The sequence below is a fragment of the Ptychodera flava genome, chromosome 15 (assembly GCF_041260155.1).
Source record: "Ptychodera flava strain L36383 chromosome 15, AS_Pfla_20210202, whole genome shotgun sequence".
NCBI classification, from domain to species: Eukaryota; Metazoa; Hemichordata; class Enteropneusta; family Ptychoderidae; genus Ptychodera; species Ptychodera flava.
The window spans coordinates 38096854-38167125 of record NC_091942.1 but is presented as its reverse complement, the minus strand read 5'-3'; the positions used below and the strand labels follow the sequence as shown (position 1 = coordinate 38167125).

General features: G+C 38.3%; 4 protein-coding genes and 3 long non-coding RNA genes across 9 annotated transcripts; 4 read left to right on the top strand and 3 right to left on the bottom strand.

Annotated features, from left to right (window-relative positions):
• The first annotated feature begins 13316 nt into the window (after positions 1-13316).
• Positions 13317-16763, top strand: LOC139152118 (uncharacterized). The gene is made up of 2 exons (XR_011556559.1): positions 13317-13530; positions 14293-16763. It is a non-coding gene; the product is annotated as an uncharacterized lncRNA (long non-coding RNA).
• Positions 16764-21070: 4307 nt separating this feature from the next.
• Positions 21071-27095, top strand: LOC139152116 (uncharacterized). 3 transcript variants are annotated; one of them, XM_070725213.1, is made up of 3 exons: positions 21071-21545; positions 22648-23315; positions 25609-27095. In XM_070725213.1, exons 2-3 carry the CDS (start codon positions 22855-22857, stop codon positions 25922-25924), a joined length of 777 nt encoding a protein of 258 aa, XP_070581314.1. In that variant the 5' UTR covers positions 21071-21545; positions 22648-22854; the 3' UTR covers positions 25925-27095. The 3 variants fall into 3 exon arrangements, with proteins under 3 accessions (XP_070581314.1, XP_070581316.1, XP_070581315.1); XM_070725215.1 differs by having other exon boundaries at positions 21080-21271; XM_070725214.1 differs by having other exon boundaries at positions 21130-22310.
• Positions 27096-27687: 592 nt separating this feature from the next.
• On the top strand, positions 27688-32279 carry LOC139152117 (uncharacterized). The gene is made up of 3 exons (XR_011556558.1): positions 27688-27914; positions 28669-28688; positions 29929-32279. It is a non-coding gene; the product is annotated as an uncharacterized lncRNA (long non-coding RNA).
• A 1215-nt stretch (positions 32280-33494) lies between these two features.
• Positions 33495-39023, top strand: LOC139152115 (uncharacterized). The gene is made up of 2 exons (XM_070725212.1): positions 33495-34112; positions 37497-39023. The coding sequence occupies exons 1-2, from the start codon at positions 33505-33507 to the stop codon at positions 37627-37629; spliced, it is 741 nt and encodes a 246-aa protein (XP_070581313.1). The 5' UTR covers positions 33495-33504; the 3' UTR covers positions 37630-39023.
• A 5577-nt stretch (positions 39024-44600) lies between these two features.
• Positions 44601-49033, bottom strand: LOC139152407 (uncharacterized). The gene is made up of 5 exons (XM_070725531.1): positions 48873-49033; positions 48521-48651; positions 47044-47161; positions 46447-46776; positions 44601-45964 (listed from the first exon to the last, which is right to left on the bottom strand). Exons 1-5 carry the CDS (start codon positions 48940-48942, stop codon positions 45726-45728), a joined length of 888 nt encoding a protein of 295 aa, XP_070581632.1. The 5' UTR covers positions 48943-49033; the 3' UTR covers positions 44601-45725.
• A 1944-nt stretch (positions 49034-50977) lies between these two features.
• LOC139152114 (uncharacterized) lies at positions 50978-58451 on the bottom strand. Its single transcript, XM_070725211.1, has 3 exons — positions 58097-58451; positions 55257-56037; positions 50978-54894 (listed from the first exon to the last, which is right to left on the bottom strand). Exons 2-3 carry the CDS (start codon positions 55997-55999, stop codon positions 54741-54743), a joined length of 897 nt encoding a protein of 298 aa, XP_070581312.1. The 5' UTR covers positions 56000-56037; positions 58097-58451; the 3' UTR covers positions 50978-54740.
• A 1442-nt stretch (positions 58452-59893) lies between these two features.
• LOC139152113 (uncharacterized) lies at positions 59894-62869 on the bottom strand. Its single transcript, XR_011556557.1, has 3 exons — positions 62594-62869; positions 61570-62190; positions 59894-61096 (listed from the first exon to the last, which is right to left on the bottom strand). It is a non-coding gene; the product is annotated as an uncharacterized lncRNA (long non-coding RNA).
• Positions 62870-70272: the final 7403 nt, after the last annotated feature.

Genomic DNA, 70272 nt, shown 5'->3' with positions numbered 1-70272 from the left:
TGAATTTATCGCTCCGATTTGAGACAGTCAGGCAGTTTATGAGTTTGTATTTACGAGATTGAAGAGAATGTTTGATTACAAAATAATCTAATGTTAACGAGACTGATCCAAGTGAAAGTGGATGGATAAGAGTAACAACGGACTTCACTGGCAACATACTGGAGGTGATCGCGCCCTCCTAAATTGACGATAAATTCTTTTCTCAGTCGTGCTGTGAATATGTAAAAGACTGATGCCGTATGTTGTGGGTTCGAACCCGAGTGAAAACTATCAGTATTGAGTCAGACTTATTCCGAAGTTTGCCATCTATTTATGCATAAAGCGTGTGCAAATAGAAAGTTTAGTATGCAAAAATATGCTCAAATTTTTAGGCTCACATCAATACGTCAGATGAAATATATAGATAAATTTTATAATAATATTGCTCTGTGATCTTTTCATGTACATATAACCAACGCGTCGTACAGCAATGGGAACGGGACTGACAATATACAAGTTGAAATCGTAAAGTAAAAGAATAATTTTCATAATTACAGGACATTTAATAGTTAAGAACACTTTACGTCATTTAAGGACTTTTAATAGTTATGAATAATTTGCAATATTTCAGGACATTTAAAAGTTACGAATGGTAATAGAAGTCAATGCGATTACTCTGTCAAAAAATGATTGTCATTGTTGAATCTTCTGAGTATTGAGTGAATGTTCAACCTCACCCGGTTATCCCTAAATAATTTCATTATTATACGTTCTCCTATCAAACGGTAAAAATACTTGTAAAGAATTCATTTTAACATTTTGCGTATGTAACAGTTGCAATGAAAATGTTCCAAGTAGCTATAAAGAAATAAAAAACAAATCAAGAAATAAGTAAACACATCAGGGATATAAGTAAGTACAAATTTGTCATACAGATACCATACTTTTTGGCTAAGAAGGTGATTTATTTTGTATATATGTTTAGTACCTACAACTTGAATCTCAAGTTTTCGGCAGCGGTGGGTTCTGCAGTAAGGGGTTTCATTGCTCATCGAGATAGTTGGACAATCTCTGGTCATCTTGATTTCCTAGAGTGTCACGCACAGATCTGTCTGAATCATCGAAAATGTACATCATCGAAGAGACCCGGTATCGTAAAACCACAAGTGGGAATATCCATTCCATTTTGGATTTAGATAGCTACTTGAATATGTACATGGGTTCATCTTGACGAATGGAATCAAATACTCCAGGGATATTGATTCGTGTTTTAGATTGTTGAATTGCGTCGTGTGCATACTGCAATCCTTATAAATCATTACGTCACATGTTCTGATCCCTCACCTGCTCATATTGATTATCTAATCACATTATGCAAATAACGCGAGCTTTAAAGGGCCAGTAGCTGTTACTTTGATAATTTTTTCATTATTTTTGTTTAATGCCAACTACAGTTTCTTATTCTACTTCCAAAAGCGTATTGAGCAATACAGTACTTGGCTTGTCAACTCAGCCTGTGCATGTGTAAACTGTGTTGTTATTGTTGACAAGTGAATTCTGGTCAGGACTGGAATTCAAATGTAAACATAAGAGCGCATTTTACACGTTTTGATGCTGTTGACAAGCTAAATAGTGTTTCAACATGTTTTTGGGAGAGGAACAAGAACTTGCAATTGACATATAAAACAAAAAAGTGAAAGAAAATCATCGAAAGTTACAGCTTTCCCGTGATGACGTCATGCTAGGTGAAACTAAGTATTTCCCGACAAAGTATTTAAACTGTGATGATACCTTAAAAATTCAAACCTGTGTCTCGCCTTCATTTTAACAAAAGTTAGTTTGTTAAGTTATTGTTCTTGGAAACAAGACGTCGTCCAAACGAAAATTATCACACAATGCTTTATCTCAGTGATCTTGATGTGTCAGCAATTCAGCATTCGTTCATTCATTCAACAGTACAATATTGTTGATTTTTCTTCATTTTTTGCCCAAATCAATCTGGCATTGATGTTCGATTAAATCGCTGTGATATCGAAATACGAAACTTTACGCGGGACACACAATCTTAAACCTTGCATAAATTAAAATTTAAAGATGAACACCGCAAAGTTGGACATTCAGATTATTGTATCAGAAGAATACAATCATAATACCCACTTTTGCTATGCTACCCCTCAGTGGAATCTGTTTTAAAACGCTGAGAAAATTAAGCTATCCCCATAACTCGTTTAAGCCACAATAGAAATTTAATTTTCCCACGGAGGTACTAGTATGTGGCCGCCATATTTAATATTGAGGGTGGGTATATTTTAAGCAATTTTTACCAGTGACTTAAATAACAATTTTCTGTTGTGATTCAAGAAAATTTGGGTACAAAGATTCTTCAGCAGAAGAGTACGCAAGGATTGTATTTTTCAATTTCTTGTTTATAATGTGAATAAATGCCAATAAGTCGAGTGGTAATATTTATTCTATTGTTATATCAAGAATATATATGTCAAGCTTGTCACCTCTGAAGTGACTGATTACTCTCATTGTCGTCTTCTACAATCGTTCAATTTTCAATGATTCATCTTGATCATTTTCATCTAGTTTAATGTTGATCTGCATTTACCGATTAGGTTCAGTTACTCACTTATGGTGAAAATGTACACCGGTGTGGACAATTATAAAGGTAAAGCCACCTATTATCAACAATACATTGTGGACCGGGGTAAAAAGGCATTATAACGGGGATGTAGTCTTTTAAATTTGTCGGACAGATATGGGAAACAGATTAATGGAGTTTAGAAACTGTACTTGCATTTTCCTACGTTCAATTTCATTGCTTTACATGGAGCTAGCGAGGCCCCTGAGCTCGCCTTTGAAGTTCGGGAAGTGAGTCACTTCCGATGAAGTGATTAGGTGTACAGAAACACACTATTAGCAGGGGACAGACGTTCTATATGGCATCAAAGACGAACAAAGCAAAGACAGCAAAATAAAGAGCCAACAAACATCAAATCAGAAGCTTCGGTCCACAGATTAGAGTATTTAGGCATACATGATCATCCCATCGTTTGAGATACTATATGACGTACGAATTTTATACGACCTATTGCATTCATGTCTTGTTAATTATTCACAGACTCTTCTTTTATGATCGCATAACACTGTAAACCTAAGTACAGTGGTATTTCTGTCTACTTTCCAATGATCGTTGTGGTTTTTCAGTGTAAATTATAGAATACTTGGTTCTTTTTACTGTAACAGTCAACTCGATTTACATACAGGTAAGGGTTTGCATGACAATTAGGGCTGTCGACAATGTCACTTAGGGTATCAAGGAGATCCACTTAGGCATAAAAGTCAAAGTTCAATCACGGCAGATATTTTGCCGATTCTATTTTCACATTTTCTTGTTTCCCCCTACGGTTATTCTTCATTACCATTGTAACACGGACACTTATCCAAAAAGGGTAACAACTACGTATCTTGATTTTGTTTTACACTATAGGAATGGTCAAATCTTAAGCGTATGAGGTCAGCTATTTTACCCTCGTTTTGAAGATAAACTGAGAAATCGTAATTACATGATTAGCCGATGTTAACGATGGATTGATAAGAAGACGGCATCACTGGTAGTTAGATGTATACTGGATGAATTATTCTATGTAAACGTGCTCTTAGACGAGATATGTCGGCTGCAAGGATGGTTGTCTCTGGTCGCCATACTGATGTGAAAGTTGTACAGGGTTACAGGTGCATCACTGACATAAAGAAGTATCATCTTCACTGAAGAAACCCATGTGGACCATGAGTGTGCTACAAACGTTAGTTAGGTGTTCCTGGGCTTTGACCTCTGTGTTTATCACCACAGCTATCATGCTTCTCTCATTCGCACTTGCCATAGGCCGCAGTGTGGACTTCCTACGCTACATAGCATATGGATGTATCTGTGTATTCGGTGCTTGTCTGCTCTTTGCCGTGCTAGTATCCTGCTTTAACTACAAATACATGGAAACTAATCAGCTGAGAGAGCAGGTACAGACACTACAAGGAAATGAAGATGTAGTGGAAGAAGAACCGTGAGTTGGTCTCTTTAATACCAGCTCACAAACTTTACGAAAAAAACAAGACGATCATGTTTATATCAGCTAAGCTTTTGAAATTTGCTACGACACAATCGTGCATAGATACAAACCACAGTACACCAGTTCTCCATTACTATGCAACAGTTTATGTTTTACCATACACAACAGTATACTGTCTTTGACAGTGATATTCGGAGACTTTTCAAGACATTTGACACGAAACAAACATGTTTGTGTCATCGCTGCCTTATGTTACATTTACCGAGCGTTTTCGTCTTCCACTAAGTTTTGTCAATGTGTTATGTCTTGCTCATGAGCTCAGGGTTCAGTGTTTATCATTTATGTTCAAACCAAAGGATTATAAAACTGACGTTACATTTCATTAAACTTATTTTGCAGTATAAGTCATCTGCTTTATCCTCGATACATATGTAATTAATCTATGCAGTTTACGAACTTAGTATTATGATATTGTGGGACGTATCGAATGTAAATAAGATTTTACCTGAAATTTTATCTTAACGTCGACTTAAGTGCGTTCAATTATAGTTCCCAGCAATTATTATGTTAAAGTAAAATCAAGTAAAGTTTTACGAACATATGAACTTTAACATGAATTGTGAGACTGATCAAATCATTTACATAATTTGAATAATTATCCTTATGGCTATGTCCGATTTTGATGAATTTGAATTCTTCGGCAAAGGTTATTGAGATATAAAACATACCAAGGTGAGTAGATAGCTGGGAAATCATCTTTGACAATGTTCATATACCTCTTTTAACATTGATGTTAAATGGAAAACAGAAAGGTATTATGGGAATGTTTCGAAGTGTCAGTCACAGTTTTAAGATATGTAGAAGACATAGTGAATTGTCGCTACGTCATCATCAACTTACTCAAATGCCGTTGAAGATTCAATGGGAATATACAGTGTCTTTCTTCCGTTAACATTACCAGCCCGTTATGAGAGAAATTTGAAGATGATGGTAGGACTGATTGTTTCATGTCTACGCCTATTCCCATTATGAACCAACTCTACATAATACAACCAGCCTGTAGGCTTACTGTGCTTGTGTGGATCATCAAAGAACTACGGGCCATCAATGCTTGCAAACTCTGGTGTGTGATATACCAAATTTAACCCGCCAAAACTTTAAACCATTGGCGAGCATAGACTGTTAGAAAATAAAGAACTTGATTGCCAGCCAGCGTAAAGTACATGCAATAGCTTGAAGATTCATGATCCATACTCGGAATTACAATAGAAAGTCTACAGTGTAGTACAATGTTTTAGCATATGTTAACCAATTAGCATACCAACTAGTTAGGAATCAGAGCGTCTATTGCAAACCGGTCACACTGTCCTGGTCAAATTCCTCTGCATCAGCAATGGTATGTACAACAGCTGTCAGATATGTCATTTCTATTTACTTTATACGACATGATCAAATTATGAATGTACACTGTAATCGCCAAGTTAAATTTCTAAGTCGACGATCATGACTTTAAAGTCTTAACTTTTGCAATATTACTCAGTCAACAAGCAAATGTAGGTGTTGTCTAGTTCAACTAGCGTGCTTCTGATAGAAACTCAACTCTTTTATAAAAATAAATGTGGATGCAAATTAACGTGTGCTACATCTACATTCAATCTTTCAGTCGGATACTACATTAGTTAGAAATGTATCCAGACATGACTGAGATTAGCTGAAAGGTAATATATAGGCCAAGTTTTCGCCGACTTTACCTTGTTGTCATGACACTGTTGACATGTACTGACAATTGATCCCGATAATATTGGAATGACCTATCTCCTGGGTTTGGAATGACCTATCTCCCGGGATTGGAATGACTATCTCCCGGGATTGGAATGACCTATCTCCCGGGCTGGCCTATTGCCTATCGCCAGAAGTTTGTCATCACCGCAAAACACAATGTGTACTTATGCTCCTTAGTAATATACCTTTAGAATTGTAAGCTTTGAACAAACTATCCCAAACGGCCATGTATGGTTTGTTAAATGACACACAACAACCTTGCCAAGCATGTCAAAATTCAAGGCCAGTGAGTATATTACAATTGACCACAATTCGAATGTGTTATCTATGTTACATTGAGTTGAGAAATCACAATTGTCCTATAGGCTGATGACAAACATATTTAGATTCGACTTCTACAAACCTAATGAACAGTCACATATCTACATCGTTCAAAATATTTTAGGTCAGTTGCTACTATGAGTATAATTGCGATCAACACAAACCAGTGTACTGACAGGACAGAAAATGTAAGATACAGTAGAGATAAGACTAGAAATTTATACTCACATTCTAACAGCTTAATTGTTTACAGTTCATAATGTCAGAATCTTCCTAACATGTTCTATGAATAAATATACAGAAAGTTTACACTGTTTGAGTCTGTCTACATAGCTGAGAAAACCATGCAAGTAATAAATATGAGATGATAATGAACTGCGATATGTCATACTCAATTTTGTTATCGAAATAATAAAATGGAATTTACCAGTTTTTTCATCATGAGTTTGAATTTTGTCAATAACTGTCGTATTTTGTAACAGTCTTCCTCGATGCACTGTATCATTTTATTTCATGGAAAGATGAAATCAATTCATGCCATGAAGCTTGACAATGGTTTGAATTTATCGTAATCAGAGCAGCGAGACAGCCATGTATACCCTATTATGTAAGTTATCAATACCGTCGCCGAAGAGAAGGCATACGACATCACTGACGATATGTCATCCCAGGTCTCTGTGTCAAGGTCACGATCTGGGAATCAGCGGCATTAATTTTTGCGTTTTTATATCAAGTGTGACACTGACAGTATTAGACGCTGTTGGAGCATTGCCTTAATAAGCGTGTCTAAACAATCATCGTTACCAAATTACTAAAACAGTGAGCATTTCCCGGTGCGTACCAAAGTAAACTGACATTTTATGTAAATCAATGACTATTAATCATAGTGACTCCATGAAAACCTGGCAATTGCAACGCCTTACATGTTCATCGTGTTTTGTATACGTGTCAAATTCTCCCGGGATACGAAAATGATTCAAGTCAAGTCAAATGCAGCTGCTACAATGATCAAATTTATCGCAAATCATTCAGAACCTGGTTCATTATCTCTGTTAGTGATTATCAATATATATTATAAAGAGCCCCGTACATCAGTATTGAGCATTTCCGTATGTGAGTGGTGTAATAAAGCATTATACAAAGCACTGGAAATTGTTTCATGACAAACGTTTACAACTGAGCGAGTTCAATTGTAAAATCCACTACAACCTTTTCAGCCACTCGTTACTTAAATGACAGCCAATATATTACTACGATGAAATCACACTAACTAACGGATATACAAATATCGTTCACTGATCAATTGTAAGAGCTTTCGTATTTACATCCTTTAGCTTGTCCGCAAGAACGAACCTATTTCAAAATCAAGCCATGACAATTTACAGAAAAATTCAATACTTCCAGAGAATTGATATGCTGATTTTCATGCATGGGGAACATATCAAGGTGAACTACCATCCCATCAATATTCTGTTAATTAATATAGCAGTCGTACAATTCTGAGACTTTGACTTTTCTCGAATGTTGTTCTCGAAGTGTCCTCCTAAGTGAAAGAATAATGGTTTTCTTTTTGTCTCGATGCATGGCATACAGAGTGTTTCTGTGATTATCAATTGGATGGTTTTCAAGTTTGGAAATGAAAGATACAGACGAAGACTGCATGTAAGAGATGAATTAACGCGGCCTCACTTTAGAACAGAAACACTAGATTTAATCAGTGTAACAATTTGATATGATACAAACAAATTTGGAATAAACCAATCGATCAATCGATCAATCAAGACAGCTTGTTGACCGCTAAAATCCGGTAACAAGATTTCTTTACACAGAACAAAGAGATGCTGGGATCACAGTCAAGTTAAATTGAGTCCTTTAAACTCACATAAAGTTGGTAACCGGTATGTTCTGTAGTCTATCCTTCATCAAACTGCTATAGAAGTGATAACTGGCACAGTCTATGCTATTCTTTTACATTGTAGGGTTTTAAGAGAAAGTGTATCGCCATATCATTTCAGTTTCTGTACCATATATATCGAAGATATTTTGAGAACAGTTTTGCTTTATTACATTTACACATTTTAATGCACCTTTGCAATAATTATTTGAAAAACAACCAACTTTAGCCACATCAAATGATAACAATGTGTCCCGATTAGCGTCCTATAGAGGGCGCATTTCATTCTCTCTGATTTACGTTGACGTGTGTACGGCGCTTATCTGACAAAATGTGCTTATCTGACAAAAATAACTAATTACTGCTTGTAGCCTTACTCATTTGTGGAAAGTAATCCCTCAAACAATACTTCGTCTGTTAAAACACACAAACGAAATCTTAATCGGAGCAGTCTAAAATCACAAACATCACAAAATAGCCACATAATAGTTAAAAAATACAGTAAATTTCATTGATTGCGTAAAATCGCCGAGCACCTCAATTAATCACTGTGTACACATCGATCGACACACAGAGGCTGTCTTAAGGGGTAGAGGAGAGGGCACGAGGTCACATAAGGTCGTCCGCTTTCACGGTGGCGGGAGTATCAAAATCACCACAATGGCAAGCAGAGTACTTGTGTTTTTGTTTTTCATCACCTTCCTCGATCGCTAATTTTGCCATTTAAGTACATAAATTATACTCTATAAACATGCAAGTGGATGAGAAGAGAAGCACCTACATGTTGCAATACGGAGTTATCTCCATGGTCTCAGTGAGCGAGCCCGAGCCCGGCCGATGGAAGAACAACCACAATAAAAAAGAGAGTAGTTTACAGAAACAAGTCCTTTTTTTCAACTAGCACACGTCGAAATGCAAAGAATATCCGCAGGTATTGATCCAAACAGAAAATAGTACTTCAATCCGATATGAAATTACTTTGCATTTCTTCATCCTGGCATCATGAAGTCCGGCAAATAATTTAATAAAGAGGCTCACGCAGAAGTGGCTAGTTATTTAGCGTTGTCTTCGTATTTATAGTGCATTTTAGACTCTAATCGTATATGTAAAAGGCTATATGAATTGATATTTCGTAACATAAATAATGAAGGGAATGATAAGGAATGGCAGTGCGAAACTAATGCATTATGCAGCATATTTCTCCCAGCACTTGCAACGTCATCTGACACTGTCGTCGACAATAATTGGACACGAAACCAATTTCAACATAACGGGGATGTAGGATACGAGTACATTCTGTGATATGATTAATTGAGGTTCTAAGATAATCATTGTTATGAATAAATCATTAACTAGAATATGTGCATAGCAACTGTGGCTTAAAATGTACACGATAAAGGAGCAGGAAGGGTTTTTTCTGAATTCGACATAGATGGCGCATGCGTTAGAATTTATCCCTTTTGATTATGTTCTGAAATTCTACTGAAGCAAAATCCTCATTGAGGAAAACTAGTCAATTACCAATGTCAGTACTCGAAAGACTTTATGCTCCTATTGATAGAACTTATCATATTTATATTTTTATTTCTATCTGACTGACTGACTGACTGACTGACCGATTGTCTGTCTGTCTGTCTGTCTGTCTGTCTGTCTGTCTGTCTGTCTGTCTGCATGCCCTTATGTATGTATGTATGTATGTATGTATGTATGTATGTATGTATGTATGTATGTATGTATGTATGTATGTATGTATGTATGTATGTATACGACATGTACATATGTATCTATGTATCAGTATTGTCTAGCTGGTAGATTAATAGAGTGATTTGTTGGTAGTCTCTATCATGTTGACAAAGCTTCGCTTAGAATTAAAGAAATGAAAAAATTGTGTCAGGATCAGGAAGTACTGTTTAACATTTGTTTAAGCAGTGTTGTACCAAGCTCTTAAAAGCGGGATATTTGTTTCATGATTGATAAAACTCGATATGAAACTATTAACAAATCTGTGGAAGATATTTTCATCTAATGAAATTGACATTATTATTCAAACCAAGTCTCTCACTCAAACTCTAACTATTGCGGTTTTTGTAACAATTTTATTACCCTGTAACTTTTAATCACGACTTTTAGCGACATATCAGCATTTGCACTCAACAATCACATATATCAAAAAGCTTAGAGAAGAGGAAAGGGCTTGTTGTATATTTGGCAAAACAAAACTATCATTTTCATCTGATATCCATCAGATATATCCATCTGATATATCGTTTGGATTTATTAAGTCTTTCACTTTGATTTTGTTGTTATAGCTGCTATGGTGTTGAATTCACGTTCTACTCCAAATGTACAATTCGCATTCCCAATTAAAGTAAGCCGACAATATTTTATTACTAAATCTTTGAGGCTATAGTACTATTTGCTGAACGTGATCTAATTACGATATTCGGCTGCTGTTTCCAAACACATTGATAAATCTTTAATTTCTACTTGTGTAAGGTAATAGGCTACAATATTAAGTTGTAATATTATATTACTGTGCATATTACTATTCAAAAGAGGCTACAGACCTAGATTTGGAAGTCACGCTTGCATGTGAGTGCAGTGTCAGACCCTTTGGACAAATCAAGAGCATAATGCGAGCTCGGTCAGGTTTAGATCTGATCTTGTTTCTGCAAAGCCCTACAGTTTGGACGATATGAGGCTGCTTTGACCACTGCCATACTATTTATTGAAGTAAAGATATGTTCAATAAATCGACAAAATTGCAGATATTTTTGGATGAGATAACAGGGTGCATGATATTCAAGGTCCTGGGCAAATGAAAACAAAACTCACACAATAATATACTCATGACAACTTCCATAATATACACCTAATGTGTACTTAATATAGTGTGTACTTTTTCGTATTCTCTGTCCCAACAAAAATATTTTTCTTCGATTCATTCAAAACTTGATATTCCTTTTCTAACACATCTATTGTAATGTGTTTTATGGTTACGTCAGCAAAAAACTCTTACCATCTCTGAATTGAAAATTCATGCAAACAATATGCCTAAGCTAGACCATAGGGAAATCGGAAGGTGTGGTGAAATAAGGAGCGTTCAGTTATTATGGCCGGGGATGGACCGGCAAATTCTTCCTGTGCATCAGTCAAAACAAGTGACCCCCCTACCCATTGCACCAAAAAATTGATGACCCCCATTTATGATGACAAAAATTCATGACACCCCTCCCCCCCCCCCTACATTGCTTGAGTAAAGCTGCACACACAAACATGTCTGGAGGGGGGGGGGCGATAAAAAAAAGAATTCTCAGATTTTTTCAAATGACCCTCCTTACAAACTCACAAGGTGTTAATGTTCAATTCTCTCCTTCTGACTCGCTATAATTTTGAAATTACCCCTCTAAAGGAATTGGACAGAAAATACAGGTGGATCGCAATATTTTTGCGCAAGCGTGCGCATGTTTATAATTGGATTCAATTGATCAGCTGTTTATAATGTTGATTCACTATACATGGTAGTCTATGAGAAAACTATGTAATACTTTTTCAATACAAAACTATATCTATGCATTTATAGATATTTGATAATTGACATAAATGTACTTCATTGGAATAGGGTTGTTACAACTGGTATGTGGACAAAAAATTGACTTTAGAATTTCACCAAAAAATTTCATCCAATATACATGGGAGTCTATGATAAAATTGTGAATAATTTTTTTCCAATGAAAAACTTGCTATACTTGTGCATATACAGACGTTGAATAATTAACATAATTGTACTTGATTAGAATATGATGGTTAAAGGTGCATATTAAGCTTATGTGTACAACAAATTTGATTTTGGAATTTCACCAAAAATGTTCATCCACTATATATGGGAGTCTATGAGGAAAGTATGAATAATTTTTTTCCAATACAAAAGAAGGTAAACCTGTGTATTTATATACTCTTGATTAGACTAGGGTGGTTACAAATGGATATGTGTGTAAGAAATATTATTTTAGAATTTTACTGAAATGTTGATGGTAGTCTATGAGGAAACTATGAATAATTGTTTTCCATAACAAAACTATTTAAGTCTGTGTGTTTATGGACGTTTGATAATTCATTTTAAAGTACTTAGTTAGACTGGGATGGTTAAAGGTTTATATGTGTGCAAGAAATTGGATTTTGAAATTTTCACCGAAATGTTGATTCACTATACATTGGAGTCTTTTAAAAAACTATGAATAGGGGGCCTAATTTTTTTTCAATGCTAAACTAATAAATTGATTTGTGCTTTTTTAGGTGTTTGATAGTTGATGCAAATGTATTTGATTCAAATAGGGTATTTGAAAGTTCTGATGTGGACAACAATTACGATATTGGAATTTCACTTAAAAGTATAATTCCACTTTTCATGGTACTAGTAGTCTACAGGTAACTGTTAAACATTTTCCCTGACAAAACTTGCCATATTTCTAATATGTAAGTAACAGGAATTGTTCATTGCCCTCAGACAAGCCTCAGAATTGCCAAGGTAAGATGTTCATGTGACAGCTAGTTATACTTTTGTTCAGATTACAGTTAAATGACTTCAGAGAATGAAATCATCCAGCGAATCATTTTTATCACCAGAATATTTCTGAACACTGAAACTGCTTTTTGACCGGACGGATACTTATGAAAATTAAGTGACCCCCCCCCCCCTCTGAGTTGTTTGAAAAATACATGACCCCCCATTTGCAGTTTCAAATTTAAGGTGACCCCCCCCCCCCCTGCAGGCCAACCCCCGGCTGTAATAACTGAACACTCACTAATCTATCCGTCGTGACTATGATCCTCGACTTCTGATTGTGTGGGGCAGACGTATACGAGTTGCAGCTCTTCGCTTGACCTCGCACGACCTTCCTGTACAGTGTTTTTCTTATTTGATCACTTGCTATTCTTACAGTCTGTATCACTACTTCACCCCTTCCCTGAAGCTAATGTACCCTCGGGCGTAAAAGAATCGTAATTGTCACAGTTTTCGACAGGTATCTTCAAGCAATTTTAACTTCAAAAGTAAACATCGATTTCGCGTCACATGTAATGATTTTCAGCCGTAATAATGCGTGTTATTTACTGACCTAAGGGCATTTACAAGTGATATGTTGTTTGAACAATAGAATGTTCAGAGATATTATAAGGCGATACAGTCATAAATATGAGTATTTAGTATTAGACAGGGGTTTCACGAATCGATACAAGCATAGAGGTACTCATTCAATAAGTAACACAAACTTAGGGTGTCAAGGTTTGGAGTTCGTGTAAGGTCACGACACAAGCACTAAAATAGAACAGGGCTTGCAGTGTTACAGACGCATTCTTGTGATCTGCGGTTAAACAGTGACCATGGTTTACATGAGATGACTTAATTGGTATTCTATATGGTGTGCATCGACAAGAACGTCATGTACAATTGTTGGATGGGGCAGACCTAATTGGACATGGGTAAGTCTATTCTACACTTTAGGCGATGTTCACATCAGTGAACCTCAGTAGTCAGGCACTATAAAGCCAGGGCCAGTCGGCTAAAGTGGTTGAAGCTTGTCCAAATTCGTTTATCGAGGAAGTTAATTATAATCCAATCTACCTATGTTCAGATCAGGCAGCAATGCTCCCAACTGCAATGTAGCGATCGCATGATTAACAGTCAATTATTTTCAAATCATGATCCTAATTTTTGTACACCGAACTAACCAGCACGTTAAACATTCTTCTGGTACGAATATAGCAGTAATTGAAATGTCAATAATGAAAGACTTCAACGACTGTATATCGTTCATTTAATCGGTAACGGCTTCCCTGGCCTATTCATTTGGAAACAACAGCACAGAAAAATCAGATTGTCGCATACCTTTCGTCAAAATACCCAGTTTGCGTGCGAACCTTATGGTTCAAAAGACGGAGAGTATTATAATATGAATACGGGGAGTCGGAAGTATGTGACCTGACGTGACCGTGTAACCATACAGAAAGCTCAATTTTGCAGTCAGTATAGGTCCGTATGTCTGGTTAATTCGTCTGAACACAGGCCAGGGATTTACCTTGGCCTTCACTGGATGACCTCCGCTGCGCACATGTACAGTGACGTATGCACTTGACATTGTCATTGAACTTCCTTCAATATTGTAATTGGTTTGTCGGCATGAAACCCACTGTGAAGGTCGAATGACTACTATTTTTGAATAGGACATTTGTTCTGCATTACAGGTAATGGATCACAGATTGTTGAACCCTACTGTAGCACATCAACTTAACGTTTGTGTCACGTGTGATGCCTTATGACAATTACGGGTTCTAAAGGTGAGCTATTCCTGCTGATGACAGCGTACGTATTACATGGTACAGGATGCACCAAGTTGCGAGAGTTGGATAGCATTGACTCACTGTTTCATTACTGTCTGATGACACTTCGCAATGCTTCATGGAACTGTTGATTCTCTTAGAAACATTTACCATAGGCAAAGGCTCGGACTCGTAGAAGGAGAAATGTGACAGTCACAAATGATTAATCGTTATGCACAGAGATTGACATTTGACATACAGTTTGATGAAACGTCACTTGGCTGACTGCCAAATATGGAAAAGGCTGAACAGAGCGGACCAGGCTTACGTTTCTGGCTTTGTGTCTTCATCAGTGTTTGTCTACTCATTAGTGGATTAGTTATGTTGGCATTTAATGATCATTTCATTAGAGTGACAGGATACCTTCTGATATCGTTCTCCGTACTAGCACTGATCGCTGCAATGGCATGTTGTTGTTGTAACCTGTTACAGGAATTACCAGCATCACATGCACAAAATAACATAGACCAGAACTCAGAGGAAGTCCTGATATTTCGTAGTGGCCAGCATGAACCACCAAAGATGTTCAAATACGATAATTTAGCTTTCAAGGGAGTTGACGTAAAAACATACGGAACAGCATATCGAGTGTAGCTGAATTGGTTACCATGGCTACATTGTGTGAAATGTTTATAGCTTTTTATAGCTTTTTATCCATGACCGAAATCGTTGATATTTTTTATCAACATTCTAACTGCCAGCAAGTTTATATCACTGATATGCTGTGAAAACAGTAAACTGCTTGATCTTTTATATTAGTACGAAATGAACTGATATTATTTGATGTCATAGGTATCAGTGTTGACGTCATATCAACAAACAGAATGCGACAGTTGTTTATCTAATATCTGGCTGAATCTTTCATTTAAGCTACATTCACAAAGACTGGGTAGGGAGCTGGAGGAATTCAAGGGAGATATGGCAGATCTTGGAGCCTGGGGGGTTGACCTGTTTGCACTTGATGAAGGGGTCACCGTGGAATCTGAAAATATTTTACATACACAGGATGCGTTGATAAGCTGAAAGGGACAAAGTCACTTTTTTATCTGTTCTATGATATCAAGAAAACTTGGAATACTTGCATAAAGTCACTCAGGGTACAAATGACGACGTTAAATAACGGCAAAAGTGTAAAAAATTATCCCCTTCGCTGAATACAAATATATCATTTTGTTTGTGATGTCAAGACAAAATGGCTTTTTCCTTTTCCTTCTTGCTTTCCCATGAAAATTACATTGTCACAATGTAAGGGAAAGCTGCTATCCTAATCTATATGAAAGGCACAGCCAATTGATATTTCACTACAAAAGCTTTGATGAGGTCCAAACTTTGGTATATGTTCAACCATGCATGGTGACAGTTGTGCACGGAACTTGGTGTTTTAGTACATACCGTCACGGTATGTTTAATCTTGTTTAGCTGCAAGTAGAGCTGAGCTTGTGCACAGTCGACCAGTATTTCAGCATGTTTCAATAAATCAAACAACACAAACTACTTTTTCATATCAAACAAAATCCAATTGCAACATAATAGGGTGTAAAACAACAGACTGGTGTTGATAAAAAGAGTAAAATACTGAAAAAATATATCAAAATTTTAGTTTAATATTGCTGGCATAAGAAATGTTTGGCCATATAACAGAAGGGGTTCGAACATTTTTTTACCACATAGAGTGATGAAATTTTAATGTTTGAGGGTATTGAGGGGGGGGGGGGGTCTAAAACGAATTAAGATTTCAGATACGATTCCTCAAGCCCTATCATCAGGTATTTGTGAATGGAGCCTTAGTTTGCAAATTCCTGGAAAGTGCATGGAATGCATAGTTTCCATTTGCAGTAAAGCAGTGTTTGGCACTGGACACTGTCAGCATGCTAATGAAGTTATGTGAATATGATACACCATTAATATCATCAAGATAAAGTGTATTTCAAAATCTTGGTGTAACTTTGATGTCTTCTCAAGAAGCTTTGTTATGTTGGTAATAAACAGTTTCTTGTTCTCATATCGAAATGCTTGGTGCTCAACTTTTCGAAACAACCTTCATGGATGTCATTTCCAATATTATCGTGACAAGTAAATTCATAATTTGAATTCGGACTAGAATCAATTTGTCAACAATAACATTGCATATTATGTAAACAATGCTTTGTGTTTGAAAGACCAATGTTTTGCATTTCACCATACTTCAAATGATAAATAAAGACATTGTATTTTCTTGAACAAAAATCAAAGTTACAGGAGCTATTGTTCCTTCAACTGCTCCACAAAGTAAACCAGCAAGAAGTTTCACAGAGTACGCCATCGTTCAATCATGTAATAAATGTGTTCTTTCAAGAGTTATGTGGTGTTAAGCTACTTATTAACGCAAGGTCAGAATAACAAGATACCACAACACGTTTTATGGTTATAATATATGATTTAGAATGATGACGTATTTTAGTATTCAATATGACCGTATCTCCAGGTCATCGAACACACAGATAAACGGTTCTACCGAGTGCGTTGACAATAGGCCAAACCCGGAATTCGAATCGACCACGGTACAAACAAAGCCATGTGCGCAAACGCGCACAGACGTACGTGTATTTCCATACGCGTTCAGTACACATGTGGGTTTGTTTGTACCGGCATCACGTGATTATTTGGGCGTTCTGAGTATGTAGAACAGCGTACGCATCGCGTCCTTTTTATCCGGAGTAGAACCATTCAGAGTTATGAGTGATCGGGTCAAAATTCGACCGAGTCATTCTTTGACGTACAACTATTTGCCTAGTATTCTCCCCTCAATATTTTGAGAAGCAAAACAAATACAAATAAGGCATATATACTTGAAATGACTGTGTAACGACAGTTGCTGGTCCATAGCAGGTCAGTTTGATAAACTCATTACATAATGAGTTTATTACTGTTGATTCATATCACTGCGACAAAGAATACAATTCAAACATTTATAAATCAGGGAAACAATGGTTTATTCGTGTTCCCCAGTGATTTGTCTGAATCATGATTTTCATACACTGCATTTGGATCCATCAAATGTGTGCACATAGACTGACATAACTGCAATTGGATCCTTCAAATGTGTGCACATAGACTGACATACACTGCAATTGGATCCATCAAATGTGTGCACATAGACTGACATACACTGCAATTGGATCCATCAAATGTGTGCACATAGACTGACATACACTGCAATTGAATCCATCAAATGTGTGCACATAGACTGACATACACTGCAATTGAATCCATCAAATGTGTGCACATAGACTGACATACACTGCAATTGGATCCATCAAATGTGTGCACATAGACTGACATACACTGCAATTGGATCCATCAAATGTGTGCACATAGACTGACATACACTGCAATTGGATCCATCAAATGTGTGCACATAGACTGACATACACTGCAATTGGATCCATCAAATGTGTGCACATAGACTGACATACACTGCAATTGGATCCATCAAATGTGTGCACATAGACTGATATACACTGCAATAGGATCCATCAAATGTGTGCACATAGACTGACATACACTGCAATTGGATCTATCAAATGTGTGCACATAGACTGACGTACACTGCAATTGGATCCATCAAATGTGTGCACATAGACTGACATACACTGCATTTGGATCCATCAAATGTGTGCACATAGACTGACATACACTGCAATTGGATCCATCAAATGTGTGCACATAGACTGACATACACTGCAATTGGATCCATCAAATGTGTGCACATAGACTGACATACACTGCAATTGAATCCATCAAATGTGTGCACATAGACTGACATACACTGCAATTGGATCCATCAAATGTGTGCACATAGACTGACATACACTGCAATTGGATCCATCAAATGTGTGCACATAGACTGACATACACTGCAATTGGATCCATCAAATGTGTGCACATAGACTGACATACACTGCAATTGGATCCATCAAATGTGTGCACATAGACTGACATACACTGCAATTGGATCCATCAAATGTGTGCACATAGACTGACATACACTGCAATTGGATCCATCAAATGTGTGCACAAGACTGACATACACTGCAATTGGATCCATCAAATGTGTGCACATAGACTGACATACACTGCAATTGAATCCTTCAAATGTGTGCACATAGACTGACATACACTGCAATTGAATCCATCAAATGTGTGCACATAGACTGACATACACTGCAATTGAATCCATCAAATGTGTGCACATAGACTGACATACACTGCAATTGAATCCATCAAATGTGTGCACATAGAATTGAATCCATCAAATGTGTGCACACAGACTGACAGATTCTGCTATGTTATTATTGCATTTGAGATTGTGACGGAATGTGAGGCCGCAAGATTTTCACGTCTGAAACAGTTTCCAGTAAAGACACTAAAGCGTTATTTGCAGACAGCTGTAAAGTATAGTTTGTCCAATGAAAGATTAGATCTATGATTTCAAACCTTCCATCGTTTCAGAACCATTGGGTATAAATTTTCGCCATAAAATCTGATAAAGCTATCCGAAAAGAATGACATATCAAATATATGCATTGTCCAGGCGTAATATTCAGATAAAAAGTCTCAAGATGTACAGCTATAATAAGTGTGAAAGGTCATAAATTCCCACTAACAGCAGAAACAAACGAGTGAAAAAGTTTTGATTTGTGATTTCGTAAATGAACCAATAAGATAGCAAAACAACACTTTATTTCGACTGCCCCTTTCAAGATTAAACCACACTGTTTATTGCCTTTTTATAGCTTCATCCAAACTTCTCTCTAACTACTTACTTTTTCTTGCACAATAGATTAGAAAATGGCCAAGGTCAATTACAGACGCAAATCAAGTGAGTTCCAAGCACGGCAATGATATAATGAATGAAATTGTTTTTTCAAGCTTTTTAGTGATTGATTATATGATGACTTTGATTTATGAGATATGATAAACTTATCATTAGCAATCTCTACACAGACCTAACCTCTAAATATTTCACAGAAATCTCTCTTTGAAAATGTATTAAGAAATCTGAAACATGTCGTTGCATTTGTTCAGATGCAGCAGAATTTTGTTTGATTGTTGTTGACCTTGCCCTGTGCATAAGTCAAATGTATTGTTGTAACTCACTCTTTCTTAGTTTAACCAACTCAGATTAGAATAATTTCGGCGTGCTTTCATGCAAAAAGAGGTAAAACTGAATGGTTCGAACAATGTTTTAAAACGTAGAACTATGTTTATTGTCTTTTCTGGCGATGGCATTTATGCTGTGTTCATAACAACCATTGACAATCTACGTTACATTTTCATCTACTGATGTGCAGGTAAAACGTCGAGTGAGTGCCGGTAAGCCCTCGACAAAAATAGTAACCCGTAAATTAAATCAAGAGCAACCTAAAGGATAATGCTTTTAAGAGACTCATCATAGCCAGGCAGCAATCGATAATAGTGTGAGTGAGTGTGTGTGAGTGTAAATGTGTGTATATGTGTGTGTGTGTATCGCTATAAAAACAAATATTACGTATCAAATTTTAACACCACCTCGAAACACAATGCAATGTTACATCCCAACATATAAATGAGAGTGAAGAGGTAAGGATTTTTTTAGTTCTGACTGTCTGTCTGAAGATTGCAGGATGCATGAAACTTAAGGGGGCGCTGCGCCAAACACAGCGTATTTTGCTCCTAAAACACTTTTTTTGCAAATACTCATTCAATTTTAATTAATTTGTTAACCCAAGATTGAAATATTGGTTGGGTTCACCTTTTAGCTTGTCAAGCAGTCGTAAGTTACGGGATAAAGAAATGTAAAGAAGTTGGTAATTTATGCAAATGATAGCAAAGTACCCAGCTTCTCTTTTCTCCCATTTCAGTATTTCCAAATAATTTCACTCCACTCTGGCTGGGTTAAATTTTCTGAAGTTTTTACATTATGTTCTTTAAACTCTGCATTTAAATTTTGCTAATCATGGTTTTAATCACTTTTTTGAGTGTCAATCTTTCAACCCATGCCATTTTAGAATGGGGATAGATAATGCAAAATGAAATGGTCTTTTTTTCCTACATATACTCTTATTTCACGTGAGAATAGTGTCAAATTTTTGACTTAAATTGATTTTTAGCATTAATACCAAAATTGAGGTTTTTTACCCCAAATATACACCCACTTCATCCTCCGAGTAAACTATTGCTACCATATTAAATGTTTGATTCTCTGCTTTATGAGGGGGTTTCCTTGTCATCTAAGAAGAGAAATATTCCTTATTATTACTTTGTACTTGAAGTAATTTGTGTTGTTATTTATAACGCTCTTTTTTTAGCATTTAGCAATATTATATATATATATATATATATATATATATATATATATATATATATATATATAAATGCAAGAATGATAAGTATGCAAGAATACGACAAAAACATAATAAAGGCGGAATTATATCTTGTAAACTTACACTAATAGTTACCACGGTCAATTGTAGTAAAACTTTAAAGCGAAATTTGAAAGCACTGACATGTGAAAGAGCGTTCCGTTCAAAAACATATACACTGAAATACACGACACTGATGACTGGCGAGGTACTTCAATCGATAGAGGTCGCTGTTCAGGTCTCCTTTTCCCCTGACCTTCAGTTCAGTTGACACTGCTGTGACATGGAGTAGAATGATAAATGTCGCTGCAAAGGTCTCATACTAAGGGTCATCGAGGATAGAATAGGTGACTCTGAATACGGAAGTCCGCAAGTCTGCGAGATATCTTCCCTTCTTTCACATAGTTCGTCGAAAGTTCTATATACTTCACACAATTGATTGTCAGTGACGCATGATTATGGTAATTATTTCTAAAGGTTGGGCCTTTTAATGGACTGCGATACACAGTCTCATTATGTAAACGCCATGTAGACCAGAGTATGTTTATCAATACGACACACGACGATGAACATGTTAAAATCTGCACAACATTCATTCATAATGTATTGCGTACGCTTTGTGGACTTCGCTCACAACTCAAGTAGGCGGCTGCGTGGTAGTAAACATGTATTAAGGTTTTAATGGTTTCGAAAGTTTGACTGGTTTTGGCCTTACACGTCCGTTAAATTTGTAAGGTAAGTGCTTCTCATCGTACAAACGCGTATGATTCGAAACCATTTATGAAAAACACGACCGTGGTTGAACAATGAATGACCTATTTACATTTCAAAAATGCCATGAACCGACCGCCAAGGAGTGGAGGTTTTACGTAGACTACAGAACTATTCGTTCCTGGTACAAATCACGACCAACGCTCAACCTGTTTAGTCCGTTTCCGACTTGAGAAAACTGTATCTGTTAACTTTCAATGTCTGTCTTTTTACTTTATAAAAGTAGTTGTGATGTGTTCGCACCGAGTTCTTCAAAGTAGGGACGGTTTTAATATGACCTGAAACCGTAAAACCTTGTTTAATTTCAAATAATATTTCTAGTTCCTTTGTCTGACATAGCAGCCCATTGTTATCTTCTACAGTAACGGTCATTGTAATCGGGGTATCAAAAGACACTATTTGTCAGTAAAACAATCCGTATTGTTCCGTTACCATTGAGCTTGGTATGACAATGTTGAACTCGAGTCTGGGCATGCGCAAACTAATAGGCAAGTGGGGACACACGGTACCAGTACGCTTATCGTTGAAAAGGGGTCAGAGTAGCGACACGTGGGCGTAAAATAGTATTTACCATCACGTCACTTCAGATTAACAGACCTACTTCGAATACCACACCGAACAAATCCCAAATCATTTGTCGCTCTGAGCTTTGTTTTATACAAAACCAAGGAGTTGTATAGCCATGGTTATATGTTGCATCAATTCAACGGTTTGCTGCTTACACCAACGGTGAGTTCATAAATAGCGTCGTTGACGCGTGACGAGACTTTTCACCCATTTGCCGTGAGAAGAAGACAGGCAGTACAACAGCCAGACTTGTTTCCTTGTCTAAACAAAGATGACGTAAAGTTTGGGAGTGACAGTGAAGACAAGCCGCCGAACCGTGGGCAGTACTTGCTATTCACAAGTTCCTGTCATAATCGGTGTCCTCATGGTAACGCCAGCAAAACGAATTATCAACAAAATTCATGGCCATATTTCTGTTGAAACGCATTTCCTGTCAACTTCAAAATGTAATTTCTGAAATAATCCGCTTCATGTTATATTTTACAATTCTACCCTACAGCCGTGACGATCAAGCGAACATCGAATCTACCAGGATTGCTAGTCACCAATTGGCTGCAGTGATGAATTAACAAGTCTTCTGACCTCAGTGTGGGAGTGCCCTGTTAATTCCGCCACACCTTGACATCCATGCGTAATCACAAGATATGAAACATTACATCCAAAGCGATATTGGTGTTTTCCAAGCGTAATTTTCCCTCTTCGAATCATGGCAACAACTCACGACAGATCAGTTTTGTTTCTTTTAATCCCCCTGATAGTGGCAACTCTCGCTTTGCCTATTGGAATAGGACTTTCTTTCATGGTAATGAAAAATGGAATTTTAACAGGCATAGGATACTGTCTTCTCACAGTGGGTGCAGGATCCATTGTCTTCCTCGCTGTATCAGCTGTTTTTATAGGAAGGTATAGAAAAAAGTACATTCACGAAGATTACAAGAACGAACAGCGGCGGAGATCGAGTGCAGATGCCAAGCTTCAAGAACAAAAGGTATCAATGCTGAATGCAAACATTGCTTCGCAAATAGAGAAAGGGCGAGAGGAGAAATCTGACTGGGAACAATTGCCAGTATTTAAATTACAACCTCCTCCACCGGGACGTAAGAAGAGGAAACAAGAGCGCAATACCGAGGATCAAAGACAGAACAAACCAGTTTCCATGGAGACAAGGTAGGACAAATAAATCAGATCTGAAATTACAGCTACAAAATGAATTTAGCTAAGATGACGATGTACAATACCACTGCTAGCATTCACCACATTCAAATGTAAAAATTCCCACACGACATACTATAGCAGAGATCATCGTTTTCTCCAGGGTCTATGATTGAAATAAGAGTTTCGATTTCAACATCAATATAGGCCTACACAAGGAATTATTATTCCCTCGTTGTAATAAATGAAATTTGGCTAAACAGGCAGACGCATTTTACACTTTGTCTCACGTTCATGACTGAGAGACCATGGAAACGTGGATACACTCATACGTTATATATGTTACCGCATCCACGTTGGGTTTTTTAATGCATGAATTCAACTTCGAAATAAATTCGTCACAGCCTGTAACAACTTCCTATGTAGTTTGGTTGGGGTTTCGGAGGAATGCGTGTAGGATATAAAATTTGTGTGGGTGTGATATCAGACGTTTTTCAGATACATTCTTGTGTTATTCCAAACAAAAGACTGAGGATTCGTCGTCCTGTCTCCCTTTTTGTTTTGTGGTTATTTCTGTCGCGGAAAGAAGTCATGCACCAAAGAACTGCTAACGTCTATCGACAAAACAGGGTGATATGTTGCATGAACTGTGAAAGTTAATTTGTTCTTTCAGTTTCGGGTTTAATCAATTAGAAAGAATTCATTTTGAAAAAGATAACTACATATTTTGATATATTAGTTCAGGTTTCATTTTTAATTAGAATAAATGGGTACCCACGCAAAATTGTCCCGAGCAGCTAGTTGTAAAATTTTACGGTAATGTGTGTGGTATTGTGTAGATAAATTTTGAATAAATATGGTGATAGAGAGCAAGATGTATTTAACGTCCAAGATGTCAGATATTACAGAAGGTCGTGAAATATCACACGCCGCCAAAACAATTTGTGGAGTGTTTCACTTAGAGGAGAGTTCCCCTTAATAGAATCATGGACGTAACATCCATGTCAGAACGAACACCTACATTCCACGTTCTTAGTATGCAACCTGTGTTCCAAAGTACAACGCCCACGAACAAGACATCTATACATGAAAGTTAACCTGATAAAGCCATGTCGCGTCAATGCGTGGCGTACGTACTGAATTATCATAGAATAAGCGAACTACTTCTATAGGTACGTGTTGACTACGAAACAATAGGCACCAACAACAAACTGGATTTGAACACAATCATAGAATAAAATATATCAGCGAATGTTAGAGGGACCAATAGCTGTGACTTTTAATGTTTTCGCTGTTTTTGTTTTGCACATCAACTACAAGTTCTTGTTCTACTCACCAAAGCAATGTTGAAACACCAACTACTGACCATGCCAACATCATCTATATGTGTATGCTCTGTTGTTGTTTGAATTTGAATTCCAGTCCAGACCAGAATTCATGTGTCAACAATAACAATGCAGTTTACACATGTACAGACTGAGTTGACAAGCTGAATACTGTGTACAGTATCTCGGCGTGCTCTGGGGAGTAGAACATGAGTTTAACTGCAATTACATTAAAAACAAAAACGGTGAAAAGGTTCACCAAACGTTACAGCTACCAGCTCTTGTGACTACGACATCACATTCCAGTTTTGTAAACTTGTTTTGATTACTAAAGTCGCTGTCTAAGAGGCAATATTTCTTTTGGTTTTATTTTTAATAGGCCAGTGCTAGTTGTGTCGGTCATTGGATTCTAATCATTACATGACAATAAACGTTATTTTACGAAGAGAACTGAAACATTTGCAGATATACCAATATTTTACCTAATAGACTTCCAACTTGTTATAAGAATGGTCGAAAAACGTAGCTTCGACGCCAGTTACAGACAAAATTCGAGTGTCTACCTGAAATGTGTGATGATGAGATATTAACTCCGCCTATACCAGCTGCAAACTGTACGATAGATGAAGGTTTACTCGACGCCAAATCACTAATAAATAATCAATATTTTCTAACGATTTTTATGTTCTACATCACTGCAGAGAAAATGCAAACAAAAATTTCTCTGGAATATGTCCAACTGTGTGAGTTTCCTGAAACATAGCTAGTATACAGATAATTATATTAATATTGATAAGTTCAAATAAAAATCTCATATCGTTGTGCATGTAAGTTTACTTCATCTAGATTACATGCTTGATACCCACGTTAACAAGTTGAGTTGACCTGCGTGAGTTACTGAAATATATCAAATAGACCATTCCAGTTATCTTTTGTCTCTTGTATGCATTTTAATTTTACGTTTTCGTATTTTACATTGGCAGCAAGCAAAATACGAAAACTAGTCACAACAACAACAACGCCTACGTGATCTTGCCAAGTCACTGGAAACACATCGACAATGTGAAGAAGTTAAGTCAGCAAGTAGATGTAAATACCTATGGAGACTGGATACTGGTGGATAACGCCAATCCCAAACGTTACTCTCAGCGTTCTGACAGTACAGCTAAGCAATGGACTCACGTTGACAATGTCAAGTGTAAAAGGATATCGCCATTGAAGAGACTGAACACTTATTGTGGAGAAGAGCAAAAACAGCAATCAACTAAAACAAGGAGAAATCGCGCAGAATCAGTTTAGAGGATTATGATGAATTTCAAAGTCCATATTTATTTAAAACTTGCACTTCCTTAAAGGGAAGCATGCTGGACAGTCCAGAACAAACCTGTCGCTACCCCAATGAAATATAAACGTGACATCGTTTGACGACGGGTGCGCATGGACATTACTTTCGTATGGTGGGTTTGTTTAGCCTATGCAACGACATCAACCATGTCACTCAAGGAAATAACCCCTATGGCCGTATCTTGACTTGCACTGTTGCATAGCAGAACAGCACGTGAGCCATTAGAAGAAGAAACAACTGGAACGTTTAAAAAATACTGAAGAATATTTTCAGAGGGTTTCTTTACTTAGTGTTAAATATTTCTGTTTGCATTTATGCATTGATTCATTCATTCGTTAGTTTGATCGTGTTTGTTTGTCTGTTTTCCCCAGTGCAATAACATCAAGTTAACAAGCAACTTTTAGTGTGACAAATACAAGTCTATCTATCGTATAATAGAGTCATGAATAACACGGTACGATTAAGGCTTTTGCCAGGCATTTTGTATCAAAGCAACGTCACAATTGACGTACATGTTTATTTATTATTGATGTTGTTAGTATTATTATTACATCTATCATTAATTCGTACACTTTACATAGTAGGTGACAGTTTCGATAAATCGAAATCTTTCGTTTCACTTCATCATCGGTGGGATAACCAATATGTACATCATCTTACGAGAAAACGTTTTCACGTTGTAGCCAGGAACAACAGACATTTTTTTCATATTTTTTTCGAATTCAATCGGAACATTGCTATATACAGAGTAAAGAAAAGCGTGCCGAGCCTTGTATTTCGTAACTTTCAGTTCAGATGATATTAGTTGTACAATAACAGAGAGAGCTGGAACAATCTTTTTGTAGTTAATGATTGCGGCAAATGAGTGTTTGTGTAATACGGGTTTCAATGGGTCGTGATGTTGTAAGGGAGAGGTGTCTATTTATGTTACTACACTATTTCGAAAATAGAATTTAATTACGGTTTCATTAAACAGATTTCAGAACTACTAAGCTTATGGTAAATACCTTCAAGCTTTTGGTAATATCATAAACAGTTGTTCATTTTTAAAGTTAATATATAAAGTGTGGAGTGTTTCAAGTCTGAAGTTTTGATGAAGGAAATAAATTTATTTTTTAAGGCGAACGAGTTTTCTGGAGCTATCTGGAAGGGACTTTGTAGTGTATAGCAAACTGAGGCTGAAATATGCCTTCCATGTCACGAATTAATGTTGATGAGTTGCGATTTTATGTTTTGCTGATGTATTGACAAACTCTGCGATTTTGAACTTTACAAAAGCACGTGGACCCAATGAACTATTGGACTGTTTCCGCTTTTCCAATGAAAACATGACACTACAGTTTCATTTCTACCTTGTAAGAACTTATCTTTGTGATAGAGGGCGCCCTTTGGGAAAAAACGAAAGGTTACATGCCCGTTGAAACTCAGGAGATGATAGAACATGCAATCAGCAAGCATTGCCGATAAAATGTGTCACCATACAACTATATTCACAGAAACGATTTGTCTGTTTGTTGCATTGACTTCAATCCAAACCAGGCCTGAATCCAAACGAGCCAAACACCACCGTCATTGATGACGCGAGGAGTAGATGTGTTGAATGAGCCTTTAAGTTTGTTTCTACTCATGTGTAACATATTAATCAGATAAAACGATACGTTGACAAGGGTGAAAAATGAGCCTCGATTCTGATCGTAACGACTGGGGCATGCGCGGCATGTACATTACAAACAGTGTTTTGAACTGCGCGTGGGATTGGTTTCACACAGGACTTCTTGACCGGCGCATAACATGAGAAACGTGGGATAGGCCTGTCTGCTTCCATTACTGGACTGCGTCACTGACCGGATGTCCTAAAAAAAGACGGGGTTTTGCGTAAAATGAAATCGTCATTCGAGCACGACTAACATGCGGACGAAATGTCAGTCTTTTTAACAAGCCAAGGTGGGTCGGTTTCTAATCAAGAACATTAACAGTGAACATTTGTGTTATTTATATCCAAGAAAATACCAGATCATGTACCTCTCAATGGCTGTGTGCCCCGTTTACGTCTACACATACTGCACCACAACCCGGATGATTGGCGTAAATTCAGTTTTAAAAAATGAAAGATAAACGAAAATACATTCGGTGAGATATAATGAGAGCGAGTATGAAAATATGACATTGCTACCGCTAGGAGGGCAATACTCATCTCAACTGAAATACGTCATTTGTACAGTCTAATCACATACAGTTAGTTAATGAATAATTAGAATCAACGATGTTCTAACGCCGCTCGAGCAGTCACTTGCTCATAAACATAAATATTTACGAGTGTGCATTATAAATGTGAGAAATTCCACGTTTTGATAATTGCGAATGGCGTTTGTGTCGAACGATTTTATTTGTGTCTAAAATTCCAATGTCGCTGGAATTTGATCCTGAGCCTGTTATTTACAGTTAACACTATGCAGCAAAGAAGCAAAGCTTCAGAAACCGACCGAGCAGTGTTTACAACTTACTGAATTTGAGGCCACGTTGTGTTAAATATTAACCTTGTTTCAACCCTGCTCTTTGACAAACAACGCTCCCTACTAATAAATCACATGGGGCCATTAAGTCTGCGTTGAGGTTCGTCAGTAGTCTGGCTAGAAGCCGTGGTAAAGTGTTCTGAATAATTTTTGATATTTGTGATGTCTGTTTTTTCCCTTTGCAGATAACAATGGGCAATATTAGGTGAGTCATTCCATTTTGCATTGACAAGTGGAGCTAGATGGCAAGAAAACAGCTAAGATAATTACATGCATTTATCAATCACCTATATCCAACTAACAGATTAACTATGCAAATCATGAAACTTAGCCTTTGTTAGGAAAGCTTAACAATGTTACGACATTTGCCCTAGAAATACAGGTTTTAAAATTATATTTTTTTTTCCAAAAAATATTCAACATTCCTATTAATATCAGATATTGTTGTGTTATGAATATCCACAATGCCTTTATACATGTTAAGGTTTATCTTCAATTGCATCATTATGCATATTTTAGTTGGTACTTTTGTAGCGTTGGTGTTGTCTTATTTGTACAATACATAGTTTGTGTCGTAAATAGCAATTCAACAATATATTGGTGACATACAAAGCAAACGGAGAGTTAGCACTTTGTGTAATCAATACATCAAATTAAAGCATAGCATCCGATTCGTCCTGACTCTGGGTATCTGTCGATCTACAGACTCTATCTATCAGCCTTCGTGCTTATTTTGGTTTCCACCGGCCTGCTCAACTTCCTGTCTATTATTGCGTAAACGGTGTTGTGTAACAATTCAGACTACAGGCATGCAGATATAGCAGTGGACCTCTTTTTGTTGGAAAGAAAGACAGTTATCCACACATCGTTACTACAAATTTATTCTTATATACACATACACAATAGATAGATAGATAGATAAATAGATACATATACAGACAGATAGATGGATAGATAGATAGACAACTAGGTAGATCCAAATACAGACACACATAGAAGCATATATAAACATAGACATATATACTTACACATGCAGACAGACAAAGGAGATACAGAGATACAGAGATACATACATGCATACATACATACATATATACATACACACATTCGTACATTCATACATACACGCACATACATACATACATACATACATACATACATACATACATACATACATACATACATACATACATACATACATACATACATACATACATACATACATACATTCAGAAAGACAGACAGACAGACAGACAGACAGATAGACAGACATACAGACGGACAGGTTGACAGACAGATGACTGACTGGCATGCTTTCCGACTTACTGAGGAAGGCAGACAAAGACAATAATCTGTACAAGCAAACTTTACATCCAACAACAAAAGTCCGTTTTTCTTTTTCCATTTCGGTGCACTGTTTTAAGTTTTTGCATTTCTTTAAATAGATCGTGTTGTCGAGAAAAACCACCGTTAGAAGACGCCATCACCGCACAAACTGATTGGATATTTATCGACAATGTCAAGAAGAAACTTCACGATCTGACAGACCAGAATGACGTTGAAAGTCATGACCACCAAAATACCAAAAGCAGAGTGAAAAACCAATCACGTTTTCAGAAGCTCGAGTCTGACTCGTCTGAAAACGATGTGCAATCAAGAGAGATGGCAGAGTTGTCCGTTGAAGGCTTTTCAGAGCATGAACATGATGAACACTGTCATCAAAGTACTCTGGAATCTAAAGCAATACTGAATCCGCGCATTCGCTCTTCTTTTTCCGAAAACGACGTGAGAAAATCTTTCTATGGATCAAAGAGAGATGGCAAATATCGATCTGAAACACAAATACAAGCAGCGCCAAGTTCAGAATCAACAGCTAAACAAAGTGGTACGAGAAGCCGACAATCAGATACAGAAGACATTGCCTCTAGCAACATACCGAATGAATTCAAAGTATTCAAACAACGTATCTTGAGACATAAAGCCAGTCTACGCAATGACGGTGACAGAAGCAGGTCTGTTAAAGTAATGAGTGTACCCACCGTCTCGTATAGAGTTAGAGGTCGAAGTAGGTTCTACGGAAATCACAGCCGTGACAGCAGTGGACGACATTCGTCACCTGAGGGCGCATTTGATGTCGCTTTCAATAATACAAGTTCTCTTGCGCATGATGAACAAATCGAACTTTCAAAGTCTTCGTATATTTAAATATATGTTATCTATAATATAAATATTTAATGGCAAGTTTATGTTGTATGAGGCTTATATGTGCCTTTATTTTACTTTTGTACGTCGAAAGTTTTAAAATAAACGTCTACAAGTTATATTTAAATATTTATTCGTGAATATCACACATGTAGTCTTTATCCTTATCCTACCTGAATTTCAAAAAGTATCTACATATAGACGAATGAGATGGGTCTTATGACCAGGCCACATTGACTCTTCAATATAACTTCAGGAAGTCGCTTTGTCTATAGAGTGACGTTGAAAATTTCTCCGTCAAGATATATCATCCAAGAGACCCGCATTGGCTATTTACTCAAAAAACACGAAAATGATGTACATAGGCATTGGGATTTCTGTCTTCAGTCAGTTCTTTACCAACAATTCTAAAAACGAGATCATGTGTTATTGATCGACCGATTGATTGGCCACGATGTCTTTTGTCAAATTAATCACCCCAAAGTACTTGTCTACAATTCAAATAAAAACTAATTTTGATCAAGATATGATATAGATTTAGAAATTAAAATGTCATTAGGTCTTCAATGCGGTTTGTAAAGTCAAATATATCAGTAGGAAAAGATAACAATAATCAGAACTGAATCAAATACATGTACTATCAATGACATTAAAGTGACTGGAAGTATTAACAAAGTTGATGTCAAGTACATGTATTTGGTTTGCAGATGGGTTTGTACAAAATGGAACATATTGTTTTCAGATCCTTGTAGAGTGGTCAAGACTGAATCTCTAGAATGGACATAGTGAAAGAAATTTTGAGTTTTTCAAGGTTCCTGGTTTCAAATCCATGTACCAAGTAATGCGCGTGCGCGTTAACTTCGACGATGTAAAACAATCTCGGAGATCTATATAGGCCTAGAATCTTAATCTGCTGAGGACACTCTTGCATGAAAGGTCTGAGTCTTAAATTGACACGGAGGTAGTTGTATAAGAGAGGTACCTCATCAATCCATGTGAAAAAGACTTCAAAATGAATTTTCCACACCGGATAATACGGCAAATAGACGTATAGTCATCGATAAAAGTTTCCCTAACGTTGCAAATCTCCAAAATGAAAATGGCTGTTTGTCCAAACAAGATCTCGTAGCCAAACACCTCTCTGTAAGTGAAATGTCTCTTCCATTTCTCTCCAAATTTAATCACGCTTTCTCTTCAAAATGCTGAAAATGGTAGAAACTGGAGCACTGTGAACACTCAAACCAAACATAAGCCATGGTTATTTGCGTATACTTACTTGCGTATACTTACTAGTATATTGAACTCAACGAGAATAATAGACAAATTGTTAAAAGGGTCATCCCGAGTCAAGATAACCTTTATACACCAATCAGCGAAATGAGACGTGTACTCCTCTGGTCAGCCGCTCCACATTCATCGTTATTCAAAGTGTCCGTAGACCACAAATACTTATGCATATCTCACACACGATATACGAGCTTTACATAGTAAGCTTACAGGGGGCATGGAACAGAAATAATCCTGCTTTATGGAACACTCGACTATTTATTGAACTAATGCAAATTATTAAACTGTGACACCTGAGCATGTATAATTATGTCTGCACAGTTTTTTGTTCTTGTCGTAAGAAGCGACCTTCGTGTTGTGTTATTTGGCGACACTGGTGATTCATTATGCATATCTCATCGTTATAGCAAAACGATCAATCAATGCAATGACAATGAAATACAAAATTGCATTTAAGTCTGTTTGCTGCAGATCCAATACAACAATCATCCCGAGTGTGATGTTGTAAAGCCAAAAAGATGTACAGTGTAATTGAAAACACAGTTATTATATAGATCACAAACAATCACCGATAGTGGCGTTCATCATTTTTATATCTTTGACGCAGGCATGCCTCCACCAAACCTTTGTAAAAAATACAAAAATTCAAACAGCTTTTGAAATAACAATATCATCTTCTAAAAAATTACAATTCCAGTAGTTTTTGAAATTAATTGCGACAGATTACGGCATTGATAAAGTACACACGTTAATTCTTTCCGTCTGAAACTTGAAACAGATTTTACTCAAAAACTAACACAAGTAATTGTATTGAAGACGTTCACAAATGTCAGGTCATACGCATCGCAGGCGAGGGCGCTCGCAAAGTAGTACACATGTATAATAGGGATTGAAGTGGTGCAGACTGTCACGTTGTAAACGTATTCATGTGTGGGGCAATCCAGGTCATACAAACAACGCTGCCAGGGAATGTCAGCTTCTGTCATTCGAAGACAGAAATTAACATATCGATTGTTGCTGTGTCATGATATTTCAACCAGCTCGCTCGCAATAAATCGGTTGTTACACACAAATACGGGCGTAGTTTCGCTTCGCTGCTGAAGAGTTTGCCGTGAACGTTAATAGACAGATTGATCTAGAAAAGCTCAAGTATAGCAAGTAAGATTGTTTCGTTTTCGCACGTATTCTTCCGCCAAATCACCACTATGACAGGGTTGGTTAATGTATGCCTTCTGAATGCGTCTCTCAGCTGTCATCCAATGATCGAATGGATGAACTTTGTCTTTTGAACCTGGCAGATCACATGATTTGATGCTGTACTAAGAATCGAAACACAAAATATGAACGACGACGCGCACGATCTATTTTGAATGACTGCGTCATTTGGCTATTTTGAATACCGATAGTTGTGATTGAGTCGTTATCTCAACGAAGCTAACTGCCAGGTAGCCACGATTTCTCCGGTAGGAAGGTACCTCCTATGGAATAAACAGTGATAATTAGGAAAGCAGCGAGGTTAGAATCAATTATCGATGGCACGAAATAGAGTGGTTTTAATGCAACAAATGACGGCCATGCATACGCACAGAAACATCGACGATGGCCCTGCGATGGAGAGGTGTACAGGCAACGTATACGGTGACAGCAATGCAATGGTCATAGATCCTCAACATCATAGGGAGCGTACCATCGACATTGATGATGATGTTGACTTCACGGGTTTACGGAGCTCGCTGAATACAGGCTGGCATTGCAGAGGGTTTGCATTGGGAACGTTCTGGTACGCATACAACAACAACAACAACGATGATGGTATGCGACACCGATATGGACGAGTGGGTATTTCCTCTGCAGCAGTCAACGGCGTTGGGATTTTATTCTTCGCTTTGTTCTTTGTTCTTGCCGGGGTTTTCATGACGGCTTTGAGTAGCCGTCCTCCGATAAACATCATTGGCCCAATATCTATCGGTTGCGGAGCCTTCCTTACCTTCTTGGCTTTGTTTATTTACCTGTATCGTCGAAGACACATTCGCTCTGATAGCAGACATACACCCATACCCAGGCAATGTCAAGCCAGGCTTCCAAATGTTACCATAGAAACAACTTCTAATGGCCAGTTTCCTCCAGCTTACACAGAAAGGTAGGTAGAGAAGGCATTTGAATACATTACGTAAATAGAGTGCAGCATAACCTGTATTCATTAATAGTTTCATTATTATACTTCACTGTATGTGTGTGAACAGTTATCTCACCACTGGAAAGTGAAAGGTGATGAGTCGGTTACGTTATAATCCGATTATGTACTGGAGATTGGGTTATGAGATTAGGGAGTAGAAGGGCTTGATGAATTTCTGTTCTATTTCCGGCAAATGACAATTCAACATATCGGAAACTTTGACGGAATGTATTTCTTTCCTTTCTCAAATTTTGATGTGAGTTAAGGAATCATCACGAAATGCGACCGAAACCAAACGACGTTTGCCCAACACAGAATTAAGAATCGTACACATAGCCTAAATTTTCTTGAAGCATATGCAGAACAAATCGATCAACAACTGATCGATCAGCAGTGTATTCTTAACGAACAGATATTCACTTTACGGGTTTCACAGTATTGTATTGTGCTATTAATACGGCACACTGACCTATCATAAATCACAATGGAGTGCCGCGTGTTGCGCTCTTCAATATTAAAGTTAAGACATGCCAATAAAGGCATGATTTATTCTAACAAATATAGTTTTGCATATTAGCTATGTTGCCTCTTTGTGCTTTCGATTGCACGGTTTACAGCGAAGTCATTTACTGTGAACACTATATTTTGTTTCGCTTTCTTGACAGCAAGGAAGTAGAACATTCTAGGGTTGAACTACAGAATGACCTCAAAGAATGCTCTCCACCACTGTTTTGCATTAACCAACAAATATCTTGGCAATCAATTGGGTCGCGGGATCCATTACACAACATAGTAGTCTTTTAAAATTTTAGTCATAGACCTTCGGTTTGATAGAATTATTTTCCGGGAAAAAATTGAAGCGACTAACAGTCTCATTCAGGATTGAATTTCCTTAATTGAAGACAGTGAATTGAAATCGGTGGTTTCCATTTTGATTGCGAGGTGCCAAAGGTTTGCTTGAGAGTCAGTTTTCCAAAAGAATTATTCTTCATCAAATCATGCAAGGTGGAAGATACACTTGTGAAGTTAAAACATAACTGTCTACCTTGCAACATGTCGGATATTTCCGTTGATCTTTTGCTTGTTTTGGTTTTTCGCTGCTATTGTTTTTGCTAACGTCATCACTTTTCACCATTTATATATTAGTCAGCACAGTTCCGCCTCGTTCCACTGACTGGATGCAATGCCAAGCATAACTCTGTAGAGATACTGTGATAATGACTGTTTACCTACTATAATAGAATATTGATGTGCAACTGTAGGGTTTTATTTCAGTGACGATACAAACAAGAGCTGCTACTTACAGACTGCTCCTCCAAAGATGTCGGATTCGGAATACCAACAATCAATGAACTACACTTTGCTGACGAGTTCCATATGATATTTATATTTCTATGTGACTCACTGACTACATCGATGACGTGAAAAGTTTACTTTGAATTAAATATTGATGACTATCGTTGATGATGATGATTGTGATGATAATAATGACGAGGACGACGAAGACGGCGACGACGATCCCTCTACTGACGGCGGCGGCGACGACGGCGACGACGACGACGATGATGATGGCGACGACGACGACGACGACAATAATAATAATAATAATAATAATAATAATAATAATAATAATAATAATGACCCCGACGATACCATGATGATGACCCCGACGATACCATGATGATGAAAACGCCGACGATAACAATGATTGTAGAAGAGGTGTTTGTAAATATGCATGTTGATAGAGCAGCTAGACAATTTTGACACAAAACCGCGTAACACAAAAGTGATGTAACAGTCAAATCAGTAATTTGATACAGTCTTATGTGTTACACAAGGGTTCCTTGTTAGTACAGTTGCATAGTATACAGTGACTGTCTGTATGGTTGAAGATAAAGGCAAGATGAAAAACACATGTTTCTAGCATTGCTTTTGCCTGTAAGGGAGATAGTAGGGTGCTTATCGTCCCCTGTGAAATCTCTGTATTATACAGAGATTTCACAGGGGACGATAAGCACTTCTGAAAATCTGTCCCAATATTAAATTGAAAAAGGATTGGTAAGGTATTCACGGTGAAATTGGCTGCAGTCACAAAAGATATCGAATACAGGAACTCAGGATATTGTGTCACGTTGCCCTTGAAGATTTATCGAGTCAGTCTCGGGATTTAGCCTACAGCTGAAAGATAGCCCTGGCCATACTTTGTTTTGTTCAGAGTGCGTTTGATTCAATTCAACCAGCGAAAAGATTTTTAACGGGACCATCGCAATTGGTCACGATGCCCTCAAAATGGCTCTTCCACATATTAAACGCGCTCGTCTGTGATGTACAGACATTTTGACAACGTCCCTTTGTTCTTTGTTCAAAGACCAATGTGTTCGCGAAGATTCTCAGGCTGTTTTATTTAAATCAAACAAATGAAGAAGATTCCAATTCTTACGACATGAATTTAGTAAAAGAGAGCTGAAAGTCCTGAATAGTATAAAAGTTGGGGCTGAGTCAGTTAGACTATTACAGCACACGTTTTTCTACATTCATGACATCATACAACTATGCATGCATCATTTGGTATTGGAATTCCTGATTGCTCGAAATAAGTGCAACACGTCATTTTTATACAAATTACCATTGATTAATGTAATCTGTGTCTGTAGTTGACACTGAAACAGATCGAAGCACAACTTGGCTTATAGAGTTTGAATTAATCGCCAACGCAATCCTAAAGTTTACTGTATATTTATAAGTATTCGTAACCGCTAAAGATGTTTTACACAAAGGGGTAGCATTGAGGAGGAGAACAAAGATGCATTCCGACTAGTTTTCAGGGAATCATCATCTCTATGATCAATGATTGAAGACTTGCATACAGTTTCTGTGCTTGAGGAATATTGTTGATGGTGACTGTATAAACTAGCCGTGTTTTTAACAAGCAGCAAGTACTACCTACTTCTTGGTGATTTTTTCTACTCGTGTGTAATCTTAGCTTATTTGTTAATAGGGATACAAATATATTAACTTGAAGAATATGGCGTTCAAGAAAAATACAATTACGGATGCAATCTATTTACTTGGGTACATGCTTCCATTTATTTATTTATAATTCGATGAGTACTGCGTTCAATTATATCATTTATCCATGTGCATCTTTCAATTTGTATGACAACTGCAATGCTAGGCTGTATATAACAAAGCATAAATACTTACAATGACAATTCAGCAGATGCTATGGAAAGGATATAAACAATGAAGTAGAGGTGTTTTGAATAGAAAAGTTTACGTTGACATATCGTCTGACCGGTTAGCGAGCTACTTGGCTCATTTATTTATTTATTTTTCCTCGCAAAGCAGCGGTCAGCTGGCAATGCCGGTCTCACCACCTGAATACGTTAGCTACCATCCACCAGACTACTATGACGACGACCAGAAGAACGGATTTTCGCCACCATCCTACGATGAGGCGACCAAACCATCGATTGTTTAAAGAATCAACGGCGTCCACTTGGAACGTTGATAGCCACAATCAGACCTCCAGAGGGATATCTCCAGTTTATGTTGTCATCATGAAATATTACCAAGACCGATTAGCGTGATATGTGAGTGAATGCTTGACTTAATCAGGGCTGTTACTTTTTCCCGTTTTTTTTTTATCATTCTGCATTCAATTTGTATGTATCTAAGTATTGTATCATTATGGCATATTATGGTATGTGATATATGTTATTATTCCATAAGAAATATTTTGCCTACTATGTTGCAACATAGAATGACGTTTACAGGTGACAGGTATTATTGAATGGAATAGTAAGAGCATTTCTTGCATAGCTTTTGTATCCTGGCAATATAAAGTTAGTGTTGTCTGTCACAATGCTGAATCACTTGTACAATGACATATTTACAAAATCTTCTTCATAATGGTCTAGAATGATACGTTTAAGACACAGTCTTGTCTTTTTGGTATAAAATAGTTTTAAGTCATGTAATGTTTATCTGTTTGAGTGAGGAAAGCTGACAATACATTTATCCATGAGAGATACTATATAACTGCAATAACTGTGGAAGACTTCTCAATAGATTACATGGAAGAAAAACCATAACGTTCAATGTAAAGTATGACAGTAAGTTTAAGTATTGATGGTTCCTCTTCTGTCTAGATATATGCAAATCCTCTTATTTGGGTAACATAAGTAATATATGATTTGGGTTAATGGAACAAAGAATCTGAGGTTCATTTCTCTTAAATGAATCGAAAGATGGTGTCAAATTGTTGGCTATAGGAAATCAGAATTATCAACTCTCTTTACTTACAACATGTGGCTACATTCGACGCCTTTACCTGAGTCGAGCTGGACCAACCTCCGTAATATTTTAAACGTCTAATAACGAGGAGATTGAAATCGAACGATTTGACATTAGGTAAAATAAACTATGGTGCAATTAATCATATGGCTAAAGCTTGTAAGATACAATATTAAAGCTAAGGTCTTGTATAAATATTTACATATTATTAGATATACCTATCGTCCATTTTTGTCAAGAAAGCTGGGAGAGCTTTTTTCATGAATGGTCGCTTATTTTTATTTTCATAAATGGTCATTAAGCCAATACGTGCAACTTGTCACAGGCAGTGAAATATTGAAGACTGTAACCCTTTTGTTAATATTTTGTACACAGACAGTCAGTATTTTGTAACACAAAAACATTTTTTCTTACATGTATACAAGGTTACTTTGTACGGTTATTTATTTTCATGATTTGACAGGTATGTACACATTTTAGCTGTAGTGTTGATTCAAAGCTATCTCTGCATCAGTGATGTTAACACACAGTTCAATTTGCTGAATTATATTAAATAAAATCGGTAAAAAATGTTCTGTATGTCGACAAATAATTTATCTTGTTTCCTTACAAAGTCATATATTCGTTGTTCCTACAACACGTATCCTCGGTGATTAACATTGCTTTGTTTTTTGAAAATCATTGCTTTTACTGCTGAAAGCCAAACATTAATTTCTTGCAGTAATAAAATTATGTTTACTCGCCAGATTTTACGAAATATGTTGAATTGAAATATCGCTTTATGTAAAAAAACATGTCTGAAACGTACCATGTAATTTCAATGTAACAATCATCAGTTTCAAGCCAAGCAGTGTTATCATTTGTGTATATTTGCATCCTACCATTCAGGCGTGCAGTACTCTGAGAATACAGTTTGTGATCACCAAATACTTAATGCAGTACTCTGAGAATACAGTCTGTGATCACCAATTACAAATGCAATCTTGTCTCTGTTTTCATAGAAAGTGATAAGAAGGATACAAATATAAATTGATTTATTGGCAAAATATTGCAGGAGTTGCAATAGTGGTTACGAAAATATCCGGCGTTAAACTGTGAAAAAGTATGTTTTACTCATTTATTATTTGTATAACTTCACATTTTCAGCGAATTTAAATATTAAACTTGTATACCTTCGGGTCAACCAATTAATTCCTGTCATTCACTGTGCGTGTCGCTTCGTAATAAAATAAGAAAATGCTTTTTCTGTGTACTGGCAGTTTGTCAGTTAGTAACCATTGGAATACGAAGTCATTGCACCGTCTGACCGTAACAGTGAAAATATATCACTGGTTTCACTTTCTAAAGAAATACGCAGGTACTAAAGTTTGACACGTTTGACCGCACACTGAATTACATGTGTATTCCATGACTCGCCAGTCTATGGTTCAACTGTGTAGCCTTACTAATCGACTCTGACGTCATCGTGTCTTTCTGTAAAAACACATATCCAATGGTGTATATGCAAGACTTTTGACTTCCACATTCATTTCGCCATATTTACAAACAGCCTAGTCTTTGAAGTCTGTTCGATGAATACTTGTTAAACGATTATTCAATGGAGAGAAAATTTCATAACAAGTCATCGTTTGATCACAGAATGTTAGGTATTATATGAGATAACACTTTATGGCATCCTAACCGCCATTTTTGATTTCAAACCTTTGAGAATGAGGACGTTGCGAGATAAAGAAATTTCATTCAAGCTATAGTTCTCATGTACATTCAAATTCCCGACACAGTATTATGGCATGTGTGTAAGGTAGTATGCGACTCGAAAGCAAAAGACTTAAATTTTCCCTCAAACTTTTCTTAGGAACCTTTCAACAATTCTCTTTCAAAATAAAGAATAAAAATCGGGGTTCACCGTGCAAATTTTCGTAGTAGAGAAACAAATTACTCAAGATCTACGGATAATTAAAACGGCCGCCATCCCTGTGTTAACGCTATGGAGATCAATAAATTTTTCGAATTTCGAAAAACTAAGCCATGACGTTTTCTTACACCAAGAGCTTTAAAATGAACCGCCACAAGTGGTAGAACAGAAAAGAATTGTAAAAGTTTGAGAGTCCGAATATCTGTCCCCAAGTGCGTTTGTGTGATTATGTGCTTATCTGTAGTTACCGTCAAGTTATCAATAACTGCCGCGTCAGAGAAGTACATATCGGTGACCAATCTGATTAAAATCAGAAGTAGAGATGGCGACGTTCCACCTTTGTTTGTCTTTTGCCGTTCTCGTCAGCATAGTCGGCTGACTACTTCTGAACCACTACCATAGAAGATCGCGCTTAAATCTCGCACTTTGCAGGGGCCAATCAAGTTGCGTTTTTAAATACAGTTGGGTAATCCATAAGAAATAGCAGTTATAAAGATCGTTCGGATTGGTCGGCTGTTTTCGTCGATGCGGGTGAAGGCTATTTCCTATGGCAGTAGTTCAGATGTAGCTACATCTAAATCACTGCCATTCGAAATCGTGTTCAAATATTAGTTGGGCCACTATCAGCAAACGAGAACGGCAAAGAACAAGCGAAGGTGAAACTCGTCATCTCTACATCTGATTTTAATCAAATTAGTGATGTCCAGCCTAATTCATCGGACAGTTTGATTTAATATTCATAGTCAAGCATTTGTCAAGCGACGCGATAATTAAATAGCACAAGCTATGCATCAGAGGTAGACTATCGACATTGCTTGCAAGAAATATCGCCTATATATCTGATATATGCTGTGGAAGTGCACTGTCCTATTTCATGAGGATAGGAGTGAATTTGCATATGAGCGCGATCGAGGTAGCTGGGGCATAGTTTTGTTTTGCGTCCCTGGTCATAGTTGATGATTCATAATGGGGTTTGTATTACTAACAATGATCCTCTAGGTTTAGTCGGCATATTTACTGCTTGACAGAAGAGGAAATTCAATTTGAACAGTACTAGTGAGGGGGAAGTGACTTGAAAACAATAATGAGTGACACTGACAGCTAAGGACACACTTTTTTGGGATAATCAGGCCAGCACGTATACCGACTTAAAAACAGAAAGAGAGAGAATCTAAGCCCCAAATTTAAATTATTTGAAAACATTAGTGACATTGTGGGATGTACGAACCCATCAAGTGTTTTTAAGATAGGTAGAGCTTCATGGGAGTGTAAAACGGGTTTCGTCAAAAGTTTGTAAATTATCCTTGCACCAGTAACCAATTCATAGAGTGTGTCATCAAAATACCGATGGTCATTATTTTTCCGAAGCGTTAAGCGGTATAGAAGATAATATACCTGAAAGTCACAGATGCCCTAACCCAAAGTAATGATTTTATGGGCGGCATATGCAAAGTGTGCAACATGCAATTGATCCCCATACATTCAGTATTTCACCGACCAATGACGGTGCTGCTTTCGTGTGAGCCTTTTTTCATTGACCAATTACGATGCATTAGAAATACAAAGGCCACTATAAATATGGAACGATCCGCGAAGAGCCCAAGGACCATAAGATGACGAATGGCGAACAGAGAGAGAGCAAATTATGGCTTGTCGCACCGCAAGAAACAGTGAGGACGCATTAATTAAGAGCAGCCGCCACTACCTCGGTCTTGCCTGTTGAAGAGCGTATTTATACAAACATGTTGTCGTATCTGAAGTTGAAGTGATTTATAGATATAAAACTCACCTCATTGCTCTTGTAAACTTGGGTCTGTGCACGGTGCCGATCTGCAGAGTGCGTTGTCCTGACACGTAGCAACGCTCTCAGTTCTAACAAAGCGCCAAAACAGCTGCTTTCGATATTGGTGTACGAGAGTCGTCCAGGCCAATGGCCAATTAAGTATTGGCCAAAGGACAATAGGAGAAGAATTAAACGGCTGTATTCGAAAGACAGAGGAAAATACTGGAAACTATACTGGTACACATCGAAAGTGTAAAATCATGAAAGTACAATCTCTCTTTCTTTCTCTGTCTGTCTGTCTGTCTGTCTGTCTATCTGTCTGTTTGTCTGTCCGTCTCTCTCGTTCTGTACCATCGATATAAAATTGTTCGTCCTAATAATCAAAAGCAGACAGAGAAATGCATCCGATTTTCTTTTTCTGCAGACTTTTTTTACATTTTAGGGATATTTTATGAAGCAATGCTTTACCCTTACCTCGGTTAGTATCATAGTTATTTTCAAACTGTAACGAAATATCCAGGGATATATTAATTCACAATTATTTAATCTCTGAGGTAGTAATGTTACGAAGATTAAAATTCTCCTTTGTAGCTACATTTTGGATTATTGCCGGTGTTTTTTACATTACATACAGATATATTGTATGTTTGCGGGCTACAAACGTATGGCTATAGTTTAATTTTGCAGGTTTAAAAAAATGATCGTAAGCAATCATTGCTTTGCTGGCAGTACCTTGTTTTCTGCTCTGAAGCACACAGCTATGTGTTCACATCAGAGCTTGACGAGACACTTGTACGTCTAGACAGTTTCTTCGTCACGATAATTTGTAACAAATCTCCCTGCCACATGACAGTTTTCGTATCGACTTCTCGTGGCAAAACACGAACATTTGAAGTTTGATCAACTTTGACAGATTCGTGTGTTTTTTGGCCATCAATCCTTAACCATTATACTGACACGTTGACCTTTATAAATAGGTTTCTATTGCTGCTCGTAAATGTGGATGTTGAGGATGACAAGTAGACTATTATTAATTGCCTGGGCGTGTATATGACTAATAATCCTTCTTAATCATTTCTAATTTTGATGACTCGCTTGAATTCCTTGAAGCCTTATCAACTTAAACTCCCTGAAACTCAAAAAACATTACAAGGTCGTTGTTTCTGGATATTAATATTACTTTGTGCTCATTTTCCCTTCAAGTGTTCGATGAATTATGTTCATGTAATCTTGTTAAACGTCAGGGCATAAATAAAGGAAAATCGAAAGTTTTTTTGCATGCAAATAAACAACGCTGATATGTGGTCTCCTCTTATGACCCCGTTATTAACAAAGTGCTCAGTACGGCATCGTGGTTGATTATAGGGTAAAAGATAGCTCTAACTAAATGGAAACAGCGAAAATCATCGACCACTGTCAGAATCGTAAGGAGAACGCCCCAAGTGCTCAAATAATGTAAAAGGGGTTGGTATGCAGAACCAAGGGTGTTGCTGTCAATGACGTAAGCAAACTTCCTTTTCTAAGAACGTCGTTTTCATATTAATATGTTACGCTAGACAAATGCTCATTCTCAAGAACGCATGTTTAAAATTTATTTTTTGAAAAATTTCGCTGTAGGATCACAGTCATGTCGCCACTTTAAATCTGACAGCCCGCTGCTCCTTGTCCGATGTTAGACGTAACTTATCACTTCCATACCATTACCAATGGCTTGTTTAAAATTATGAGAAAATTTGATAATGTGCGATTGGGAGAAAAGCTGTAGGCCAGCAGAATCAGATTGAAGATGGAAAAATGAACGACTGTCTCCTGAATTGACAAACGATGATAATGTATGATGATGATGATGATGATGACGATGATGGTGACGACGACAACAATGATGATGATGATGATGACGACGACGACAACAACGATGATGATGAGGAGGAGGAGGAGGAGGAGGAGGGGGGGGGAGGAGCAGGAGCAGGATGAGCAGGATGGTGATGACGACGACAATCACCAGACATTGTTTTGTTTTTATTTATTATTGCGTTTCTTTCTTTTTACTTTACCAGACTCATATGTGTTATGTACGAATCTTACGTTAGCATTGTTATGGTGCGAAGAAGACAAACTTTTGCATTCGAATATATATTCATACCTTCAGTTTTGTCCAAAAGTAAGGGAATTTAGTTTGTGCGCGTTACCTTTATTGTACAGTGACAACAATTATATTTGCAAGGGGTGGGTGGGGTTTGGGTGACACACAGTTACAAATTATTATGAGCATACCGTTCATCAACTTGTACATCTTGCATACGAGTGATCGGCAACAATAAACGTAAGATTTGTTTAAGATTTAATGAATGAATTACTTAGGCGTGTTTAAGTAATTTCTCTATTTCCGTTTCTTTGGCTCGCAATATGTCTGACAGTAAATTTATCAGACCAACCGACGATGACCACAACGACATCGATGATGATTGTGATGGTGATGGTTGGCGTTATTGTGGTCTAGTAACTTTAAAATAAAGGCATAAACGATTATCAACCGGCAGAATGGTATATTTGCATACTTCATAGTCACGTAGCTGTCCATACCAATAACTCCATACAAGAAACAGATCCATGGATCCATTGAAATGGATTCTAGATTTAAAAAAAACCTTTATTGTAGCTTGCACATAAAGTTGTTTCACAATAACCGCCTTGACATGATGGTGGTTCCTGCGTTTTGCTAATTGAAGTGTGTAGTAAAGATTTGGATTTTTCATCCCTGATGTTATTAAATCATTGTCTATTCGAACCGTCTTGAATAACGCTATAGTCGACAATCAGAATTCCTCTAATGACAGTATTGGACTAATTCATATCATCACATTAAAATATCGAGACCGTCTCGACTCAGAAATCTGTACAATTTATCGGATTCGTTATTTCTTCGTTTTATGTTCAAATCATCGCTTGATGCAGAGAGAAGTGTAACAACTTTCATGATCTCAAGAATCATATCAACGCAGAAAGAAATACCTGGCATCGTGAATTTGTTTTACCTCCATCACAGACTGGTCAGAATCTATTGAAAGTGTTACGCGTACGATCTGAACTAATCAGGAATATCTACGACGACATTAAATCATTGCTTATATAAGATTTTTTCATAATTACTGAAGGTAGTATGCACCTCGAAAATGAAAGACGTAAACTTTTGCTCAAACTTTCCTTAAAGGATCTTTCAGCCATTCTCTTTCAAAATCAAGAATAAAAATCGGGGTCACCGTGCAAATTTTGGTACGAGAGAAACAAATCACTCAAGATTTACCTATATTTGAAATTCAAAATGGCCGCCATCCCTGTGTTAACTCTATGGAGAAAAATAAAATTTTCGAATTTCGAAAAATTAAGCGTTGAAAAGTTTTCTTACACTAAGAGGTTTAAAATGAACCCCCACAAGTGCTATACCAGAAAAGAATTGTAAAAGTTTGAGAGTCCGAATATCTGTCCCCGAGGTGCGTTTTACCTTAAGAGGAAAAAATCTACCATTTGAAAAGCGCTACACACTACAAAGGCATATTTGTTGAGTCAGCTTGTTTGCTTCGATCTAGGTACGCGGAGCCATACGGAACACTACGGCAGGAGGGGGTTGTGTTTGGACAATGAGTGGACAGTTGTAAACTTCATCAGTGTATCTTTGTGAGAAATCATCAACGCTAATCGCAGACAAGGCTACTTGCATCGTCATATTTTTCCAAATATCAACTTTGAAAGTATCCACGACGTACTGGTTTAGTGCGAACGGACTGTTGTAAAACTTTGCAATCGAAGCGATGATCTTCTCTCCTGCAAATCAAAAAGATAAACCAAAATTTTAAGTTACTTTTGGCTTTTGAACGTAAACACTGATTATATGATTCCACAAAGATACCGAATCTGTGAGATCAGTTAAATGGGTTTACTATGTTGTGCTTGCAAAACAAAATAAAAACATGGTGACATTAAAGGATGTTTATGATGCAGGCTATACTCTCATTATTATATCAAAATATGGAGAATTACATAATCGCCTTTGTTCATCTCCTCTGTCAGAAAACCATGGCCACATGTTGTTGAAAAGTAGCAAGCACTGGGTCAATCATAAATCAAAGCGGTGTTTCCACAAGACAAACAAATGGGTCCGGTCGTAACTCTGTCAGTTCGATTCGACAAGTAATCAAAGTCTACGTGTCAACTACATCTGTTTGAGAGGCAACACAGGGGTTTTGGAAAACTGTGCCCGTGGAGAACCATTTCACGGGGGACTTATTTTGACTGGGGACACACACCTCTTTTCAAGTAGTAGAGTGGTATTAATCCGCCACCAAGTGTATCGAAACCAGTGTTGAATTCGCCGCATTTGGTGAACACTGCCATATAACGTATGCTGTAACCATCTATGAAAGACGATTCGATGTCTTCATAAGTAGTCAGTCGAACGGGATTCAAAAACGTGTTCTTGTAAATGAAAACTCCCTCGCCATTGGAGCCGTCATTCAGTGCACAGTTATTGATGGAATTTCCAACTTCCATCAGCCCGTCACGTTCAATGTATTGCGTCGTACTTGTAACTCTGCCATCGGGGAATGCTTGAATAGTGCTGTACACGATAACGTGTTCTGAAAGAAGAGTGTTTTCATTTCAAGTAAATCGATCACAATTACAGAATATTTTACTCCTTGACATATGTCCAAAATCAAACTTCCACATTCGCTTTGCAACAGTTTAGTGTCGTTTTAGAAATTGCTATATTTTATTCATGTTATTTTTCTCATTCAAAAGGTTGACGTGTATGACAAAAGTATATTTTCCTACTCGGATCAAATGATGTGAAATCGTAGGAAAGGCGACGTTAATAGATATGTAAGGAAGAAACAGCGTCGTACCCGGAATGCCAGGAAAGTCAACAACCTCGGTTGTTGTAAAAGTAAGCTGGACAACTGCACCAGTGACGTCACGGAGACCACGGAAAGAGTCAATCGTAGTGCCATAGTCTGATGGTTCCTATTTGTTGGGGAGAGAGAGAGAGAGAGAGAGAGAGAGAGAGAGAGAGAGAGAGAGAGAGAGCCAGTGATGCAACTCCTATTTTCTCAGTTGTAACATTCTTTGCAAAGACTTGAAAAGTCCACTTTTAAATATTTTACGAATTCCTACGTATAATCAGTGTTTACTGCCACAGATATTATCTGTATCGTGGATAGATTTATTGTATTTGATAACACATGGTTTTGGTTGATCAAGGCGTTGTCCGTTTTGTTTGGATAGAGGTGTTAGCAGACTCATGGGCTGTGATGTGTTTATTAGTAACCAGGAGACAGTAACAACGATGTCGCAAGCAGTCACCGTGCGATGACTATATACAGAGCAATTGTATTTACTCTACACTGACACCATAGGGAAAAAGCGCGTGACTAGAGCGAGAAACTGACGCTTTCTCGCAAACGGTGAGAATCTGTTCTTATTCTCACCGCTGTCGGTGAGAAAATTTTAATCTCCACTGGAGATTGGTGAGAATGCACTCCTTGGCGAGAATCAAGTGTGAGAACAAATTCTTACCGCTGAGAATGGAAATTCTCACTAAGTACAGCGAGAAGTGAAATTCACTGGCGATAATCATCAAGACTCGCCGTTCGGAGTCTTTATGATTCTCGCCAATGAACGGCGAGTCTTGATGATTCTTGCCAGTGAATTTCAATTCTCGCTGTACTCAGTGTGAATTTCCATTCTCACCGGTGAGAATTTGTTCTCACACTTGATTCTCGCCAAGGAGTGCATTTCTCACCAATCTCCAGTAGAGATTAAAATTTTTTCACCGACAGCGGTGAGAATAAGAACAGATTCTCACCGATTGCGAGAAAGCGTCAGTTTCTCGCTCTAGTCACGCACTTTTTCCCTATAGTGTGATGGATATATCTTTTATATAATCGCACATAGAGGCATAGTTTTGTTGAGTTCCACGTGTACTTATTCATGGTCGATATTTGCTATGTTTGTCCATTTTTTTATCGTGAAACAAATTGCCAAGGGGACAATTTGGGGGGAAATATCAATTTTACATCACAGACTTAATTTTTGTATTTGCTCAAATATTTCGGAATCGACTTTTTATTTCTATCAATGAAAATTTAAATTACTAGTAACAGTAAGTCTGAATTCTATTTTTGCCTGAGTAAACCCTTTGGAAGCAAAGTAGCACTGGGTTCCATGTTGATGAACAGTTGGTCATAGCCAAGAGACTATGGAGAAAAGAAGACGAATAAGACACGGCCAATATGTGCAGAAGGAAACATCTAAAATGGGTGATTTTATGCTAACTGTGTATATCGTCACACTGTTATCATGATGGTAATTGACATCGCTCACCTCAATGTCTACCCCAGGAATTGTAACAACGGGCGTTCTGGCACATTTTGTATAATCAGCGAAGTATTTGAGTGGATAACCTGCAAGGAGTGCATCCTTTATCGCTTCCATGTCTGTCAACTGTTCAGACTCTGTAATAGCAATAATCAGGAGATGAATGAGTTGGTTGAAAGTGACGCATCTAATCGAGTCGCTGATAAGTCATTCGAAAACGTCGTGATGTTTAAATGTAGTACTTGCTTGGTACCGAAGTTCAATATACATTTATCATATGACTATTAGCCGTTTGTTAATGCAATGCCCCAACAACGTCATCTTTCTAATGGTATCAAATAGACAGAACGCTACCTACCCTGTGTCTTCACGGACGAAATGAGAAAAATGAAAATGAAGAAGCTTTCTCGTAAATGATGCCCTGCCATCCTGTTGAATGCTTGAGTAGAAATAAAAGACCTGTCTTCTGGTTGCAATGAACGTCGACAACTGATCGGAATATTTCAAAGGTGACACGATTATAAAGAGTCCTTTCATTGACAAACAAATATTTAATTTCGCTTATGTTTGCATGGTGTACATCATCACTTGTAATTTGACATGAAATGTGAATATGAATTGAGCTTCTTTTAAAGTGCCGAATACCGAATGGCAAATATTTATCACCTCTATTCTTTGAACTGCTGCTTCTTTGTGAATAAACATTATCTCATCTAGGTACAACTTTGCTGAGGATCTATATCTCCAGAACAATCTTAAACCATAAATAAACTGAAAACTAAAACAAAAATTATCTGTGCGGGATAGATTTAACTGTGAAGAGTTAATAACATCGATTGGAACCAGTTTCAAAAGCTCTCGTTTGTTTGTTTGAGTTTTGTTACTGCATGTCTCACGGTGTTGCAATTTTATCATGACCATGACCTGCAATTAACAAGCGGTAGTTCAAAAGCAATAAATTCTAGTATGATAATGGCAACACATCTCTTGAAAGAAAATCAACATTGCATTGCATGGGGTGAAAAGTTTGGTCACCTGAAATATCACGAAGTAGATGTCGCCAACTGCTTAGTGACGACGTGTGGAGACCTGTTGCTGACAAGTATATCACCATAGCAACTCACTCCATCTTTGTTGCAACGTTATCGTCCCTTCAGGTTTCCTTGTCGGTCGTCAAGGAACAGCTTTTTATCTTGGAATGTTGAAATGAATGTAAAAACTGTACGGGCTGAGTTTTCCTCGACGATCATTTCTAGATGTCTAAACAATAGACTCGTCGCCTTCTATCGATGAAAATGCCTTCGCATACGGTATTTTGGCGGACGAACAAACATTTCTCTGGTTCGTAAAGAGCAAGGGGTTGTTTTTTAACAGTCGGCACGTGGGGACACTTTCTTCTTCTGCTATGCGGACAATGATTTAGAAAATGGTCACTTAGCTGACGGTGAGGGGCATTGGTCGAAGTTTGCTAGGTTAGAAGGAGAGGTCCTGTGGTGGGAAGAAGGCTAGCAAGGGGTTTGAACATGCGATATGGACATTATTTGAACGTCTGGCAGAAGAAGACAGCTGCCAATAGTTTTCACTTTCCTCTTTCAAAATTTATCTGTATTTAAAACACACCTAGGTGTAATTATTACATATTAAAAAATCTCTATTTTCAAATTTCCCCGAGCGTAACCGAGAACTCGGAATTACTGCCTCTGTCACATCCAGAAAGTTAAATGTTCTGTTTGTGATTAGCTTCGTTAGTGTCGGATTGCTATCAATTGTGACGTAATGCAGTGCCTGGCCTGTGTTGTGTCTTTGACGGCAATGTTTGCCACGTATGGATACCGTGACGTATGTAAAGCCAATAAAGACAGTCAGGGAACTGTTAAAGTTTAAGACCGGTTAGCAACTGTTGTCGGTTATAAACAGAAAACTGATTCAACATGAATGCGATACGATATTACACGGCATAATATGCTCATAGACTGCAATTGTAATTAACGCAATGCTGCTGAAGTCATTGCAAAGACTCAAGTATTACTGTTTATGTTAAGATAAAGTACATACCTCGAAAATGAAAGACTTAAACTTTTGCTCAAACTTTTCTCAAGCAAACCTTCAACAGTTTATTTTTAAATATCTTAGAATAAAAATAGGGGTCACCGAGCAAAGTTCGGTCACAGAGAAACAATAAGTCTCGCTCAATATTACCGATATTTGGCATTCAAAACGGTCGCAATCACTGTGTTATCTATACAGGGGAAAACAAAATTTCTGATTTTCGCTAAACTAAGCTGTAAAAACTTATTGTACTCCGTAAGATTTAAAGTGAGCTCCAACAAGTGGTAGGCTGCAAGAATATTCGATAAGTTTTAGAGTCCGAATATATGCACCTGAGGCGCATTCTACCTTAATCAGACAAAGGTGGGGGCGCTGCAGCAAAGACTTGAAAAGTGAACAAAATATCAAAATCGTGAATTCAAATAAGACTTTATTTGAAATGTGACCGTGACGGGCAATTATGTCACTGTGCAATCATCCCTGCTTTCATCCAACACAGAGACACATGGACACACGCAAACACGGTATGGACTTGACTGCGTTTGCTTTATGAACAGTTTTGCCCTCTGGCATTAAAAGTTACACCTTTACATGTAAAAAACCCACAAAATCATTAAAGTTGTTTCCTAACTCAGAACCAAATATGACAGATTATTATTGCAGTTCACAGCCATATCAAACTTCTCCGACGATTAATCTTCAACATTCAACATACATGTCTCAAGACGATGCACGTCAGTTTGATTTATGGCAAAGATCCAAAACTAATAGGTGTTGTATGGAGACGACCGATTGTCATGGCAGCTGTTGCCGGCGACTTCGCTCCAATTCGTATGTCAAGTTCATCATAATGCGAGAGTTACGGTGGCGTTAGATGTTTGATTGTACCGGCACAGATGAATGCTCGACAGACCTGTAGCAGGCAAGGACACCGAAGCACGTTAAGACTATGCCTAGACTGAAGAAAACAGGACCAACAATGGCAAATGGTGATTTTGATCCAAGGATGACGTCAGATGACTGATTGATGGTCACCATGGTGATTCCTAAGGAGCAGAGGAATATTCCATGACAAAGGAGAAGGCATCCACATATACCACGTGCACGAGGAATGGCGTATCGTCCAATGTAAATTGTCTGACTTCTTGTTCTGTGCATGGTTTTACACATCACTTGTATCTATGGGGAAGTATTCGTGTACTGATGATTAAAATCCGGACATATGATTCTTTTTTATTGCCTTATTAATGAAATGAAGTTGTACGACTCACAAGTAAAGAAAAAAAACATCCAATCTGCTGGTGCATATCAACAACCTGCTAAATTAGATTTCACGTCAGACTGGAAAATGTCGAGAAACGTCAGATACGAATATTCAAATGAACTCTCTTCATAATGAACTCAAAATTCTTATTGTCGGAGATAAGCAAACGGAAAAACATTGAGGGACTTAAGACATTGAAAGCCAAAATATCTTTCACTTACCCTCCGAATTTTCTGTTCAAAATATCTTAGACAATAACTTTACATGCAAAAATTGGTGGTACTTACAATTTCTAGAAAAGGGCTGGTCACGTGGGCTTTAAATCATATTAATGCGAAATCATTTATCTTTAAAACAAGGGACGGGGCTCATTATGTCTGAAAATGTAACGATACTTACCGTACATTCGATCAGCTACCATCAACAGTCATTGTTTAATTCTTCTAGTATATTTTACAGATTCGGCGAGGATGCTTTTGTCCCACTAGTTCAAAGTATTTTTGGAGATTTTGTTGACGGTTTTTTGAAAAGCAGTATTTTCTCACTGCATACTCAAACGTCATCGTCAAAATCATAGGAATATTGTTTACTTAGGAACGGACCTCTGTATAATGACTTATTCTATAATGGAACACACGCACAAAGGTCGGCGCCCAGTGACTCGAACAAGAGCTCTATGACGTGCGTAGCGCGAATAGAACTCATCGATGCGGTGGTCCATGGGTTTGTGTACACGCTGGTGTATACGCTAGCGCCCAGAACACGCATAAGGAGAACCATGTATACAGATTTGACTTAGATCGATGCGATACTTGATTAATGGGTTTGCTTCCACTGTTCCGATTTTTAAAGTAATTCGATTTATCATTTACAGCATTGTTAAGGTATTATTTTACTATGGCTATGGACAAACTTTGCAGACTTTTAGGCTAAAGCACATTTCGTTTTCCATTATTTTGACCGGAATTTTGCCTCTTGAAGTGTAAGCTTAACTGTATATAGAAGTGAAAAACAAAATTGACATTATGCCTTGCGTCGCGTTGAAATTTTTTTTCCTAACTAGTATGTTTATCCATAATATTTCCAACGGAAAGACAAATCTTGATTTAAATTTAAATGTTTGATTTTAAATTATTTTCTTTGAAAACCTATCTGATATTTACTGATGGGTAAATACACCCTACGGAAAACTCGCGTGTTTATTTTTTTTTATTCTGTAAATTATAGAAATAAATGTTTATAGAACAACGAACAGATATAATATCCATGGAAACTCAGAATTGTAGCTTTTTGTTGGTCGAAAGGTCCGTCTGATATAGTTTTTGCAGGGAATGAAGTGATCACTGTAATACTTTATATCACGACTCTTTGTAGGGTTATCGACAAGGGACATAAAAAGATCAAAGGAACTGACATGAAATTTATTTCAATAACTTCCGATAATAATGTTTACTGCCGATCAGATCAGACCGGCAAGTTGAAGCACTGTCCACGCTAACACTATAACTTTGACCTTCTGTCATACATGTTGAGACAAACAGGATAAGTTTCGTATTCTAATCAAACTGAACATGTTTAAAAACACATGACTGTTTGATCTGAATATTGGCCCCAAAGAAACAATTTTCGACAAAAACGGACACAGCTTTCGATAACCACATATAAGCAAGTCTCCATTGTGATCTTAGCATATGAACATTAAACTGAAAATATCGGTGAAAGCAAGCAACCATGCGGTCATTTTTCGCTGATTTGGCGGTCACTTGTAGTACAGAGCAAAGTTGCTTATTAACGAATCCAAATACCCCTGCTGGTAAGCTTTGATGGCTGGACTTAATGGTAGGTCAGGATATTGAATAAAAGTCCGAAGGCCATTGATTGCTCCAAATTTATTGTTCCAAATATAGCTAATCTAAATACATTTCTATCCACTGAACTTTTGAGCAGGGTCTTTTTATCGAAAAGAGAAATGCAGGGGGCGCTACGCAAAACACAGTCTTATATTCTCTTTTGCACAGATTAATTAAATTTTTAATAATATGTTGACCCAGGATTAAAATATTGGTAAGCTTACAATCACCTTTAATTATCATGACAAGCAGTCAGAAAAGTTCGTTCAGAAAGAAATGTAAATGTATGCAAATCACCCGTCTCTCTGGCTTTCTTTCTTCTGTTTTCAGCATTTCAAAAGAAGGGAACTCCCTTTTGGCTGTGTCAATTTTTTTAAAATTTCCAAATTTCATTCTTCAAGGACGATACAAAAAACGATGATTTTGTTTGATGACAACATCCTTACATTTGGAATAAGACTCATTCCAGTTTTGCTTCTGACCTCTATTTTAAGGTATAACAGTTTTTCATTCCTTGCCATTTAAGAATGAAAATAGATAACGTAAAACAAAATTGTAGTTTTTGTCTTCATGAAGTTTAGTTTCAGATGCCATATTAAATTTAATAAAGTAGTGTAGGGTTTCTGACGTAAATTAATTTTTATATTAATACCAAACATAAGCTTTTTTCTCAAATATGTACCCTTCGCAATTGGAGTAAACTATTGCCACAAACTAAAAATCAGCTTCTGTACATTTTGAAGTATTTTAGTATGAGGGGTTTTCTTGTCATCTTTGATCAGAAATCTTGCTTTCAAAAGAAGAGTGTTGGTTAAGCAACGCTACCTTAAGTAGCTGTACAGAAAGAGCGAAATTAAGTAGATGCTTGCCACAAGTAATATAAGAAAATGAAAGGATGAAAACGTTTTTGGAATGTAAAAAAGTAAAAAATATCAATGTTATATCTATCACAGACATATGTAAATACTGTGACGTCATTGGACGGAAACAGTAGGAGAATGTATATACAACAGTTTTTGTAAATCTCGATCGGAGATCACTGTACACTTCTAATTGGCCACGCCTAAACAAGGTTAGAATTATGCCTCGTAGCATCATCATATGTTGGCGGAGGAGCAGTTGACGCAGTCGATGAGTTGTCCGGTGGTTGGTTGATAGTAATCATGTGAGACGGCATTCCCGTGACTGTCATGTGACCCGGGGTATTTGTTTCGGATCTGAGTAATTAATGAGAATAGTGAAAACTCGTTGTCAGAAATAAAAGTCGTTTAATGGCAGTTTGAAATGTAAAGTCATTGCATACACACGTACGGTATGAATAAAGGGACGATATGTGATTATCACAGTCATACCGAGGGAGACAGATATTGGCCCTGATTCAAGAGGGATCACGATACTGTAGAATTTACAGGAAACAATCAGCACAATTACATTTCAACTCAATGAAATAGTAGTAGTTTCCATAGCGATGACCCTTTCACTGTACAGCTTAGACGTTATCACTTGGTATTTGGTACAAGATAAAGTGATAAACAATGGATTACGAAGTAGCGCCTGAACAATATATTTTGAAACTTACGGATTCTGAGGTTGGAGAGGTGGTGGATATGCCATGTCATTTGCATTTTGTGGAGTGAACACCGGTTGAGGGGCAACTCCATACTGCGCAGATGGATACATACTACCATAGGCATCTGGAGGAGGCATATGTCCTGTTCCTGGAGGTACTGGATAAAACTGACCAGGGGGAGGCATTGGCTGACCTGGCATTGGCTGACCTGGCATTGGCTGACCTGGCAATTGTGTATACTGCAGATTGATGTGAATGTGTTTCGGTCGCTCGTCGTTTTGCCCATTTGCTCCATTGGCGCTGGTTTGGGTTGTACTTGCTGTTGCGGCAGGAACGCTCGACTCGGTAGCAGGAACTACAGTAGTAGTTTCCGATTCACTGGAGCCAACACTGTTATTACATCCACCACATCCTCTTTTCACAATGAATATTGTAATTCCTGTGATTAGCAAAACTCCAGACATTGAAAGGAGAGCGATTCCAGGCACCAGCATTCCTGAACCACTCCAAGTATTGCTGAGTCCTGAGCTAAGGAGAACACAACCAGGAACAAGCAGGAATATTCCTAAAACTATGAAAATAATTGCTAGAGCAATGGCACTTCCTCCGGGTCCAGAATAGATGATTTTGCCCCCGCCACCACGACGACGACGACCAATGGTTCCAATACCACGGCGTCGATTTAAACCGCCGATTCGTCGTCCACGAGTACGTGAACGACCGCCACGCCTCCCCCTCTCTCCAGCCCCCATCCTTATAAGAGTATGTCTCAAGCCTTACAGAAGTTGTGCTGAAAATTGAGAAAAAGGTAAACGTCAATAACTTTTACATTTTTCTGTCATTTTAGAGCCAGTCGAATATTGATTTCTATAATGAAGATACGTTGATGAAGAATGTGAGTATAGTATAGAGTCTGATTACGTTGGCTGAAAATTTGTGTCCTTTGGACAGTTCATAGATTGAAATTTCACAGAGATTATTTGTAGTGTCAAAAATACAAGTTAGGTCAAGAAAAATGAAGTTTGTTTCTCATCCTAGACATATTTCAAAAATGATGCGGTGACGCGTTATTTTTTTACTCTCAATTTTGTTTATTCTTCAATCAACAAGAACGCGGAAATAACATGAAAACAACATAGGAATGCACACAGAGATAAATGCACTGCACTGTTGCCTATAGTATTTTTGTATAGCAACAGTTCTGCGGGTTCACTTTTAGTGCAGCAATGCAGAGTTTTGACAGCTTAATATAACAGTGACATATAGATGTGCAGTTCTGAATGGAATGTTATATTGTTAGTGTCAGTTATTTTGTTTACCGTTCTGTTCAATACAGCACTGTGTTATGCACTATCGTCGCGTATTTTTGTGTTTATTATTTTTTTTTATTTTCTCATGAGCGGAAAAAAAGGTTGACGCGGCGAGTCTGAATTGACGCGGCGAGGATAAGTTTCTTGGCCTTATGGCAACTAGTCTTTGAAAATGTTTCAATAAATGTTTAACGTGCCGGGAGAAAATCTAGTCGTGAATCCTGTTGCGCAAATAGCTGGCCGGCGATTTTTCCTCGATGACAGGTTGACAAATTTTCCTGCTCTAGCAAAAGTAGGAAACAGACTGTATCAGGTCACAAATCCATGTTGATTGTCCTGGTACTTTTACACTAAAAAGATGGAACACAGAGCTGGTTAGAGAATTCGTAGTTTTATTTTGATGTATTGCCTTATGTTTACTAAATTCTGCCTCTGTTTAGCTCTCTCATCAAACTCTCTAAAGAAATGATTCTTATTTCTCCTAAAATCCCGTTCTTGCTTTTAGCTAATTTGTTATCCCTTTCTGAAGCAAATCAAAGGCACCAAATGATTTGATTTTTAATTCTTTGAGAAGTCAAATTTCGTCAAAGATACATATTTAACAATGATTCGTCAAGCAACACATCCTACCGGTAGATCAGGGGAGAAAAGGAAATGGTACAGCGGTGAGAGTCAAACTTTGGACGGACTGCATGCTGCCAACTTGAGGCTCCCCAACCTACTGGTATTGAGTAATGTTCCGTCCTACTTTACTTTGGTAATGGAATGACATGTGGTGAAAGAGTACAAAACAACTCCTTATTCCGAAATATTTCTCTAGGTTTACACCATGTCAAATGAATTATATAATACCATCGACTACAATCATGCAACTTTGAGTTGTTAAAAAACTTGTGTATGTATATAGTCGACATATTAGTTTCTCAAATTTAACGGCATTATCAATAGACCGACCACCGTATTACCGACAACAGACTGGTTTCTTGATTTCGTCAGTGTCCTTACTATAATATCAAGTAATCCATCGATACGAACATATTGTAACCCACTTTCCCTGGTCAGCGTCTGACATGAACTTCATCGTCCACCACCCTGAATTATCTCGAAGGAAATCGGGTTGAATTTCTGGGTTACTTTTAAGTGAACTTCATATAAGCTTACATAGTGCTATCACGTCATTGCATCTTGGGAACGTATTGTCGTGTGGCATAGCGATTTTGTGTATCAACTATCCACTGTGAAAGTCGTCGTTCTTTCATGACCTCAGTGACCTTGACAGTATCAGTTGAACAGTTCATGAACGTAGACAAATGACATTTACTAACTACTGTACGGTAAAATGAGTGTAAAACAATCACTTTCTCTAAACAGATTCTGCTTTGCGTTCGAATGTATCAACAGGTGTTCGGTCAGCGTGTCCCATATCAACGCGACATAAATGTCGGCTTTGTGCATTATACACATCGAACATACAAATGCATTGATGAAATTGGAAATGTTTAAATGTACACATAGGAAAGAACACTCTGCAATGCCTACCTGAATGAACTGTATGCGAGAATTCGACGAGGAGAAAGCACTCTGCGACGAAACATCCACAGACACTGGTTTCCGTTGACACTCTCCAGCCAAGTCGGATCAGCCAATACCCCTGGTTACGCAGTCACCTGTTCTACCCCAAGAGCCAGGTTACCAGTAGGCACTGATATACACTGTCTCTGTTTACAGTGTTTACGTTCACACAAGGGTGATATGCAGTGACTAACCGCGTTAGAACGTAGCGTAATCAGAACATGGCTTCCATAATTTTAATGACATGTCACATCTCTCTTCTACGTCTAATATATGTAAGTGGGTAATATTGACAATCCATGACTACGACATCAAAATATTTACCTATGAATAAGGTATACGCCAGAAAAGCGACGTGTGCATTATTAGGTCGTTTCTTTGTTGTAGTGTATAGACTGCATTTCCTACTTGTTTTCATTGTCGACACCAACAAAAGGCTTTTTCATTATATTTCAACCCAAAGGTCAGATAGAATGGCCGATAATGCCCTTGATCACATGTAGAGAGCTAAAGGTCGGAGATTGCAACTATAGGAAGAGAAATACTCCAAGAAATCGATGTTTGTGGGGATCAGACAGCTGGTCCCCTCACCCATGTCAGTAATTGTAATGCAAGGACATCTAGAAACATTAAAATCAGCAAAGGCAACGCTAATGAGGTCAAGGCCCTAATCTCGTTACTTCTATGCAGTGACTGTCGCTTTATGACCTCCTGTTTCTTCACATATCTGCCCTTGACTTTGATTCTGAGTATGGTGTCATCTTCCTGTTCTGTTGTTACGAAAGAGTTCAGAGCTGGGATTTGTGTTTACGATTTGTAAGATACAACATGTAATCGAGGTAAACTGATAAAATGGAATAGTTACTTAAATTATTTATTTATTTATTTATTTATTTATTTGTTTATTTACTGACTGGGAACAACGGGCTTTCGCCCAATTATAGTTCCAGCAAAAGACAAAAAGGACTAACATAAAGCACAACAGAGAAACAAAGACAGTAACAACAGAGCTCAAAAGTATAAATAGAATTTAATTTAATTATGCAAATGCTGCAAATTTGTGCATCATAGTTCCGTATCGCTCAGTGCTTCTCAGATCTATACTGACCGTCTTTCTTACTTGCATCAAAAAAACAAGACACACTAAACAGATAAGTTCTTCATTCTTGAATTTAAATGCATGGATAGACTGCGAATACATACATGGTCGGCATCAAAAGCAAGAACGTAAGGTTGCGTTGTGATCAATTCCTTACAATTCCACACTGAATAGCGGAACAGCCCGTGTATGACATGCATAATGCCCGATGCGTTCATGAATTTTAACGGCATTGCAATAACGAGAGAATAATTTGAATGTATTAGAACGATTATGTATTTATACTATCAATAAACATTTTAAGAGGACATAAATTGCATTTAAATTTGTCTTTATGACCACAGCATGTTATAACTTATAGACCGGTGTCAGGCAGATAGCAAACAGTTGAATGTATATTGTTCAAATGCACCTGTACTTTTATAATGGTGTGGCTACAGGTTCGTGTCCATGTTACTGCTCTGGCCAGGTCTTGTCGTATTTGGCGCATCTGTATACCGACTGGTTTCACAAATGTGAATGGACAATTTGATACGTTGCGTTGTATGTTTCTAAAGAGCATATTCTTGTTATTTCGAAACAGTTGCTCAAAATACCACGTTTATTTTATGCAGAAAATGTGCAAAACCTCACGAGTGCAAACGTACGTGTTAACTATATGTGTATGAATACATCAACTTTAATACAAAATTTAATAATAAACGTAAATGATATTCTTTCTGTGTAATGAAAACGTTGACAATATCAAATTAATAATCTCGAGGAAACTTTCACTTGACAGTCACATAGCTGACCTAAATTACATGTACAGACGGATAAAAAAGGTTGAATTCGACAACGAACAAACTCACTTGATATGATATAATGAAATCTGACAGCAACAAGTTCGTGCAGCGGCTGACGCAGACTGGGATGAGAAAACGGTTCATACAGTGACTGCCCTTCCCTCTTGAATCACTGACAGCATTCCGGGTACTTTGATCGATAAAACTCCAGGATGTAAATCGTCATGATCAAAGATCCACGCCAAAGTTTTATTAGTTGGCAGTATTTACCTTCAATACATGGAAATGCGCATGATTTGGTCCAATTCCCATCCAGCGACGACGAAAACCTTGTCAAATAGCAATGTTCATGATCCTTGAAACCACTGTTCAAACGATCAACGATGAGGAATAGAAGCCCGAGACTGAAACAGCGTCCCTTCTGCACAGAAACTTTGTCTACAACCGTCTGTTTAATCTATACGAGGATCGAGGAGACAGGCGACTACAACTCTGTATGTCCACTGGATAGACAACGTTTCTGCTGAGTTGAACGTTTCAGGCCACTTTAACAGCAGATATTTGCATGTCGAACACATTCACATCTTGTGTTAAAGTTGATTTGAATCTCGTGTAAAGAGAGCTGAACGATTGGCATTGATGTGCGTGTATGCGGGTCAATACAATTTTCTAGGATGTAAAAAAGTTGTGCCGAAAAAGTAGCACACAACAAACAAACGAAGAGGCACGTGAAATGGCAACAAACTGTTGTTTTGAAAACAAAATAGCATCCAGAAGACTGAGGCTTTTAACCACACAAAGTATGACGTTTACTTCAGTCGGGCATTGACAGTGAAATATACTCTTTGACCCTGACAGCTCAGACACAGCGATATATTCATCCAACGATGTTGTACTTTCTGTTTGTTTCAATGCGCAATATCAAGTCAGGGGCAATTCCTAAGCTATTATTCAATACGTTTCTTAAAATGTTAAGTCACCATAAATTCACGAAATAATTATGGTGTAGCACCCATGACATCGTAATATGCCGGAGGTGAGTCTTCTGCCGACTCAGCGGGTTTCATTTCATCCGTGCTGACGCTGTAGCAGAAAGAAATCAGAGATAAAACATAAACAATGGAACTGAAAGCTATGCACTATTGACTTGGTACACCACAAAAGTTTCGTCCTTGATGTGGTAATCGTGCACATAAGCGAAGTTTTTCAGAGCATCTTCGCACAATCTATTGCTTTACTTAGACAATAGCACTAGATATTTTGTCTATCCATACAGACAGTAGAAAAGTTTCTGTACTGTCTATGGTCTATCCCCTTTCAATTGTACTATTTTGTGTTGCTTGAAATATGTTCAATTTCATTTTGCTTTCGTATGCCCACAGTGTTCGTATATTGTGTCAGCAACAACCTCCAATGAAACATATGCAAAAGGAAAGCACTTAGATTTTCTGAGCTTGAACGGACATCAGGTGGACTGTTTTTAACACTGGATAAACGGTATGGGTGCATAAATTTTCACGACTGACACCCATTCGACAAAGTATAGACCCACTTACATTTCTGAACTCCATTGAACATCGGATGCAGCTGCAGCATGATGCGTATCTACCTCTTCTATGATCGATTCCTGATTTTGCATCAATGATAACTCATAGGCAGCACCCTCTGCAGTCTCTTCAGTGTGCTCTTCGCTTTCCTTTCGTTGCATTTGCTTGTGAATGTCATGGTATTTAAAACAACCATAGCAAAAACATAAAAGGCTGATAAAAGTTACAGCACCCCCTGTACTAACAATCGCGATATTTTCCCATTTACGGCTAGGGTCGTTATTAGATACGTATATGAGGAGAAACACTCCAATCACAGAGAGAACTATTGCGATGAGAAGAGCTATGAACGTAACGCCAATTGACTTTACAGTCTGTCTGTCTATAATGTCAGAGTATTGGCGACTTCGGCTGAAAAACTCCTCCAAACCAATTATCATTAGTTGAAGACGATGATGGCTGAAACGACCATGTTGTTTTCTTTCACTGTTTGTAGTCTGTCTGTCAGAGCAGTTTCCATCACTTGCAGATTGAGATCTATGGTTTGCACTTCCACAACCCATGATCAGCTATCGTTGTAAAGTAAAAACTTCCCTTTGGTTTCGTTGACTGATTCTGTTGCTACTGAGCCTGCCAATGGTAAAAAGAAATCTTGATTTGACAAAAGTGACCAACATGCTGACATAAAGCTGTTAACAGTCTATAGCGCACCCGAAGAAAATAAGGCCATACATTTGTTATCGAAAACTCTGGGATTTCCCTAGGGGCCTCTCAGAGCTCCCGAAGCAAGTGAAACCACTGTGAACATGTTGATCAGTAAACTAATGGTGCTACTGTATAGCCTGCATTCAAATTTATTAATTATTTAGACTGCAAAGAAGCATAAATTTCGAGTTTCCCGTTCACTCACTCCTTACTCCTTTAAACAGATGGCATCTTGACCTATCAGTTGACCTCTTGAAAGTAACAAGATTTGGTTATACCTAGCTTTCTATTTTGACAGTCACAGTGGCGCAATTACGTTTTCACATACCTCAACTCTTTATCTTACACACCAACCTCCTAATCACTTGCGTATATTTGTGGAAAACCTGTTCTGTTCTTTTCTCGCGAACAATACGGGGTGATGATCAAGCTCAATGTCAGAGAAATCATGTGCTGGTCTTTGTAGGAACGCAGTACTTGTACAAACAGCGCCATGCAGTATTTGACAAGCACATCTGTGGAGGTCGGGTCATACATTGTTCTGTACGCCTGAAAGGCTGGATCACAACTTAGCCCTGTGTATGGCTTCATGTGCACGAATACTGTGACAGTCTGTTTATTAACCTTCGAACTCTGGCTACAGGACGCTTTGTGAAAGAGGGCGCTGTACCAGTCGAGATCGAGGTGCAGTCAGTGTAGGTGGTGATTCTCCAGGCGAAAGTCATTCTACTCAAGTAAATTGCCACATTTCTAAAAATCATCAATTCACGTTAATTTAGCTCCATAGGCTGTATCTTTTGGCTATTTTTTCAGAACTTTTGTTTTGTGGTTTCCCTACACTTTCCGCATTGAATCCCTAAACGGTAATTTAATACCAAGTATTTAGCGTATCAACACAACTTATATGAGTATAATCTCCATAGTTATTGTTGAAAATTGTATTCAAGTCTGCACTAGGATTCATTTGTAAACAATAAACAATGATCACTACACACATACAAGCTGTGTTGACAAAAAGAATACTCGAAATTTCAGCATGACAAACGAATCAGGGTCAGACACGGTAATATACAGAAACAGAATACTGAAAAATGGCCACAAGTTACAGCTTATGTCCCTTTAAACGCAACATGACATATTATGTTTCTCCAAACTGAGATGTTCGAATCTGTGACTTAGCATGGATGGGTTGGATATTTCAGTTTGATTCAACCACAATAACATTCCTTCGTATACAGCTTCAGATTCGTATACACTGATGGTCTCTGCTGTAACAAGAAATGCTAACTTTCCAATCATGGCTATAGCTGTTGTTTGACAGTAAACCGTGAAAAGGGAACCTGGAAAAAGCTTTGATGGATTTGAAACACAAGGATCGCATGAAAAATTTCATATTTATTATTGTACAATAAATAAAAGGCATAACCTTGCAAAGATGCAATTGATGGTAGACGTTATCAATAAAACTGCAGCTGCATGGCAAATGTCTTATTTATAGAAAGAGACACTTGTATATTAGTAGTATGTATGCTGTAATATATACACGTATATACATATATGTAAACACACAAACTTATATATATATATATATATATATATATATATATATATATCAAAGTAGTATGTATGCTTTAATGTATACATGTATATATATATATAATATATATATATATATATATATCAAAGTAGTATGTATGCTTTAATGTATACATGTATATACATATATGTAAACACACAACTTATATATATATATATATATATATCAAAGTAAACAGAAATGCTGAAGCGTATATATATATATATATATATATATATATATATATATATATATATATATATATATTGTCATGGAAATCTCTGCATACAGAGATTCATTGAACTGAACTCATAGGACTGTATTGTAGACTACACACTCAAACTAGGCGAGGCACTCATTGGTTGATATTTTGTCACATGTATGTCTCCCTCCCAACATGCTTTAGTAGGGGCGGGAGTCAAGACGGCAGAACAGACTATGCACGAGTGGAAAAAGCAGCTGCTCGTGGATGAGGCGTGATTTGTACTACTTTCGAGGGAAACGAGACCTAATAAACCTGTGTTTGTTGTTACACTGCGTCTTACGATCTATCTCAGTGAACGAGACGACTGCAACCAAGGTTGGAAGCAGTGAGCGTTGATCATCGTAGGGAGACTATTTCAAGAGATCCGAACGACGGCGTCAGTTAGGGGTTGATAGACCCCTTTGCGTGTACGGTGAGAACTTTGGACAGCGCTACCGGGATAACCGCATTTCCGAAACTTAGACACGCTGAAGAAATCTACCACATTGGTGGCACAGCGGTTGGGATAGTCTACTCGTTGATGTTGAACGCATGTTCCGTGCTTTGTCGTGTAAGTAACCTTCGTTAGCATAGGTGAGTACGTGCAGTTGGCGCCAAAACGTGTCAATTTGCATACAGGGAGACGTTGTTGTTGTTTTGTTCACGCCCGTTGCACAAACTGTGTTAGGCCTGGGGGCACACTCCTTGTGTGGGTGGATTCATCTACCCGCTTCGCACGGTAGCAATTATTATAGGCGAGAACGGAAAACAACAATAGTCTGTTAGGGATTTTTGTCGTTGTCTTGGTTAAGATAGGGTTTCCAGGTGTTTGGTTCAGGAGGGAGGAATAGTGCGTTCTCCGGTACGGACTGACATTGTGAATCAACTGTGCATTGTGTGTTGGTATGGCGTCAAAACTAGAAGGCGAGGATGGAACGGTTGTGGCCGATGATAGTGGAATTGTCAGTTTTAAAGAAAAGGATAAAAACGGTGACGACATGAAGATTGAGTCAGTGCAAACAAACAAAGAATTAATGCCAGTCGCTGACACTGTCAACGTTCAGTCTAATGCTAGTAACGGGGAAACTTATGAGGTAGAGGCATTGCGTCGTGCACTGGAACAGGAGAAATTACAGAAAGAAGCTGCTATTAGGAAGGCAAAATTGTACGAGTCTTTATGGAGTTCGAGCAAGAAAGATACAACCGCTGGTGTAGCTTCAGTACCCAATGAGTTTGGCGGAGCAATTCCAAAGAGATTATTTTCAACGGAAGAGCGTCCTACGAAAATCGGTAATTTGGTGAACTCGCCCCAGGGTGAGATGGAGGACCTGGAGGGTTTGCGGACAGCGCCCTCAACGTGCCAAAATAGGTTCTCGACGGCATTGAGTGGCCCTGCTAGCCCAGCGACGTTAGGTAATTCTTTTATAGGTAAGCGTGGGCATATTCTTAAGCCGGATAAGTACGACGGTTCACTTGCATGGCATGATTATCTTGCACACTTTGAAATTTATGCAGAGATAAATGATTGGGCGGATAATGAAAAATTGAAATATCTGCAAGCCATGCTGTGTGGACCAGCCCAAAGGTTACTAACATCGGTTGACAGGAAAACTTTGACATATGCATTGTTATGCCAACTGTTAGAGCGGCGATTTGGTATAAGAGGACAGGAGGACACATACCGCCTGAAATTAAAGCAAAGGGTACTTAGACCAGGGGGTCCCTAAGTGGGCTAGGTCAGGATATCAGGGAAATGGTAACATTAGGCTACCCAGAGGCAAAGGGTCGTATCTTTGAACGCCTGTGCATTGATGGATTTTTCAATGCACTAACCGACACAGCAATGCGTAGACGTGTTAATGAAGTTGGTAGGTCCCCAACTGCCACACTTGATGACATAATACAAGCTGCAGTGTGGGAGGAAAATTTTCAGTTGCTTGAGACAAGTTCTACTTCTGACAATGGGAAAAGAATTGGTAAACAGGTGAAGGGTGTTGAAATGAGTGACACAGCATTACCCCAGTCACTTGAGTCTGTAGTAGATGCTATAGCAAAAAAGGTTGACATGATCACAAATAAGCTTGTGGAGCTGGACGTAGAGGTAAAAAGCCACAACGCAGATATTGCAAAACAGTCTGGGCAGACTCGGAGTATAGCGCCCTCTAGAGGGCGGTTGTGCTGGCTGTGTAATAAACCTGGCCATTTAAAGAGGGACTGCCCACTGAAACCCAAGGAAGCGGGAAACGAAGAAAGGCTGAGTGGGGCAGGGTCAACCCTCAGCCGATTGTTCTGGACCCCAAGTGAAGTCACAGAGAAAGAATGATAAAGGGAATAACAGGGAACTGTACACTGCATGTTTCAGCCGAGGCGTGGCCAGTATTCATGTTAATGCCATAGTGGGTGGTGTGCAGGGCAGTTTCCTTATTGATACGGGCGCGACTGACACTGTTATCTCTACAGAAATGTATCAGAAAATTTCATTGAGTGTCCATACTAAATTGAAACCAGTAAATGTTAGGGTAAACCAAGCAGATGGTACACCGTTAGAGGTGAGTGGAATCCTTGATTTGGAGATCGCTCTTGGCGGAGCTGGCACTGTTGCCCCAGTTTTGGTTGCTGATCTGAACACCGATGGCATGATTGGTATGAGCTTCTTACATGCCATTGGTTGTATTATTGACACTGGGACAGGGGAACTGTCAATAGATGGAAAGCGATTACAGTGTAACAGAACAGTTACCGTAAAGCCCTTTGTCTGTCGGGTAAAGGTAGAAAGAGATGTGATTATTCCCTCAGGACATGAGGTTATTGTCCCTGCTAGAATGTGCAGGACCCCAAAGGTTGGTGAGGCTGGGTATCATAAATCGGCACGACCTGGTGATGGTCATTCACAGGGAATTAAAATTCACTCTACCTGTGTAGAGGGGGCTGCTGTTTACCCCACCAACACTGATATTGCAGCCGTCATTGAACCTGTTCAGGGGGGCAAATTGCTTGAAATGGGTGTGGTCAGTTGTAAAACGTTAGTATCGGGCAGATCTACCAACTTACCTGTTAGGGTGCTTAATGCGGGTAATGAAACTGTACATGTGAGGGCTGGTACTGTTGTTGGTCTGCTTCGAACAGATGAATGTAGCCTTAAAAGCTGTCCACTCTTGGGACCCAGTGCAGATGGGGTTAGTGGTGACCGTGTAAGTGCCCAGGCTGGCGATGGGTCAAAGGTTGTAAATGAGGATAATGTGACCCTGCCTGGTCACTTGGTAGATTTATACACTAGGAGTTGCAAGAATCTTTCTTCCCATCAGCAGGGGAAGGTTGCCAAGGTGTTGACAAAATATCGTGATGTCTTTAGCTGTGGGGATCACGATATTGGTAGGACAGACATTATTAAGCACAAAATTGAAACAAACAATGCTGCGCCTGTGAGGCAGCCAGCATACCGTACACCAGTGTGGAAAAGAGAAGAGGTAGAGAGACAGGTTACCAACTTGTTAGACAGAGGACTGATAGAGGAGTCAACGAGCCCTTGGGCAGCCCCTTGTGTACTAGTCAGCAAAAAAGATGGGTCCCAAAGACTATGCGTTGACTATCGAAAGCTAAATGCAGTTTCCGTCAAAGATGCTTATCCTATACCCAGGATAAACGACTCTTTAGATGCTCTATATGGAGCTGAATGGTTCTCCACGCTTGACCTTCAGGCCGGTTACTGGCAGGTAGAGTTAGAGGAAGGATCTAAAGAAAAGACTGCATTTGTTACCCGTAGTGGGCTCTACCAGTGGCGTGTGCTCCCATTTGGGCTCTGCAATGCCCCTAGCACATTTGAACGGCTGATGGAACGGGTTTTTGCAGGAATGCAATGGGAGATACTGCTATTGTATCTCGATGACATCATTATATTCGGCAGGTCATTTGATGAGGAGTTAGAAAGACTGTGCCAGGTCTTTGAACGCTTACGTTCTTCTAATCTTAAGTTAAAGCCAAGCAAGTGTGTGCTTTTTGCTCGCATTGTTGAATTTCTGGGACACCGTGTTTCCCGGGATGGGGTTGCCACAGACCCAGGGAAAGTCAAGGTGATAAAGGACTGGCCAATCCCGGAAAGTGTAACTGAAGTGAGAAGTTTCCTGGGGTTGGCATCCTACTATAGACGTTTTGTGAAAGGGTTTGCAGAGATAGCCAGACCACTCCATGATCTAACGAGGAAGAATGCTGTCTTTAGATGGACAGAAATTTGCCAAGATTCTTTTGATCAATTGAAGGCTAGTCTAACAGCTGCACCTGTTTTGGCATTTCCAATGGAAATGGGTGACTTTATACTGGATACAGACGCGAGTGGTATTGGGATAGGGGCTGTTTTGAGTCAGGTACAGCAGGGCCAGGAGAGGCCAGTTAGTTATGCGGGCCGTGTGTTGTCAAGCGCAGAAAGGAAGTACTGTGTCACACGCCGTGAACTTTTGGCAGTGGTAGAGTACATGAAATATTTTAAACACTACTTGCTTGGTCAGCATTTTACATTGCGGACTGATCATGCTGCACTGGTTTGGCTACTTAATTTCAAGAACCCTGAGGGGCAGGTTGCTAGGTGGCTGGAGACGCTGGCTCGCTTTGACTATAAGGTTATTCATCGGCCAGGCGCACGCCACGGGAATGCTGATGCCTTGTCACGGAAACCAACCCGCGAGTGTAAACAGTGTGGCCTGGTTCATGGGATGCCTGCGACCAGCTGCTCCAGTAAATTTGACCCTATGGCACCTGAGTACGACCCTTCGCAAATACAGGATGGAGGTACAGGGGTATTGAAACAGCATGATCACTCAGTAAAGGCTAAAGAAATTGATGGCGAATTCTCCGGTGACGGTCACCAGGTAACTGAGCAGGTGCACAAGAGTACTGCTATCAGCGTACCATCATATGGAGACATGGTTCAGGACCACAGCTGCCCAAGCTACCAGGGTAATGGTGGAGTAAATGCTGATGTTAGTAAGGCTTTGTTGTCCCTGGTGGGCTGTGAAGGGCAACAGATACAGGTGACTAGGGCTGAAGTTATTAGCAAAGATAGTATTTGGTCGAGAGAAAGACTGAGAGAATGTCAGTTGTCTGACCCTGATATCTCCATCATCTTGAAGGCCCGGGAAGAAAGAGAAGATCGACCATGATGGAATGAAATTTCCTCTGCCTCAACTGCTACCAAGGCAAATTGGTCCATGTATGAACAGCTTAGTGTCAATAGGGGCTTGTTGTACCGGAGATGGGAGTCAGCTGATGGAACCTTGGTGAGGTGGCAATTCGTGTTGCCTAAGATATGCCGTGATGTTGTGATCAGTGGGTTGCATGATGCAAAGGCTGGTGGTCACCTGGGAATGACGAAGACACTTGACAAAGCAAAGCAGAGGTATTTTTGGCATGGTATGTCTGTAGATATTAGATCATGTGTGTGTACATGTGACATTTGTGCCCATAAAAATGTACCAGGAAGACCACAGAAGGCTCCTTTACAGTTGTATGTAGTTGGCTGCCCAATGGAGAGAGTGGCCATAGATGTTCTTGGGCCATTTGTAGAGACTCACCAAGGCAACAGGAAGGTTCTAGTCATTGGCGATTACTTTAGCAAGTGGATGGAGGCCTTCCCAATACCAAACGAGGAGGCCACTACAGTGGCCAGGGTCCTTGTCGACGAGTTCTTCTCAAGATTTGGTATGCCCCATGAGGTACATTCTGACAGGGGCCGAAATTTTATCTCGTCCGTGTTTGTAGAGGTATGCAAGTTGCTTGGGGTGGACAAGACTTATACAACACCGAGGCATCCGCAAAGTGATGGAATGGTGGAACGCTACAATAAGTGCCTCGTGTCAACAATTAAATCTTATATGGACCCATTGGAAAATCAGAAGGACTGGGACCAGCACCTGTCTTCTGCAACTATGGCATACCGATCTTCAGTACACCCCTCCACGGGGGAGACGCCTAACATGATGATGTTGGGTAGAGAGGTTACCCTACCCATTGATCTGCTATTCGAAACCAAGTTTGAGGAGCCAACTGAAGGGGATTATGTAGCAAAACTGCGTGGTAGGCTGAGCAATGCTCATAGCAGGGCTAGAGAGCAGTTAAAGAGGAGCAGTAGAAAATACAAGAGGTATTATGATCGAAACGCCCTTCATAAGGGATTTGAACCAGGTGAGTTTGTGTG

Excerpts from the sequence above, each read along its gene's own strand:
- LOC139152407 (XM_070725531.1), bottom strand. The coding sequence starts at position 48,942 with ATGGCAGGGCATCATTTACGAGAAAGCTTCTTCATTTTCATTTTTCTC. Across the intron at positions 48,652-48,872 it reads TTCGTCCGTGAAGACACAGG|AGTCTGAACAGTTGACAGAC; the intron begins GTAGGTAGCGTT and ends TTGCTATTACAG. Across the intron at positions 46,777-47,043 it reads TGACTTTCCTGGCATTCCGG|AACACGTTATCGTGTACAGC; the intron begins GTACGACGCTGT and ends CTCTTCTTTCAG.
- LOC139152114 (XM_070725211.1), bottom strand. The coding sequence starts at position 55,999 with ATGGGGGCTGGAGAGAGGGGGAGGCGTGGCGGTCGTTCACGTACTCGT. Across the intron at positions 54,895-55,256 it reads CCTCTCCAACCTCAGAATCC|ATCCGAAACAAATACCCCGG; the intron begins GTAAGTTTCAAA and ends TTAATTACTCAG.
- LOC139152116 (XM_070725213.1), top strand. The coding sequence starts at position 22,855 with ATGGCAACAACTCACGACAGATCAGTTTTGTTTCTTTTAATCCCCCTG. Across the intron at positions 23,316-25,608 it reads CCAGTTTCCATGGAGACAAG|CAAGCAAAATACGAAAACTA; the intron begins GTAGGACAAATA and ends TTACATTGGCAG.
- LOC139152115 (XM_070725212.1), top strand. The coding sequence starts at position 33,505 with ATGGCACGAAATAGAGTGGTTTTAATGCAACAAATGACGGCCATGCAT. Across the intron at positions 34,113-37,496 it reads CCTCCAGCTTACACAGAAAG|CGGTCAGCTGGCAATGCCGG; the intron begins GTAGGTAGAGAA and ends CTCGCAAAGCAG.